The 71,921-nt window shown below is 28.8% G+C and overlaps 6 protein-coding genes across 15 annotated transcripts in view; 4 read left to right on the top strand and 2 right to left on the bottom strand.

The window, feature by feature from the left end:
* Positions 1–11,213, bottom strand: part of LOC111029853 (zinc finger protein 84-like) — a 13,987-nt gene extending 2,774 nt beyond the window's left edge. The window contains exons 1-2 of the mRNA XM_022309059.1: positions 10,658–11,213; positions 10,454–10,582 (exon numbers count right to left, since the gene is read on the bottom strand). Coding sequence (XP_022164751.1) covers positions 10,454–10,582; positions 10,658–10,825 — 297 coding nt within the window. The 5' untranslated portion in view covers positions 10,826–11,213. The remainder of the gene's footprint in view (positions 1–10,453; positions 10,583–10,657) is intronic.
* Positions 11,214–15,677: 4,464 nt separating this feature from the next.
* On the bottom strand, positions 15,678–20,072 carry LOC111029851 (rho GTPase-activating protein gacK-like). Of its 2 annotated transcripts, XM_022309055.1 has the most exons (7): positions 19,957–20,072; positions 19,564–19,661; positions 18,032–18,631; positions 17,563–17,687; positions 17,226–17,489; positions 16,852–17,108; positions 16,360–16,564 (listed from the first exon to the last, which is right to left on the bottom strand). In XM_022309055.1, exons 2-7 carry the CDS (start codon positions 19,586–19,588, stop codon positions 16,360–16,362), a joined length of 1,476 nt encoding a protein of 491 aa, XP_022164747.1. In that variant the 5' UTR covers positions 19,589–19,661; positions 19,957–20,072. The 2 variants fall into 2 exon arrangements, with proteins under 2 accessions (XP_022164748.1, XP_022164747.1); XM_022309056.1 differs by lacking the exon at positions 19,957–20,072 and having other exon boundaries at positions 15,678–16,564; positions 19,564–19,588.
* Positions 20,037–21,302, top strand: LOC111029852. The gene has a single exon (XM_022309058.1). The coding sequence runs from the start codon at positions 20,396–20,398 to the stop codon at positions 20,870–20,872; it is 477 nt and encodes a 158-aa protein (XP_022164750.1). The 5' UTR covers positions 20,037–20,395; the 3' UTR covers positions 20,873–21,302.
* A 3,999-nt stretch (positions 21,303–25,301) lies between these two features.
* LOC111029854 lies at positions 25,302–29,053 on the top strand. Of its 2 annotated transcripts, none has more exons than XM_022309061.1 (6): positions 25,302–25,924; positions 26,006–26,198; positions 26,774–26,915; positions 27,014–27,124; positions 27,648–28,215; positions 28,294–29,053. In XM_022309061.1, exons 2-6 carry the CDS (start codon positions 26,064–26,066, stop codon positions 28,502–28,504), a joined length of 1,167 nt encoding a protein of 388 aa, XP_022164753.1. In that variant the 5' UTR covers positions 25,302–25,924; positions 26,006–26,063; the 3' UTR covers positions 28,505–29,053. The 2 variants fall into 2 exon arrangements, with proteins under 2 accessions (XP_022164753.1, XP_022164752.1); XM_022309060.1 differs by having other exon boundaries at positions 25,304–25,924; positions 26,002–26,198.
* Positions 29,054–35,203: 6,150 nt separating this feature from the next.
* Positions 35,204–57,780, top strand: LOC111029858. Of its 8 annotated transcripts, none has more exons than XM_022309073.1 (14): positions 35,204–35,407; positions 36,037–36,392; positions 37,514–37,785; positions 37,970–38,240; positions 38,357–38,531; positions 39,904–40,004; positions 40,113–40,394; positions 47,597–47,955; positions 49,136–49,310; positions 49,417–49,590; positions 50,185–50,491; positions 50,572–50,873; positions 54,511–54,838; positions 54,953–57,780. In XM_022309073.1, the coding sequence occupies exons 2-14, from the start codon at positions 36,300–36,302 to the stop codon at positions 57,010–57,012; spliced, it is 4,899 nt and encodes a 1,632-aa protein (XP_022164765.1). In that variant the 5' UTR covers positions 35,204–35,407; positions 36,037–36,299; the 3' UTR covers positions 57,013–57,780. The 8 variants fall into 8 exon arrangements, with proteins under 8 accessions (XP_022164765.1, XP_022164764.1, XP_022164763.1 ...); XM_022309072.1 differs by lacking the exon at positions 35,204–35,407 and adding an exon at positions 35,492–35,838; XM_022309071.1 differs by lacking the exon at positions 35,204–35,407 and adding an exon at positions 35,492–35,842.
* Positions 57,781–59,793: 2,013 nt separating this feature from the next.
* LOC111029855 lies at positions 59,794–67,976 on the top strand. The gene is made up of 3 exons (XM_022309062.1): positions 59,794–60,151; positions 63,784–63,874; positions 66,507–67,976. The coding sequence occupies exons 2-3, from the start codon at positions 63,791–63,793 to the stop codon at positions 67,974–67,976; spliced, it is 1,554 nt and encodes a 517-aa protein (XP_022164754.1). The 5' UTR covers positions 59,794–60,151; positions 63,784–63,790.
* The last annotated feature ends 3,945 nt before the right edge of the window (positions 67,977–71,921 follow it).

Raw genomic sequence — 71,921 nt, 5'->3', positions numbered from 1 at the left:
ATAGTAATATAAAAATAAACAAGCCCAATATGTGTCTACATTTTTATTGCATTCCTACTATGTGTAACAAAATTATATTATTAGATTAAAATTGAGATTATCCGTACTTTAATATTTGGTGGTCCGCTAGAAGATAATTGATTACCAAAGTCAGCTGAGAAAAAAAGGTTGGGTACTAGTTTATAGGATAGTGGAATACTGGCTTTCTATAGTTATACATTAATACTTAAGTTGAGTTAAGTTATTTGAAAATTATCAAAACAAAAAGTAAAGAACTAATTAATCCTTTAATATTTACAAAATAGTTAAATTAACAGTGCTCACTCTTCCAAAAATTTAAAATATGTAATAATAATAAAATAAATAATGTGTGGACTGTACATATTCTACATAGTTTAATTAGGGCCATACAAAAGTTTTATATTACATACACTTTATCGACAAACGTACAAACTATAAATGACATTTTGAACAATAACAATACGACCATGTATACCGCAGGTATGGTACCTACATAGTTACAATTTAAGTTAAATACATTGTAGGCCTTTGCTGTAGTTGGTTGCTGTAGTGTTATTAATGGTTATTAGATCCATGAAATATTAAAATTAAGTAATTAGGTAGATTTCTTAATTAATTTAGAACTTTTAAAATGTATTAACTTTATTTTATTTTGTCCTTGGAATTTTATATTTTTTAGTGCCGTTTACCTAACTTTCTTCAGCAGTATAAGATTTTTTATTGTTTTGTTATAAAATTTAATGCAACTTAAACCATAAAGTTTTTGTTATCAGACAACACTATACTATTTTAGTATAAATTTGATTCCAAACGTCAGTCCAAGTTGTTATCATTAAAGAAAATGCTTTCTCTACTGACGGGTTTGATACCCGTAAACAAAATGTAAACTCCACAACCATTGCAAGATTTGATACATTTACATATTTTCTTTAAATATATTAAATATTTGTACCCATTTTTGTACTAATAAAATAAAATTTTTTGATCAGTCATCAAATTTACCCTGACAAATATTTATACAAGCCATAGACTCATCAAAGTATTCATCTTCAATTACTTCGGCATATTTTGATAACATCTTTAATGCATTTTTAGCATTATTGCATGTTGCTGTATTTTTGTTTACTAAGTGCAATCAATTAAGTAATGTCCACTTTTGAATTTATTTTATGCATAAATCATAAAACTTTTGACAGTTTACACCAAATAATTGTTTAACTAAATAACCATTTCCTTCTATATCATCTATCAATTGTTCCATTTTAGTATTAATTAAATGTTTATTTTTTTTTGTGTTCTAGGTTATTTAATTAACTGTTTAATAGGTATATCAATTAATGCAAGTGCCAACATTTTTCAACTTAAATTTTTGATTATAATCATTGAACAGTTTAAGTATACTATGTATACTGGTATAATATACTTCACATATAATAAAACAGTGACATTTAGAAAAAAGTCAACCAAAATTTTAGGACTCAAATATTGTAAATGAAAATACAATAATAATATATAATTGATTAAGCCACCAAACATTAAAATAATTCTATCTATTACAGGAGACAATGATAACCATGTAGTTTTGGAGTAAGATAAAATATCATGGTGCTGAACATCTGCAAAGTCGTAAAATGATTTCAATTTTTTTACATGAACTATAGAAATGCGACAATATCCAAAACTTTTTACTGTAATAGCTTTTCTTATTAATTTTTATCTGCTAAAATTATTATTTGTGTTATCTGATAGAATTCAATTATTATTTTCTTTAATTCAAATTTAGTAATAATGTCAATAATTCCAATCAAATATTTAAACCAGATGTTTCACCGGACAAATTTAAAAGACATAGTACCTATTTTGTTTTTTATACTGAAATTTGGCTAAAAATAACGAACAATAGGTACTAATTTCATTGTTTTGTGGTTGGAACCATCAAATTAAGACAGATACATACTTTGCAAAAGGTAGTTCTTTTAAAATATTATCACCTTTGTATAAACAAATAACGATAACAACTATTTTCCTAGTTTTTGTTTTAGCACAAGTGATTTTTGTCATACAAACACTGAAAAATTAAATCCGATGTAAAAGACATATAACGAAAACTTTGATTGTGAACTACTGTATGATACACAAAAGTAGTTTAGGGGGTAACTAACAAAAAATCATTTTCTGTGGGAACCAAACTAGAAAAATAGTTGGAGACTTTACCAGATTGAACTGATGATCTTGTAGCTAGCTAACTTATGTTTTTGTATTTTAAGGTTATTTAAGTCCGATCGTCCACCATGACTTACTTAAAATGTTCCATGGCAAGTTGCACACTATACATAACAAATTGCCAGTAGGTTTAAGTTTATTAATAAATAGGGAACCATTTTGTGACTTCGCATTAAAGTGAGAGAATATTTTAGGCAGCATTGTCACTACGTGAAAAAATTATCTCAATAAAATTATGATACTATAAAGTATAAATGCAGACAAAACTGTTAGTAGATTTCACACTCACAACCGACTCGTATTATTGGAAAATAAATATGAACTGATGTATAAATTTATGAACTATACATAATATTATCTTTTGTAATTGTATTCTCAATAATAGATAAAAAAAAAACATAAAAAACATGGTTTTTTAAGAAAAATTCTAGTTCTACAAGAAAAATCCAAAGAAAAGTCTATGAATCATAAATATGTTTTTTTTAATACCTAAGTAACTATGATAACAAAAACCTTACAAAAAATCTGTCAAAAACATTTTATGTTTTATGTATTTTACATAAAAGTTTTTAAAAGAGTATTTAAAAACGTGTGATAGAATTGTTGCGATATAACTACATCACATTGTGAAATTGATCCATCAGTTCCTGAATAAGGGAAGAGATGATTAAACCACAGAAAAATTTAAAAGCAAAACTTGGTTAAGCTTGACTATGCCACTGTATCCATAGGGTAAGAATTATTTGACTCTAAAAGTTGAAACTTATATCCGTAATCTGATAGAATGTTGGCAATGTGTATCCTTCTTTGTTATGAAATTATAAAAATGGAAATAACCCATTGACTATGGACAATGGCTGTTTTTATTTATTTAAAGTTTTTTGGATGTATTGTCAGTTTCAGTATGTTACTATTAAATATTTATCCAATCGGATATTTTATGATTACATTCAAAATTCAATATATAAGTAGTATATATTTATAACACAAAATAGTAACACAAAACCTATATAAAATACAAATCAACATAAATATAATGGCAATAGTGATAAAGTACAGCAAACTTATAACCTCGCTCATAACTAATACATTTATTAATTATTAAAATCAAAATTACCATTATTTAGTTTACGGAGCAATATATATGAAAGGGTGATTTTGATTTTGAATGAAAAATTATAATATTGTTTTTTTTTTACGTTTTTCAAACAATAGGGTTATAATATTGAATTGATATTGATACACCACATACCCCAGAGACAATGTTCAAGGCCATAGTCACACGATTTTGCCAACACATATACTGTCTATGTCCTGGTTAAAACATTTAAACTGTTCTACGTCGAGCATGCCCCAACAATACTCAAATAGGTTTATACTTAAGAACACTGATTAAAATTGTAAAATACTCTTAAACATTTAAAATTTAAAGAAAAACATTTTTATTAGATGTATTTGAAAAAACTAATATTCAAAGCAAACGACTGAACAACATAAGAAGTGTACCTATTATTTCCTTTAAGAGCGGGAAAATGTTTACAATGTAGTTCAGATGAACATTATTAACATTCTTGAAGAATTGTCACAATTTAATTTGTCGTTGGAAGATTTAGAAACAAAATAAAAACAATTTTATAAATTAATAAAAAGAAACTTATAAAAGTCAGTAAAAAGTAGAAAACAAGAAAAGAATCATAACAAGTTTTAAAATTGTATTGAGTTGTAGGCGAGGTCTAAAAAAGAAACAAGGGGACAATCAAACTCCCAAAATTGGTATTCTGCAGAGTAATTTGAAAAGAAAACCAATTACTGTAGGTGTCTAACGTAGGTAAAATATGTAAAATAAGGTCTTGCAATAAGGCAGTGTGATTTCATACGAGCATAGGAATCCTAAATAAAAAGTTGTAGAATATGGAACCAGGGGCTGAGGAAAAACATATTTTTGGATTTATTAAATAAATATTATTATATTATTATTTAATTAATTTTTTTTATTATTATTAATATTATTATTAAATTTTTTTTATTTATTTATTTATTTATTTATAGCTATTAGTCTGCATGGACAGTGATATTTGATCTTTCATTCTGTACATAGCAGCTATCTCAGGTAGATGATAAAATTATATGTGAATATTTATATAATATAATACATACAGTGTGATTCACCAAGCATGCTCTTCGCGATTTTTTCCTGTAATAATGAATTTACAAAAATTCTGATTTTTGAAATTTTTAAATATACTCAAATACCACATTTTCATGTTCTTGATTTTTTTGATATTAATTAATGTCCTGTGCTAATACATACTTCTGTTTTTCAAATGAGAATCCTCCCTTTTACGGCAAATTAATAAACTAGTGGACAATTTTTATGTAGGTACCACATTCAAAATTCCAATGAGTAGGTTCTTAGTTATTAAAATGTTTACATTAAGTAGTCTTTAAAACCAGTTTTACATAATTATAAAATAGATGTAAAAATTGGATCTAGTATTTATAATACTCGGGCCATTTTTACAGATTATTAATATTGATAGATTAATATAAATTACTACAGTTTTAAAATCACTGTAATGCCCATATCTTATAAACTCTGTAATATGTACCTTTAATTCTTAGAATATAAAGTTAAATAACTCAAAAACTACCGGTAAGAATTTTGATTTTGAAAATTTCAGAAAAATTATTTATTGTACAACTTATAATTGAATAGGGTGTTTTCATTTGAAAAACAACTTAAAACTCCTTAAGTAGTACAAAAAAGTTCTAGAACTTGAAAATATGGTCTTAAAGTAGGTATAATTAAAAATTAAAAAAATCAGATTTCGAATAACTACATTATTGAAGAAAATTAAGGGGTAGACCATGCTTGGTGATCATGGGCTATATATATGTGTCATTTATATGGTATTGTTGGCAAAGATTAAATTATTAAATATCCACATTCTGCTAAAAACTGCAAACTGGCGTCTCGCATTAGACCTTGGTAGAGGTAACTACAGCGAATATACCAGGTACAGGTTATACACAATATATAAGGGATGCAAGGCGTTAAACGATAAGTAAAGAACAGGGTTAATATATTTTTAAACTAGTCAGTTGCTCCCTGGAAATACTATAATAATACTTAATAATACAAAATCACGCATATGACTAATGTATTCGTTGGTGCATAGAAATCATGAATACAACATAGCAGATATTCGACCACCCATATTGCGCATTCAGGAAAATCTTATCGGGGCTTGGGCTGTTAATATTTCCCAGAACGATAGCTGGCAGACACAGCATCCGTGGAAACAATACTCTTACCAAAAGGGCTAGGAGAAGTAGAGGATAAGCCTATATAGGAGAGCTCCGAACAGCCCATATTCAGATGTGATTTGACCAGATGAGCTAGAGCACCTTCACGCCAGTCAGTCTCTTATTATATTATTTTGGACTTCGAATAATTTTGAACAGTTAATTATTTGGCCTAAGAAAATATTTGAGTCCAACCGATATTTCCTAAACACTCTAAATAATTATCTGCAACAAATTTTCTAGTAGAGAATAGCAAATAAACAGTTTCAATTATATTTGTTTCATTAAATACTCGATTAAATATTAATAAATTATACCACATTACATCAGCGTTACAAATTAAATCAAAATAAACCTCATCCTGTTCCTCTCAAGGACACCTGTAGTCATCAGATCACTACACATGTAACAAAAAGAACACAATGTCACTTTTTCATGTTTACTGAAAATTGATGTATAATATAAAAATTAAATAGGTATCTACAAAGAAAATGTTAAAAAATAAAAACATTCTCCCTTGATTAAATTTGTCAGTAGGTACATAATTAATTTATTAATTATTATTTATGAAGTAATAAATAATAGTAATATACTCATGTTTCAGATTTAATTTAAGAAAAATAATTTAAAATTTGGAATAGGTAGGTACTTGTAATAATGAATAAGTTGCAGAAGTACAAAAAACAATCGTTTATTGGATTTTTTCTATTTTCCTGGTCAATAATCAATTGAAGGGTGGGCGGGAATAACGTGCTATGTAACAGTTTTTTCAATTTTTATTTTTTTGCGGAATAACATGCTATGAAGCAATCTCGATATATTTTAAGAATCGAAAAATTTCCAGAATGTTTTTATCGTACACAATCATCGTGTATATACTTTGAAACCGGCGATTAGTTGACTATTAAAACGTGCTATGTGCGTTAAGCGTTTACTATTCACAGTAAGTCAACGCGACAAGAGACGTGCGAATATCACAATTGCGTTACCAATTCAACTATGACAAGTCTAAATAATTTATCTACTAGTGATGTTAACCGTTTAAGTGATGGATGAAAACGGAAAATCAATATGACAGATTGGAAAAATGAAAAAAACAAAACTCTTTGAAATAGTGGGAAGGAATATACATCTCAGAGTAAAAAACTTGTACCAGCTAAAACACCTCCAACCGTGGTTAGTAAAAATGTTATGAATGTAGTAAAATAAACATAATGTTGAAAAATATTTGATATACATTTTTAAAAATTTTAGGATCAAGTTTGTGACTAGAGTTCATGTCCTTGGCAAGGTTGTGCAACAATGACTTTAGCAAGAAAACTTTTATTATTTGACGAATTTTATAAGTTAACGTATGATGAACAATCAGCTTTTTTGTATAAGTGTATAAAAGTAAATGCTCCTGTGAGAAGACGACCAGGAAAAACTGATTCTACATCTCGACGATTTTGTTCATTTAAATATTACATAGATGATTTACAGGTATGCAAAAATACTCTTTTAAATACGTTTTGTATTACAAGAAGACGTGTTATGACGCTACAAGATAAAATTTAATTAGGTATTATGACACCTAGGGATAACTGTGGAAAACATTTAAATAGACCTCATGCTATTGATGCCCCTGTAAGAGATTTAATTAGACAACACATAAATAGTTTACCTCGACAACCGTCTCATTACAGCCGTATCGCTACAGACAGCCGTAACGCTACAATGTTTGAGTTCAGACTTAAATTTGTGTAAGCTTTATCGATCTTTTAAAAATAAATATCCAGATATAAAAGTCAGTAAACGTATCTATAGAAATATTTTTCGGTCAGACTTTAAATTACGTTTCGGCTATCCGCGTTCAGATACATGCAAACAGTGTGATTTTTTTTATAATAAATTAGTGGCAGCTGATACTGAGGAAGAAAGAAAAAAAATAGAAATTGATAGTAAGCTGCATCATTCTAAAGCTGAGCAATCGTATGATGCCCTTAAAAAAGATACAGACATCGGTAGACTCAATAGCTCTATTGTAGTGCTATGCGTTGATCTACAGCAAGTATTATTTTGCCTAACTCTTACACATTCTAACATGTTTTATCAGAGACAACTTTCTAACTTTAATTTAGCAATTCATAACGTAGGTAATAATTAAGTTTCTATGCATTTGTGGTATGAATGTATCGCTAAAAGAGGCTCATTAGAAATAGCTTCGTGTATTTTAAATTTTAAACGAAAATAATTACGATATTCTTGGACATGGCGAAGAGAGGAAATTGATAATATGGTCTGATAGATGTGTCGGTCAAAATAATAACTGGCGAATATTAATCATGTATTCCTATCTAATATTTTGCAAGTATTTTATAGAAATTAATCAAAAATGTCTTTCGACTGGCTATAGTTTTTTACCATGTGACCTTGATTTCGCTTTAATTTAAAAACAAAAAAAAACAGCAAAAGTACTTGTACCGTCACAATGGAAATATGTTATAGCTAGTGCAAGATTAGAAAAACCATTTCGTATTATAGAAATGTCTCAAAATGATTTTGAAGATTTTTTTGCATTAGAACAAGATATTACAAAAAAAAATCTAAAAGTAACACTAGCAATGTGGTTGAAATTGACAGCTGATGCTCCAAAGCATGTAAATATTCGTGAAAGTTACAATACACTGAGACCTTGGACATTACATCAAATACGTCAAAACAACTTTAAAAATAATACTTTATCTATTAAAGATTTACCATCAGCCTACGAATCCCCAGTGGCCTTAATAAAATATAAGAAAAAAGATCTTTTAGACATGTGCAAGTTATGCCTCAACAATACAGGGACTTCTATACATCATTACCTGGATAATATATTGTATTAATTTTAAAATATGTCAAAATAATTATGTGGTTTTTTAAAGGGTAATAAAATACCAGGATAATATTATATTGTATTAATTTTAAAATATGCAAAAAAAATAACGTGATTTTGACTATGTTTTATTAATATTAGTATTTATAATATAATTTTGTTTGAGTGAAATGAATACAGTACCTACACAAAAAAATAAATAATGAAATATTGTAGAGTGTTATAGTCGAATATGGAAGAACGTGCTATGTGCGTTCCAAATACATTAAAAAAAAATGTATGATACAGTTTTCGTTTTTAGTTGTTCCTGAACATTTACGAATTGCTACATAGCACGTTATTCCCGCCCACCCTTCAATTGATGTAATTTTAGTTCAAAATATTCTTATTCATTTCAGTTTATTACTCCTGAGAAAAGTTAAAGATTACCAATATAATGGTGATGAAAAATAAATGTTTATAAAATTTGACGTGTACAATTTCTTATTAAATTGAGTTATACAATGAAGTCCTAATAGAAATAGTTTCTTTCAGTGAAGTGGTTTTTTAAGTAATTATTATATTATTATATAATAATAATTGTTATTATTATTATTATTTTTTTTATTTATTTAAGCTTCAACAACTGAGGCCATTAGCTGTAGGGTTTTGGAACTGTAGGGTTACGGAACACGTGTGTGTTTGTTTGGCAGAATTTCTAGTGGGCACCCGTAGGTTTCTGCCATGCCCGGTTGGCAGATGGCGGCCTCTCTCTCCGTACACAGTGACTGCCCGGAGATAAGTGCTGCCCGTGATTGAGGTTCAAACCGGCGACGATGCACGTTGCAACCGACGCGTTATCCACTCGGCCACTCTGTCCCCCATAATTATTATTATTATTATTATTATTATATTATTATATTTTTATTATTATTATTATTATTATTATATACCTATAGGAGCACGTATAAAGCTTTTCTTTACTTGTTAGTTGTGTATAAAATATAATTAATTTATAAGTGTGAGCAATCATGCTAGAAATGTTTGGATGACTAATATGCAACTGTAGGGACATAGGGACATAGTGATTAGAAAGTATTAAAGCAACTACCAAGGTCTGTCTCATGAGAGAAAGGAAGTAGTGATGACAAGGTGATGTAAGGTGTGGGGGATGCTCAATAATGACCGAGTTTTGTCGAGACGCGGTGCCTTTCTTACGTGAGACAGACTATAGGTTTATGATATGATATTCAACCATTAGAATATGTTGGACCCAAGGTGATGGCAATGGAATCGGCAGAGATTTTTGGACAGTTGTCTACCACCATAGAAGTAAGAAGTGCAATGCCATCTCTTATGTGCTGACACAATGTGTTACATTAAAGATGACATCCTCTTAAATTGTTATGTTTTACCTTTAGACAAATGTAATTTGTTTCAAAATTAAAAATTGAAAAAATGCTTCTATCAAACTAAAGAAAATGTTATCTTTATGGGTAAATTGACTTTAATATTAAAACAATTACCTAACAAACCTAAATGAGAACCTCCGAGCATAAATTTACTTTGTTACACAATTGTTAGACACAGGCTACACATGCAAGTAGGATGTCAGCTTAAATGACTAATACATGCCCAATATAATATGGGCTTTAGTAATTTTACTGAAATAATGCTTACGAACATTCATAGGCATATACCAACATTAATTTATAACATACCATATTCTGTTGAAGCATTTCACATATTTTATAAATATAAATCTTAAAGGTGAATTAGGTGCAAGTCATTATTAAGAGAACGCTATACCTGCAAAAATTGTAAATAGTTTGCGCAACTTAAAATACTCATAACTCTCTCTAAAAGTAAAATATAATAAAAAGCCTATGAGAAGCCCTCCGTAATAATCTTACCTTTACCTAAGTCTAATAAGAATTCAATTCATTCTAATTTCTAAGCTAACTGAGTTAAACGTGATCTGCTGAACGTAAAATTTGATATGTTACGCTCTTGTGAGACGGAGACAACACATGCGGGTACAGCGTCCTCATAAAAAATTTCACTTACTCCTCTTGTAGCAATGTAATTGACGACAATTTCAGATTCAGCCGCTTTCGCCTTAAACTCATAAAAGGAAACCAGTGAACTGCAGCAGACTTCACAAACAATCCTAGGTTTGACATCAGTGAAGTCGATCTAAGGAAGATTCAAAATATCAATTTCATTTCCATGTTTTTATTTTTTATTTTTTTTACATATCTAAATACTTACCTTGATTCCAAGCAGTTCAGACATAAGATTATTTATGCTCAAATTCTGGGGAGCGTGTAAGACACGTTCACAAACACTAAGAAACGACATGTCTCTGTGGGACTCCGGCTCACGCAGACAAATTCTGCAGAGATCAAAATTCTGACTATGGAGTTCCCTTGGATTCATGGTGGAATCGGACAGCGGCACTCGTAGGAACAAAAAAAAGAAGTGACTAGCAGCGATCAATGTAGTTCGACTAAATAGACTGTAATGAAACTCATATTATCATTTAATAATTAACAGAAAATTCAGTTTGGTCCTGGCAGGCGACGACGCTAAAACAGTAAAACACACGTGAATACGCGCGAGCCGGGAATGTTGTGAGCGTCAGGCACACAAACGCACAATGATCGGGCGCCGATAGGAGTGGGGAGACGCCGGACAAATAACGATCATTTCCATGAACACATAACAACGTATAATTTGCCATAGTCATGTTTGCAGCATTTTTTTTATTTATTTTTTTTGACATAACCTAATAACTTAATTCCTAACCTGTTGTTACTCTCCAAACTGGTCGTACTCGGAGGTCACGATGTTTTTTGTTTGTTTACGTCATGTTATCTACAACGACTTTGGCGTCCGGCGAATAAACGTTTATCAGCTATAAATTATAATCATCACAGTGCAACTGATACTAATACACAACTGCGGGGCGCGGGCTGATATTTATCCGTCAATTTCTTTCACGTTCACACTTTCACAGTTTCACTGTTTTTATATAATTTCTATTGAGCATTAACTAATATCTGTGTTTATTTGTTGACTATTAGTCCCATTCTTATATAATAGACAACCATAAACACATCATGCCTATGAAGACTAAATTTATTATATCATCTTGTTGCGTTATTTTACAATTTACGGTAACTCCCGTCACCATTTCTAGCATCTGCCATTGTGGAGATGCTGGTGAGTTGTGACAGATGGGTATAGACAAGATCATAGTATGGACTATGAACAAGTATACTAAATTGGTGGCTGGTCTATAATTTAGACATTTTATAGCCAGCCATAGTCTAGGCTAGAGAAATAAACTTACATTATCATGCGATAATGAACAACGATTGTTTATTTGTACAGTTTTTTACATGCCTGTTACCCAGTTCTATAGTCCACAACTCAGCTTTGGAAAGAGATTCTCAGTTCTATCTTAGTTTTTACCTCAATAATAATAATGTTTATACTAACGAGTAATGGAAGTGCTTTCAATCGGCTTTCTGATATCTGATGCACCGGAATATTTGACCATGCTCTAGGAAGCATATTCTTTCATGTCAAGTCCACACAGAGTTTGAATACCCTAGTTTACACTGACTTACAGCTGACTAACCAGCAAAATTCACTCATCTGTACTCACCTTTAGAATATCAACGTCAAACTTGAAATCATTATGCATTGTCAGTATTATTTACAAGAAATTTTATAACAAGTATTCCTGACTTATGATGTATGATAGTATTACAATTAAATAGTGTATATTTTTGAATTTAAAATAATATTACAGTAAATTCAGTTAGTTTCTTTAACATTGTAATAATAAATTCGGTGACTATTTTAAATTTTTCTGATTTTTGAGCTGCACACTTGTATTTGAATTTGATAACTAATGATTGTGAAGATTCGGGAAGATGCTTATCGTAATTTCTTATACTTACATAAATTAAAAATTACATCAGCACTCACAAAATAAATATAGCGTTTAAATAATTATCCTATGCCACAACTAAAAAATCATATATTTATAGGTTCAATGATACCTAATTACTTTATCTAGTGTTTTATATGTACATTAATAAATTACATCTAATGTACAAATTTTCAACCTTTTTTCTATTTGAACATTTAACTTGAAAAATAGACAAGTGGATACCATTTTGCTGTACATACCAGTAGCGTGTTACATAGGGTAAAAGTGTTGCTTAGGCAACACCTCAAATATGGGTGGGTGGGCATTGGTAGAAGAAAAATAGGAAATTGTATAGGTCGGTATAACAGTATAATGAAGGGCAGGTCTCCTAAAATTATTTGGGCAACACCTACTATTTTTATGATACACGTCACTGGTACATGCGGTATCTAGGGAGTTGTTGTTTGTATTGAATGTGTTACATTTGAGTTCAATGACACAATATCATTGTATATGTACCTACGAAAAACAATTATGTGCAAGGACGGTATATCAGCCTATAATATTAAATATATTTTACGATATTAATGTTATTAATGTAATTTATTTAGTAACACAGTAAGATGAATCTTTAAAAGACTTTTTATATTTTTTGGTTACAATATGAACTACTTGCAAAACCTTGTTTTACATTTTCAACCTGCAACTATAACAATTGAACATTTTATAAATTATTAACTATAAAATAATTAAATGTACAAACATATTGTTTTCTATTGACTCTTTATTATTGAGGTTATTATAATTTATCTTATTATTGATTAAAGACTCACCCAACCTAAAACAAGTTTACTCAGAGATTGGATCGGAAGGTAGTTTTATTTAAAAATGAATGTTGTTATTATTAAATAATTTGCAATATTTTTGAGATTTTAATAAACTATGTCCAAATTTGAACTTTAAATACTTGTAAAAAAATTGTGCATTCGTGCCTATGTATCTTTAATTTTTAAACTGCTATTAGAACAACTTCTCTAGCAATCTTTTTTACATTTTTAAACCTAAGATATAAATAAGAAAAAAACATTATAATATACAATGATGTATCATTGAACTCAAATTTAACACATCCATCAGAGTAAATGGATATGTGCTATCGTTTTACTGACGTGCATGCACGTTTTAAATACATACACATTATTTAATGAAAAAAATTTTAAATTGTGATGATAATGCTATCCAATCATCAATAATTAATTGTGTTCTGATAAACATTTAAATTAAATACAAATATTTAACATAACTTACTTCAATTAAATACCTGATTAAATCTTATAAGGTACCTGAAAACTGAGCCAATTTTTAAAATTAAAAATGTATTTTAGATTTTAACATGATCATGTCTATTTATCAAACAACAAATAAATATTATTATATTACAGTGTCTAACACTGACAAGCATAGGTTTGGTTTGTAGTAATATTTACTTATTTACCTAGTACACTTAGTTTTTAATTTAATTTAAGTACCATGTAACTTTTATAAACACTATTAATTGAAAACTTTCTATTCAACCAAAAACAGTCTAGTTTTTCAATTGGAAAATGTTTGGAAATTAGGTAAAGTATTACAGCAACTCAACTACAAACAAACATACTAAGTTATTTGAGTGCTTACACAATTTATTTTAAATACATATATTTTAACTGAAATAACATAAACAGTCCTTACACATGTAAAACTAACATACAAACTTAACAAAAATAAAATATTTAATTGAAAAAACAACTATTGGTTAATAATATATAAACCAAGTAACATAGATACATCAAAATAAGACTTAAATTTTAAATAAAAAAATTTTGATTAATATAATACTACCCATGTATAAAGGGTGTATAATTGGATACAAATAATAAGACTATAGGAGTAGTAATTATGATATTAAATATAAATCTGAATATGTTAATTACAAAAACTATTTCTAGCATTAACAGTTTATAAAATAAAGGTCAATCAATCACAATTTATAGTCAAAATGTAACACAGTTCAATTATGACAATTTAAGCAATATTAAACAATATTTCATACATTTTTAATTTAATTTAAATTATTGTCTAATAATAATAAACAATCACATACAATTTAATTGTATAGCATATATTTATTAATCGGAAAATAAATAGTTACCTTTAGTACTTTCTTTGTTGATATGAAACAATTATATTAATTATTATATTCTTATATTTTACTTGTATATTTTAACTGAATCATCTTTAATATTACTTACATTATTGTTAATTATATTAATAAATATAAAATTATGCTATTCAATAAAATCTATTGTTGTAAACAATAACTAATTATATTAAACCCATTTTTTTTTAATTTAATTTTTTTTTATATAGACATTTTATTTCAAAAATATTGTTTATTATTAGTAATAGATTTTGTATTTAGTAAATGTTGATGAATGAAATGTTATTAACAAAAAAAAAAAAAAATTACAAAATGAAGGAATTATTAGTTTGGCAATAATTATGAATAAAACAAACCAAATTACAATATAACTGTTAATACAAAATTGTATTGAGTTATTAAAAATTACCATCTAAAATTATTGCCATACAGTCATACAGTTTAAAAAAAATAACAATTGAGCATAACATGCTTAAACTATGAACAAACCACATACTTGATGAACAAAATTTAAAAAAAAAATTAGCTTAACTATTATATTTATGGATATACAATAAAACAATAAATAAAATATACTTATACATATTATTATAAAAAAAAACAAATAAGAAAAACTTAAAAAAAACTTAAAAAAACAAAAAGAAATTTTAGAAGTAAAATATTATTGGTACATAATAACAAACAATTAAAGTATTATAGTTATAGTTATAAGTTATGTTAACTGATTACCATGAGTACTTGATAGTACTAATTTTTTGTACAAAATTATATAATACACATACACTGGTTGCTGCTTGTTAGACTCACTTTAAGACTAGACCATTTGAGTTCATTAACTGAATGAGTCGATGAGGCGAAATACCGCCAAAAACTTGAAAGTATATTAATTATTTACTTAAAAAATATTTTTTGAGGTTTCGGCTAATATGTATTAAATGCATAATAATAAAAATAACATATGGGTACAAAAAAATGTGTGGTGTAGATCAATTTTTGTAGATTAATTAAATTTTGATAAAAAAAACCATCCAGAGTTGATTAGTTTTTCCCTTTTTTTGATTAAAAATGACCCCATTAACCGATGTGCGAATCTAAAAAAATTAAATTTTGCTTTGTTCTAGTACACGTGCAAATCGGTACCAATCATTTTGAGTCTATTAAGTGAATGAGCCAATTAACCATAAGTCCAATAAGCAGAGACCACTGTAAATCTTAAAACATACAAAGGTTAACTGCCAGCTTGTATAATAGTAGTAATAATCTATATAGTATATAGTAATAATTAGGACTTAGAAGTTATAAAAGTAAAATATGCACGCATATAAAAGTTAGAAGGTCGAAAAAAAAATATTAATCATTAGTTACATAATAGCAGGTAGTATACTACTACAATAGTATATAGTATATACCATATTATTTATTTTATTAAAAAAACTAAAATACCATTGAAATGTAATAAAAATCAGTCCCTAAGAAAATAAAAATAAGTCATAGAAACATATAGCAAAGACATGGCATTAACAAACTGTTTTGTTGTAGTGGAACAGTTTGTTTTTACTAATTTGGAGAAACCATTAGAAAAATAAAAATCTTTGATAACTAATAAGTGTAAAAAAATAGCTACCAGAAAAAAATTGTATAGATCCTAAATGCATACAAAATTGTTAATAATCTCACCATCATAGAATGAATTTCTAGCTTGATCTTTTATAAATCAAAAGCACTTGAAAAAATATACAACTCCTACAACTTCAAAGCCCCAGTAACAATATTATATAAAGTAAATATTACTTATTTAGGCACCAATATTAGAACAACAACATCATGGTTTTAAACATCATCACTATGTTTAAATATTTCTTGTACTGCCTCTGGCTGTTCTATTTGATTTTGCTGTAAGTTACTGCATCTATGGTTCACAAGTTTTGAAAGAGCATCACGCAATCGGCCATTTTCAATTTTCAGCTTACGATTCTCTTCTGAAAGCAGCTCCCACCTCTGCTTTCGCTTTATTCTGCACCGTTTGGCGGCTGTCCTGTATCAAATTATTGATTTTTAATAATTATTCTATTTATACAACAAACAATATTAATTGTTAACTAAAATTATTGAATCCTACAATAATAATAATAATTGCAGTATATATATTTTAATAGTATATTATTATGATTAAAAACCAGACATTTTATAAAATCCATGATGTAATTTTTTACACAATATACATGCAATCAATGAGTTTTTATAAGTTATAACTTGTACATTTAAAAAACAAAAATGAAATTTCAAGGTTGATATTCATATACTAAGATAAGTTCTGAGTACCTGTTCCTTTCTAACATTTCTTGTTTTCGTTTCTGTTTCAGTTGCTGCTTTCGACTGTTGTGGTCTTCGTCTTCTAGGCCATTGAAACTATTTTCTTCATGTTCTAGTTTATTGGATTCTGTGACAACAAAATCAATGTTATTGTCGTTATTCTGATGCTGCAGTAGTTGACCGAGCTCGTGATGGTTTTCAGAAATAAGTGGAGGCTTCTGCCGCCTCTGTAGCAGTTGCTTTACCAATAGATTCTGTTTTAAAGCCTTTAATGGTGGTGAACAAAAAAGCATATACAGGTGGCATCATTACTATTCATCAAAAAAATTATCTGGGCAGTTGGTTCATGAAACGAAAAAAATAAATGATTATTGAATACCAACCTGTTTAATTGTAGTTGTATCATTTCTAACATTGATGATTATACCACCGTTTTCATCATTGACTTCTTCATCATACAATTCTTGATCATGGTGTGTTATTGTTGTTGTATCAATGACACTAGTTGTGGTTGTAGTTGTTGGAACAATGAACTGATGCTGTTGGATAATTTGTTGTTGTTCTTCAGGCTGTAAAGGGAGAATTGAATTACCTGATTGCTCTTGTGGATGCTCTACCATCATAACTAAAACACCTCTAGTTGGTGCCTTGAATGAAATAAAAATAAAACCAACAATATATTAAAAAATTGTACATGGAATATAAATTGAGTAAACCTACTTCTGCTGTAGACGTTATGTATATATTTTGCTGTGGTGATTGAGGCACAGTTGTCATATTCATCTTATTAGATTCAACTACTGCAGCTGTAGAAATCACATCCACTGACATTGAAGTCTTCAAAGCTGAAATTATGTATTTTTTTAAACTTAAATAAGCCAGTTACTCATATAAACAAAGTAATATTATAAATATCAGATGAAAATCAGGTAGGTATGGCAGTCATTTATATTTATTCAAAAATGTGCAATAAAAAGGTTTTTTTTTAATTTTTAATTACAATTAAAATTAATTAATGAGAACTCACTATGTATCTAAGTGCCCATAGATGAATAACTTTTATTTAAACACAAAATGTATGAATTGCAAAGAAAACTTTAGTTGTTTTTAAGAGCTATTTTAATAACCTTAAGAAACTATTCATAATAACTTATTATTCTAGTTCGATGTAAGCCTGTGTTACACTTACTAGTGTTGTTATTGGACGTATTAACAACAGTAGTTGTCGCTATGAATGGGGTGTTTAAATCACCATCATTGTTATTGTTGTGATTGAAAATATTTTCTGATGAATTAACTTCATTCTTTTGTTGTTGCAATACTGCTTGTTTAAATGTTTCGTCAAACGGATTGGCCATCATCATGGTTGTCACAATTGCTGTTGACGACGAGTCAAATAAATTTGAAGAAGTAGGTTGTCCGGTTGATGTTGTGGTAACTATTGTTGCAGCAGTAGAAGCAGGAACTGTAGTAATAGTTGTATCCCCTGATGGTCCAGTTAATGAAGACATTACTACAATGTTTTGTAAATCGTGAAATAAACCCATGTCATCGCAATGCCTAATAAATGTATTTGGTGTGGGTAGCTGCTGCTGTTCATTATTTTCTATAGTAGTAGTAGTAGTTGTCGTCAACAATGGCATTGATGTTGTTACCGATGGATGAACAGGTGTGAGAAGTGGTATATTCAATTGCTGTTGTTGCGATGGAGAAGACAGCATTAGTAAGGGTGGCTGAGGTGGTGTTAATTCTTCAGTGGTTGGTACAGGTGATAGTGGGTCGGGTGGTGCTGTAACCAGTAAAATACATAGATATTATTACACAGGTGACATTGCTAAATTGTATATGTATTTCAGTGTCCACCGACAGCTTTATTAAATTACAATGGTAGTGAATACACTTTAAATCCGTAACAGCAAGTTAGCTAAGTAGCAATGTAATGACAGCCAAAAGTTGCTATTGATGCTAAAATGCCATCAACCTAAGCTACCTAAAATGCTCAATATAATTTTTTTTTTTACATATTCAAATAAATTTGTAAGCAAATACTTGTAATGCTACAGCAATAAATAGATTGATGCAGAAATGCATGACCATTTAGAAATAAATAACTTAAATATTTATTAACAACATATTAGAATGTAAAAACTATTAATTTTAAGTGGAAATTGACAATTATATACCTAATACTTGACTTTTTTTTTTAGAGATATCAAGGTTTTACTTCTGAAATCAACATAACATTTTCACTTTGTTTTATATTTAAATATGAAAAGCTATCTTTACCTAATCTTTAATATGATGTTAGATATACAAATATTTTAATAATATATTCAAATATTATTATTTAAATTATAATTATTGTCAGTTGGTTATACCATAACCGACTTTAGTATTGAAGTATGACTATTAAAATGTACACTTGTTAAAATTTATATTTGCAATACTCGTTGTTCATCACAGCAATGAAATGTACTTAATATAAATTGGACGACTTATATTGTGTAGTATGGATAAACTTCTTGTCCATCTAATAATATTAATAGTATATTATAAATTAATCGAACATAAAATGTTATCTTCCAAAACGTTTTTACTACAAATACTTTATACATGAGATTTTATAATAGTTTTAAAGTTCTTACATTTGTCAAACATGACATTGTTTGTCAACGATAACAATAATTGTATATAGGTAGGTGTTTATTGGATGTATCTTACTTTGATAATAGTAATAGTATGCCATTCTAACGCATTTGCTTTCTTGACGATATCACTGGTCGTTACTGCGCAGTCTACGGTACCCGCTCGTTTGATGGCTACAATGAAAAACGACCGACATACATTAATCGTTGGTATGAAACACATGCCTATGTACGTTTCCTTAATAACTACTGTGGGCGCAACGACGAATTTAATAACGTGTGCGTCATGTCTCGTGCAACGTCGTTAGGTTGTGGAAAACATCAAAAACATTACATTGTTGTAGACAAATTATGAAACAGCGCGGCGACGGAACTTTTACTTTCAAAAAGTTTAAAAGTCGGTCGCCGCGCTCTCGCTGCACGAGCGTTATCAATTATCATCTCGGTGTTTGTCACTATCGATACTCACGTGATAGTGATACTCGGCAGTCGGCACTGCGGACGTCGTGGTATTGTAACAGCGCCTACAACTGCCGATACTGCTCTACCACGACTAAACGATAGTAGTGGCGCGATTTGTAAACGACTGCAGCTCACGGCTCACCGGCGTCTGGAAGTAACTATTCGTAACTCATGATTCCCACCGCAGTCTTCGTCAGAAATAAAAACCTAAGTGAAGCGAGTACGCGACACACCGGACACACGCCGTCAGTGGAGGTGGTATTCGTTAGTACCTCCACAGTCCACCGGATCCCATTATCCCATCCGGCTGTCGTTGTTATCTTCTAATGATAAAATACAAATGATTTTGTAAGTTGTAACGACTGTAACCAACTTTGTTGTCACGATTTGTTTACATAATTATTATTTACTATTTACTTCGGTTGTGTTTCAAACCACTGCAAACAATGCGTCTCGTCATAAAGCGATCAGAGCACAGGCGGCCAGAAGACAGCGACGCCAGTGCTGTTGGAACCGATCAACAGGCGGTACACCTGTTGCCATGCAAAATCCACACCCGGAAACCAGGTAGCGACTGTCAGACCTTGACGGGTCCAGTTGATCGATACTTTTGTCCATATACCAAAGCGGCAACAGATGATGAAACTGCGTTGTGGCACTCTTCGTTGCGTGGCAAGCCTCTGACGGGTGTGAAGCTCAGCATGCCCGATGGCTATGTTGGTGTATTGTGTGTTGGCAAGGATGACAACGGCAGCCGTAATGTAGTTAATGATTCTACAGAAGCAGTTGAATCAATAGCTGGTGAAGTAACTAAGCAGCTGATGTACTGGAATTGGGACCGCATTCCAACGCGTGAAGATCCGCTGCTATCAGCACTTGACTGGGTGCGGGTGTCTGATGCCATCATGACCACCAATGACTGACATAACCATTAAGTATGTTTCTGTAATAATGCCTGTGTTTCTTTATTCAATTTATTTTTCATTTTAAAGATATAGTAAAATGTTGAAGCACTATTACTTAATTAATATTTGATATTGTGAATAAAGTTTAATTTTTATAACTAGCTATATAATTACACATTATTAAATATTTATTACTAGCTTCCTTCTATTTATACACAAACATTTAAACATGGTTACAAATATAAAAAATTGTTTTTCAATATAACATAAAAATACTTTTAACATGTAAAAAATATTTCTTGAGAACAAGTATCTATTTCATATATTGTGTGAAATATTATACACTTTATTATTATATTGAACATACTATTCAATCATATATTTGTAATGTACTACTATGGATACTGCATCATTTAAATTCAAAATAAAATAAAAATTATAAAATGCATATAGGTACAACTGTATGGTATAGAAAATACATTTTAAAACTACCTACTTATTTAATTGGTTTACCAATATCTTATATAAACATATAAAAATGGGTAACTAGTAAAATGTTAATATTATTCAGTAATTCCTAAATGTTATTAATTACTTAATTTAAATAAACTGGTAATACATAAATGTTACTAATTATATATATTTATACAAATTACTGTTCTGGTTAAAAATTGTATATTATTATTTATTTTGTATAATACCATTTGCCTCGCCGTTTGCCTTTACGACATACAAGTCGGTCTTATACCCAATAGATTTTTATCATCTAAAAATAATTTTTGTTTTTAATTTCATTCTTTATTATAATATAATATAATATCTTAGAAATAAACATAAAGCTAAAAATTTACTTTTGCATGAATTACACATAATTTACCTAGTAATTCACATTCTAAGCTAAATTCACTGAAAAATTATATTTTCTTGACACGATTAGTACTCAATAGTAATGATAATATTTATGGTTATAGCTTATATTTTAATAATGTTCCCCATTATTACTAAGATTAAGTTGAGGAATTTTGTAATCAATTTTCAAGTCCAAGCCCTTAGGTATCAGAACTTCACTTTTTATAAATTTCAATATTAAAAATAGATCCATTTTTACAATTGGCAACAGTTATTTAAAACTATATTATATTGAAAAAAAAAATATATTTTTCAGGCTACTGTTTTCTTTTTCAATATATTATTAGGTACAAGTTGTCTTATGATATAATATCAAATCACACATTTTTGATATACCTATTCATATTATTCTAGTTTAGTATTTGATTTGTAATACTACTTGAACTACATTTTTTTAGTGGTTTACAATCAGTGTTCGATTGGGCCACCGGGAAATTTCGCATAGGCCACATATTAACTAGTTGACGAGGCTGCTGTGTGTTCTACCAAACTCCATGGCAGTATAGTCTGTTGTAAACTAACAATAATTAGATATAGAAGGTTTTTTGTCTTATTGGTATCTTGTACTTTTTTCTCATAGCAAAACAATTAACTAGAAAGTAATAAGCCAATAGCTAATATAAATAGTATTAAATATTGCCATAATGTCTGTAGCAGTATTACAAAAACTGAATAATAATTAATAAATACTAAGTAATAAGTAATAACAATAACTCAAATAAAAAATCAACGTACGTGAAGAGTAAAATCTATTACATATTTTATTGTTAAAGTTTGATTTTATGATTAAAATATTGTATATATATATATATTTATATATATATATTGTATATTGCTACTGGCAAGGCGTCATGTTAAAGTAAATAAATAAATAGTAATATTGTACCTAGTATTTTTCATATAGTACATGTATATTTGAAGTATGACAGTTGATTTTTAACTAAAAATATCTTTTATCTGTCTTTATAAACCTCACTAATATGTTATAATATAATCATTTTTGTAGGAGCAATGAATACATCATAAAATATCAATACATATTTACCAGTTCTTTAAAGGACTAAAAAAAATTACCACCTTTAGTATGGTACACTTACCCCTAGGCCCCAATCTCCCAACAAATACATGACTGCTAGTAGGCCACTAAAAATATATTTTCCTGGGCTAGTCTGAAATTCCAATCTGTTCCTGTTCACAACCATATTTACATCTGACCTATTTGGCCTTCAATATTATGAAAATATTAAATTCTATGAAGTTATTCAATTCATCATTATAATTTAACTTTCTATGTAACTTTATATCATGCCCTCAGGTCATATTCCAGTAATCCAGTGTTTAACAGTTGATTTAATGTCCATAGTTTCTAATTTTCTATACAAATTACTGTGGATAAATACAGTATTACAGTGTATACACATAAAACATTTAGCTTTTATTTTTAAAAAGTAATTAAATTACTTTACTCGTTACTTAAATAAAATTGTAATGAGATTACTTTACTTTTCAAATAGAAAATTTATTACATTACTTTTCTGTTACAAAAAATAAAACTATTACTTTAATTTCTAAGCAATTAATTGTCATTTTACAAGCATCCTTACTAGAAATACACTATAATATATAAGGTATAATTTTGAAAGATGTTAAAAAAAAAATGTCACATGAAAAATATTAAACTCGAATACAAGATATAGGCATAAAGCTGTTGACTGATGAGCTGACACTGAACACAGAATAACGGTATTAACAGAAATGTTATTTTATATTATATAAAAACAAAATCATAATAATGGTTTATAAATAATAATTTAACTAACTATAAGTGTTAATAGTGTTTATGTATAGCTTATAGCTATTTGAAAATAATTCTAATGAAATTACAAAACTCGTTAATTTTGACTAAAAATTGTACATTGGAGTTATCAATGTTTTTTTGTCTTTATAAGAAAATATTATTACTAGATTTACTAATTTTTTAGAAAATTTCTATTTCTATTGATATTATTTATTTCTATTACTCCTAAATTATGAATGTTTGGGATATAGCTTTGAATTAAGACTTCTAATTATTATTTTTAATATTAAAACTCCTACTATATGGTCTAAGCCAGTGTTTCTCAACCTTTTTTAAGTTAAGCCCCCTTGAGTGTCAAAAAATTTTTTAACGGCCCCTACAATGTGAGAATTCTATAATAAGGGTTAGGTTAAGGGTATTTGGAAAATTTAAAAGAAAAAATTGAAATTATCTAATAACTCATGTTTTTATTTATTTTTTATATTTGATATATTTTTTATTTATAGTTCTAGTATTATGGTAATCTACCACCCAAAATTAGTTCACCGCCCCCCTACCACCCAAAACTAGTTCATTGCCCCTCGGTGACATTTTACCGCCCACTGGGGGGGCGATATTGCCCCCGTTGAGAACCACTGGTCTAAGCCAAGAATGGCAAATCCATGGCACGCGAACATTTTTACAATTATATATAATATATAATATTATTGGTAGTAGGTAAAAAGCTTACGGTTTTTATTGACCATTAACGATTAACTGATGAATGCAGTGCCTCGTGTACTTTATTAAAAGTTACTAATTATAAACCAAAGATCAACGAATTGGCATCAAGTGTTCAACAACAAAAATCACATAAAAATAAATAATTAACTAGGCAATATTATTATAATTATTATTTATTATATATTATTATATAATATGTACCTAAACTAACTTTTTTATACTAATACATAAATTATATAATCAATTTATAGTTTAACAAAATATAATATTTTTTCATGCCACGCTCTAAAAAAAGGGGTAATTTTGGGCACGCAGTGTTCAAAAGGTTTTCCATCACTGGTTTGAGCGATAACTATAATTATATGTGTATGATAATGCAGCTGTTTTGGATGACAAGTTTTTTTTATTTAATAAGTTTAATTTAATTTCAAAAATGTATACATAAAGAAAACCATTACGTATATATGACTTACCATGCCATAGTGTATTAGTGTTGATTTCTTGTGCAGGAGACAATAGAGTTCTTATGTGATTTTAAGATATTACCTATTTAAGTTATAACTGATTAATGACTAAAATTAATGACTACTTACAAAAATTACATTAAAAATAACAACAGGTAATAATGGTGAGACAAAAAAATAAACCTAAGACCATTTACTCCATTACCATGTCTATAATATTCAGGGCTTAAAGTGGGAAAACAATTCTAGGTGAGAACTAATGTTTACATATAGTTATAAGCATTCCAGCTGCCTTAAAAAAATAAATAAAAAACTAATTTAAATAGGTACATTTTTAAAGCTCTCCTATTATCGGCTTACTTAAAACAACCAGGATAACTACATAGTTTTTGATCTTTTCAAATTGATTTTTCGGAGTGATCTATAGATCACGTTAATTTGCAACACACGTTTTTGTAAATAACCATTCAACAATAATTAAATATATATTATTAATTATTAAAACTATACATTTTAAACAATTGCTCTCCATAAATATTGATGGTAAAAGTTGAAAATTGTTGAATATGCGTCAATACATTACATTTATCAAAACATTTTAAAATATGCAAAATACAATTTACATTCTCTGAATTTGGGTCATACAAGTCTATGAGGTAGGTACTATAAAACGTTTGTCCATATCGCTCTGTACTACGTCTGTGATAGACATGAAAAGTCTCGAACCCTGATTTTAATTTATAACTTTATTATAGGTAGCCTGGTAGGTAGGAACCAAACTATCACGATTTAAGCCTTAAGGTATACTGGTTACTCGACAAATTTTGTAAAATATCTTAAATCTTAAAACTATATTATTATGTTTATATTACAATATTATAAGTGCGATAGTACTAGTGCCTTTTTTCAGTAGAAATAGGCAACCAAAATGACGCAATTTTGTGCAGCCACCGCCGAACCGTTATCAACGTTTGTTATACAAAAATAATAATAATAATATAGTCATACTAATGCATAATAATGATAACTTAACTATGGTCACTTAACTTCACTATTCTTCCGTCTACTGGCTACTAGTCAACTAACTTGATCGCCTGGAATAAATATATGCTCTGTGACTGCTGTCAAGCGTTTCTACATTGTTGACACTACATTTCTGCTTCGTGTGTTTTTCACGTGAGTATGATATGTGACAAGTGACAGTCAGTTAAACTATGAATTATTATAATTATATTATATATGTTGTTCAATAGCTAGTATATACCTGAAATAGTAGTAGCTTAGTGGCGACATTGCATCATTACGAGTGCTTCATATGACAATGAGCAAGTTGGATGAATGCAACAAAATGTCAGGGCAAAATCGGCCTTACAGGCCGGTAGTCATTGTACATGGGCTGATGACTGGTGATGTCAGTACAATGGAGCGTCTGGCTGCTCGTATAACTGAAGTGAGTAGATTGAAATATTCCCTTTGATAATATTCTGTATATGATTAATTATAATTAACTAATAATGTGTAATGGAATGTAGACCATAAGTATTAAATATTCTTTATTATACTTAAGTAATACCGTATTAAAAATATATTTGAAGTATTTTTAAAATATTTAATAAATGATATCTACCTAAAAAACATACAGTAAAATTAAATCATTGTAATCAGTATTTATATCTCAAATATTAAATTAAAGTTACCTAGGTATTCAACAGATGTATAATTTTCTATTTATATCTTATAAGAACAACATAATATTTCAAGTGACTATTCGTGTGACTATTTACAAATATTGAATTCTATAGTTTTAAAATAATAATTGTTTAAAATTGTGGTGTCATAATTGTATTTGGTTATGTTGTTACATTTTTACATTTTAAAAATATTGCCGTACCAAAAAGAGTTAAAGTATTTTTATTCAAATGCTTAATATACATAATTTACATATTATCGAGTTATTGTAACAATCTGGTTGAAAATCTGCCAATCCATGTTACTAACATAATTTAATTTATGTATGCTTAACAGTTACATCCAGGCACCAAAACATATGTTATAGACAGATTTTGTGGTTTGGCTAGTTTAGAACCACTATGGCGACAGACAAGGAAGTTAGCTGATGACCTCTTAAAAATATGTTCGTTACATCCAGAGGGTGTGCATGTTATAGGTAGATATATATGTGCATATATATTGGTATACATTATTTATATATTATATACTACAAACGAAGCTAAAAATGTATTAATTTATGCTTATATTTTCTAGGATATTCACAAGGTGGACTCATAGCAAGAGGCATGATAGAAGAGTATGGTACTGAGCACAATGTCAGGACATTTGTATCACTTAGCTCGCCGCAAGGAGGACAGTATGGCGGTAGGAGTTTTTATTTTATTATTTATTAAATACATATTGCTGCTGCTGCGGTTAAAAGTTTTTTCCTGTGTTTTTTGTGTTAATCTCATGGAGAATGCAGTGGTGTACCATTATATGCCTATATCTATTCATAAGTATTTTACTGACATTTTACTATTTTTAGGGATATAAATTACTTATTACACCAATAATTCAATGATTGTTGACATTATGAAAGTTAATTACAACTTACAATTATACTATGTTGTATCTTTTATACTACATTTGATTAAGCAAATAATATAATATAACCTAATTGGTTAAAGACTCGTACTTGTATTTAACTTTGATTTTTCTGAACACACCATGTATAAAAAGTCAAAAACTAGAAATATGTCACATGCAAAAAATATGTTTTTTCCTTCTGATTCATACTAAAATAGAAAAATGTCGACCTACTGGTGTGTTTAGTATAATATATTTATTTGTACAATATAAATAATACAATTATAAATCAATAATGTTTTGTACTATAATTTTGTAGCCGAGTGTTTCACAAAAATGTTTCCTGCACTGACAGCGCGCACAGCATACGAGTTGTTCTACACACGCTTAGGTCAACGGGCTCTGTCTGTGGCTAACTATTGGTATGATCCCAGGCATAGGGACCTATACCTTAAATACAGTGTGTATCTTGCGGTCATTGATAATGTTAAACAACAAGAATCAAGTGGTCTTAATTTACAACAGACTGAAAATGATAATGGTTTGAAAACAATATCTACTGAAGTATCTAGTAGCACAGCAACTGTAGCAGAAACTAATGATGACACTTCAAAAATTATTGATCGTGTTACTGCAGTAATTGCAGCAGTAGCCACTGCCACTGTCAAAATTGCTGAAAGCCATAACTACAACGGTAGTGATGGTGACAGTGTTATAGCAGATGTAGATACACTTATGGCTAAAGTCTCGGTCCACGATAACTACTGTGGAGAAAATGGTGACGATAATCCTAACCCCAACATAAAAAAACTGGGCCTCACTCGACTGCAGCGGCTGGTATTGATTGGTGGGCCTGACGATGGGGTTATTTCACCTTGGCAATCCAGGTACTTATTATTTACATTATAATTATACAAAAAATATGTAGTTTTTTCACTCATATTTATCAATCTTACGTTTTACAGTCAATTTGCCGTACTTGATGGTTCTGGTGAACTGATACCAATGCGGGAGCGACGACAAGATGACGTGTACAGCGATAATGATCCAATTGGATTACATCAGCTAGATATGACAGATCGATTGGTAGAGTATACTGTGCCGGGAGTCAGTCATCACGAATGGCATCATAATGAAAAGGTACTACGTGAGTGCATAATTGAATGGTTAGACTAGAAACAACTAGAACTATACTGGTGCTATAGTGAGTTATAGAGTGGTATGTAGTATAACAGGGGAAAGAAGACTACTAAGATAATATACGTCTATAACTATTTTACCATTCAGCAAATGCTATTGCTATAATATTATTCAGTTCATATATTTGTATTACCTATAACTTTTAATAACTGATTATTTTATAAATAAATATTTAACTTTTAATTTTTAATTTTTATAGCCATATTTATTTTATTTTCAAAATATATTTTTATATGTCATTCTATAAACTAAGATCATATAGACTTGGAAATAGTGGCTAAAATTGTGTGGCGAAAATGTCACCTTAAATATTATAGTTCGGGAATCTATATTATTAGAGCACCATCCCAAAATATCCTATAACTCTATAGTAACCGTGTACTAAGGTCTAAGATAGTATTAACTATTGGAAAAATTAATGAAAAATAACAAAAAATTGTTATCATTACCATTTGCCGCATAATACGTCATGATAACCGAATTTAATGATTCTTGAGTAAAAACAAATCCAAGGTGAAACTTAAATTTAGAGAGATGAAGATATATTAGACATTTGTAACTTCAACAGTATTGACTTAGATTATTTAAAAGCAGAATTAAAGCTATATCAAAAATTTTGTTCATCAACTAATATTACTGAACATTTTGAAGTCCATTGAAATTTGTATATGTCAAAGACTTAATTGGTTAATTTGACAACACATATTATATTCATAAATTTTTTCTATCCATTCCAATGAGTTTTGCATTGGTTTCTTTGTTACCTCAACACATTTACGAATACACCATTGGCCAAGAAATACTTAGTATCATGGCTATTGTATATATTTAAAAGACTTAAGATTAATTTTGATACAATTATTGATCAGTTTAATGCAGATTTAACAAAAAGAAGAAGAGATATCAATTATTGGCATTTAAATTTAAAATAAAATATTAGAATGTTGAAAGGTTATAATATTAAGTATAACATTTTAATACTGTTATTAATTTAATCATTAATTGTATTTACTTGTTAAGTATAAAATTTATTTTTGATATACATAATAATCATACTATTATATATTATATATTTATAATGTTATGGATAGAACAAAGATATTACACTAAAAATTCATCAAATATGCAGTTAAATATGCTCTAAAAAAAATTAACCAACCATATTACACTAAAAAATTATATTTTTTCTTTATTTTATTTAATTGAAATTTTTTTAGATACTTGATTCTATTTTCGGTGTACTTATATATACAAAAATAAACAATAATACAGCCAATACTGATCTCATTCTTTATTCAAATTTAATTGTTGACACCTTGATTCATGAAAAAATATTTACCTAAGTGCTTGATTTTTGATAAGTATATAAGTATGCTGTTTATCTAAATAAAAAAAAGCTTATAAAGCCCCGCATAAAAATTGCTCAAGTTATATCTATGACAATAATAATAATGAGTTAAAAACCACCAGGTTTGAACAACAAATTATCTCTTAGATTTCCTCATTCACAAAACTACCATGACAAAATGTAATCAATAAACACAAAAATACACTCCAGCCTTATGGTTTCCAGTCCATATATAATCTTAGTTTGTGGTAAAACTTATATTGTTATACATTTAATGATGATAATTATATTAGGTTATTTGTAACTCATTTTTTAAATGCCATTGTTTAAAAAATATAATAATGCATTTATACAAATGTATGCATCCTGTTTTTTTCCTTATTTGTGCCATTATAAATATATATTTTAACCAAACTGAATTAAGAGCATCTATTTTGTGATCTTTTCAGAAATCATGTTAACGCAGTTTTCTAACATTTGACACCTATAAATACAATTTATGATAGATTACTATTAATTACTATTAATTAAGTTTACAATACAAAAAAAAAGCAGTAAGTATCACTCTGCTGTACAGTAGGTTACAAATGAATCACTGTAATTTAGGTATTACATTTGAATTCAATGTTATAAATTGTAAAATCATTATACACATAAAACGATTCTGAGCGAAGTGGGTCAGCCAATAATATTACTTAGTAATTTAGGTAATTTGATGATATTATTGTGATTGAACTCATTTATTTTACTATTAGGCATTAGTAATACAATAGGTTGAATTAATCTTTGCCAAAAAAATTAAATTTGAAAAATCTTTGTTAGTATAATATAATATACTCTAAAAGTGTAAAGTAACTACAAATAATATTTTTTATTTACAACAAAATAACAAAAATTGTTATTATTGGTTTCAATATGTAATTAAGTCCAAATTAAAACTTAAAATAGCTATAAAAAAACACTGTGCTAATATATTTGTTAAATTTTTTCTACAGAATTAACTACTTACATGCAACCTTAGCTTACATTTTCAATTCTTAGCTATAAAAGTTGAAAATGTCTAAAAATATTGAATATAAAAAAATGTTGAAATGTTAAACCAATAAATGTTGCCAAAATTTGAACTTCAAATTCTTATAAAAAAAAGTCATGTCTATGTTTTTTAAATATTTTTGAACTGATATTGTATTAATATAATATCAGAAGCCTTGTATAAAATGTCTACTCTGTTTTACTTCACACATAAAATTGTATTGACATTTATAAAGAAAAAAAAGTTTAAAATTTAAAATCTATCAAAACATTTTTAAAACATTTTGTGTACATTTTAAATATCTACGGTTATTTGTTTTCCAATTACAACAAAATAAGATAATCATTCCATGAGAATTCGAGTGAATATTCAAAAAAAAAAAAATGAATTGAAAACATGTATTAAATTTTCAAATCTTTGATTTAAAAAAAAAATCTTTATAAATTCCTAACTAAAAATAATTTGCAAATTTTCGTGATTTTTACGTATTTTGTCAAAATTTGAAATTCAGACGCTCATAAAAAATGACTGCCGATTTACTACAATATTTTCACATTTCAATATGAGTTAAAATGTATGGTGTAGGTATAGAAAATTCTAATATATACGTTCAGTGAAAGTTTCATGTTTCTACGATAATTTATTTTAGTTATATTTTAGTCATAGCTTGGTTTAATATTATATTAATTTATTAGTTTGTGGTAAAATATTACACTGTCGGGTTACATTATTCTCTAACCACATTTTATATTGCAGTATTTAAACACGACTCAATAATATTTTTACCGTCGCTGTATTTATGTTCTATCATATATTCTTATCATCTATCGAGTATCATCGCAAAAATAATTCACAATATATTTTTTAATAATTGTAGAAAATTGTTGAAGGCATATACTTGATTTAACATAAGGGCTTAGTAGACTTTTGAGAGGTCCCCCATACCTAAACCAATGATAATAGAACTGAGTACGCACCTAGACATCTAGTGGCTAGTACTACAGAATACTGACCTTCCGTCAATCACGCTTCCTGGTGACTTAGAGAATTTGGTTATTTTTTGAAAACAGCAATTAATTTTATGCTGGATATGGGAAGTACAATTTTGTCTCCTCAATAATATTTTTTAGAAACGTGAGTTCTCATAAAACATGTGCTATCTTTTGACTACTCGTGATTCAACATTAATGTAGGTAATGAAAAAAGCCGATTAAACTCTTGAATTAAGAGCTATGTACTTACTGAAGTTGTAGTTTGACTCAGGTTTGAGTTCAAAATTCAAGATACCTATTGTTATTTTTTAGTGAATTCTATGTTTGCTTTAATTTTTTATATTTAGGTACTATTTTGTTGTATACACATTTTTAAGTATAAAAAAAAATTGTTTACTTAACCATGAGAAATAATTTGTATCTTTTGGGCAAAAGTAGGTATTTAGTATAGCGCCGATGTCAGTTTCAATTTTCAAATGGTATTGCATAAACATAAAATCTGAAGTAGGAGGTAGGTTCTAGGTACTAGTGGATATGTTAGATTTAAATACGGGACAAATTGCATGTAAGTACCTACTACTTTTATCCAAACATCTATAACTATTGTATAATGCATATCTAATATTATATCCTATACCGTCATACGGAGTACTGACTTTACCATCGACTGCCAGGTATTGCGTCCGCATTCCACAATATACTCAAACATAGTGATCGGCACTACTGAAAGTATTGTTTAATTACAATTTTGAATCAATCAATATAAACCTATAGGCTATAATGTGTACATTAATATAGTTATTAAATTAGTAAAAAACAGTAAAATAGTTCAAATATATTCTTAAACACTTAAAAAAAAAATTGTAACGTTTTAACATTCCAAGTGGCTACCTACCTCCTACCTATACATGGAATTAAATGCAGTCTGTATCTGAAGAGTCTAAGATCCCTGAGATAGATGGTAGTTCAATTTTAATGTGAGTTACCTATGAGCATTAATAATTTACGCTATATTATATTATTAAAATATGTAGGGAAATTGCAGTAGGACTAACAAAATAAAAATAAATAATTTGTAAATTAGTTTTGAGACAATATTTAGACAAATCGATATGACATTCTCTCAAAAATAATGTTTTTATATCGATTTTGTGATAAGTGATTTTACTTGAAGATAACTTAAAAGCATAAAAAAAGTGATTCTGCATAAATGCGTTTTATCAATGTTGCAGAATAATGTATCACGTATAACGACACAAACTAAACTGTAACTGATTTTCTCATACGTTTACGATTTACGATTATAAATCGTTAAGATAAAGCTTAATAGTCGTTGAATGCCGCCGTCGGATCAACGGGAATGACCTAAAATATAAATATATATATAGATGCAAGGCAGTAGACCACATATGACGTGTAGAAACATACGTGGTAGACGACAAGTGTGCGGTAGACTGCATACGACATGAATACCTATTATTATATACTCATAAGTTCATAACTTGCTAAAAACTTAACCATCGTAAAAACCAACGTATATTAACACAGATAATGTTCTTATACGATAAAGTTTCATAATAAGTCTATTCACTCTAATTTATAAACTAATGGAGTTAAACGTGATCTGCTGATCGTCAATTTACGCACTTCTTTTTTAAGACGGAGACAAGTGACAACACATGCGGGCGTGGTGTCCTCTTGAAATCTTGAGCAATGAAATTATTTCAAAATGTCTTAATAAGTATAGGGAAAATATATAAGTTACCCTCTTGGCCTTTGACATACCTAGGCGTTACCATAGGGCTTTATCTGTTAGATTAACATACCTACTCAAGCTGGAGTTTTAGACATTTTTTGATATTAAAATAAGCTATGAAGATAGTCACCTTCAAACAGTTATAACTATGGTTAGAATGTTTATGATTTTGCATATTCTTTTTAGGTTGTCCAATAGCATCCATTCTTATACAAAAATATGTTTCATGACATCTATATTAAAAATATCAAAATTTTATTTTGCATATAATTGCATATTTTACCTACCATTATTTATTTATAAGTGCATAATTTGTGTTTTTTCTATTTTTAAGTGTATATTTGACGATTTTCGATGCAAAATGCTGAAAAATACCGTTATTTTATATTTCATTAACTGAATCTTATAGAAGTTTGATTATCTGTATTTCATAAATTATCACTTATTTATTGTTGAGAGTTCAATATGGTTGTACCTACTTAAATAGAATTTTCAATAACCCTTGTCAATTGGCATAGTCAAAACTTATCTTAAAACAGCGAGCCATTACAATTGTATCAGCTATTTTAACAGAACGTTTAATAATTTATAGTTGCCGTCTTGTCTACGTTAGATTTAGAGTACCATATATTGCTCGTTTCGTGTTTTGTTATGTATCTATTTGATATATTAAACCACTCAGTTTCGCCGAAAGTTAAAACCTCTTGTTCTAAGTAGGTACTAACCGACTAAGAGGTTTTGTAAAAGAATTTGGAGAGCACGTTTTAACTACGGATGGTTGGATCCTTTATTGCAAATTGTGCGAAGTTAAGGTTGGTAGTTAATGTTGGTTTACTATTGAACAGCTTATGAACATTATGAACACCGCTAAACATATTAGATTAAGTAAACAAAACAACAATTAATATCGAACATACCATTAAATAAGGTCAACAACAATATTGTTCGTGATTTTTGGAAATTAAATTATTAAATTTATTCTCTTTAATTTTTTTTTACTTAATTTTTTTTTCAGTTTCTTAAATTTATCTATATTATGTTAAATGTATTTCTTGTCCAAGAATTTCTTTATTTTTCAATGCATATTTTTCAAATTTTTCATGCATATTTAGTTGGTTTTTAGTGCATAAGTGCATACATATTACATACCAATTCATACATTTTTTAGTGTATGAATATTCTAACCCTAGTTATAACACTACTGAATATTTTACGTGTTAGTTTATATCAAATAATATTAGGTGAGTTAGTTCTTTCACAACGTTAGGAAAATGTGTAAAATAATAACTTATTTCAAATATTTGCCGTTTGTGTGGATTGATCGGCGTAGGGATCGTCATTGCTATTTATTTAGTCAATTTAATGACTTAATGCCAGAACAAATAATTCAAAACTCGAACAACAAAACAGTTTTAGTAGTGGGGGCAGAGTCCAGTGTCAGCCTGCATACTTTGAAGTATTGTAGTAGGTATTTTACTTAAATTGTACTGATTCGTGTCAGTTTCACACTTTAACTAGCGCGACTTGTGTCGTGACGTGAATTCTGACGAAAGCATTAAATTCTATTTAGTATGTAATGATTTATAGTACAGTATACTTATAAATATTATCAAATAGAGTTTAAATTTTCAATGGGTGGAGGTAGATTCGAGTGTCAATCTGTTCGTCCGAAAGAATAAATCAAAGAAAGTTGTTATCGCTGTGACGACGTATAATCCCGGATCCTAACACTCTAGACTACGCATGAGCAGTAAGCCAATAAAATAATATTATTATATTGAATTTTTACCACCGTGCGTTATCGCAGACCGCAGTGATAACGTAATCGGCTAATCGATGTGGTAACGGCAGCCACTGAACGAGGTGCAACCGTGGTGGTGTTAATCCGCCGTCGTCGTCGACATCGCAAATGATTTTCCAGTTGCTTATATTATACAAATTTACAATAATTATCGCGACGTCTGTATAATCGACTGACACGTTTTGTTTCGCGTTTCCTGCATCCCGTTACCAATAACCGATTACCGTGTTTTACCTTTACCGATTGTTGTGATTATTTCGTTCGCTATTCGTGGTGATCGGTCGCTTTCCTCCGTGCTATCCGCCATCCGGGACTGTCGGTAATCCAAAAGAGAGACGGGCGCGGCCGTTGCGCACTGTTCTGTGTATTGGTAAATAGTAGTAAGTGAGTTCCGATAAGTACACTTGATTGCAGTTACATGTGAATATGGCGATCGACATTAGTATTGTTGAAGTAGGGCGGCGGAGGTGACTTAGTACAAGTACAGATGTACTTGTAATAATGAGTGTTTTATCTTCTTGCAGACAATTTGTGAAAGTAATTGTTATAAGTGTATAATTTTTAAAATGCTGTTCTAGAACGGCGACAGTCAAGAGCGTTTTGGGGTTGTAACAATCAATGTGTGTAGCGGTAACCTTCTGCTACTGCTATTGATTTCGATGTATGTTCTCTGTGAACATAGGTGTGACTACTACTATTACTTCTACTGTGAGTATAGGTAATCACAGTTACAGTGGTAAGAGCACGCATAGAAGGTTTGACACTGTTATATTTATGAAGAATACCTACTTGCAGTTAATAGAACAGTATTTTTCATCAATTAACACGTAACTGAACCAAAATGGAAGGTGTACCACGGTTGTATATGATTGGCATGCCAGCAAAACGGTGTGTTTACAACCAGACACCTGATTTTTCATCAGCCTTAAATTATGTAAGTATTAAATTATATACATAATATTATTAAAACTAAGAAAAATAACTTATATGTTAAATACAATCATTCTGAGTTCAATGCACTCCTATATTTTATGATTACAAAATGTATCAATATTCCAGTACCTAGCATATTACAACTGAAAGAAATATTTTTTGTCCAATTTCCGAGTTTAATGTTTTGACCATATTGTTTTATTATTATTTTTTACGACTACCTATTCTAGTTTAACAATATGTAAAACTTCTATTATATTTATTTATTTACTTTGATATTCATGCACATCACAAGTTAATATACTTAAAATAGAGTACCTTAAACTAAAATATGATAGGTATAAGTGGTGGTTATAATATTATAAACTATTAAAGTAAATTAATGAATAAATAATTATATTTTAAGCAATATAATTTCCTAAAGCTTTTAACAAAGTAAAGTTTTCAATCTTTTTAAAATTGACTTAAATAGGTTTATTGGATTTAAATTTATAAAATGTTTGAATAGGTACATTTAGTTTAAAAGTTCAGTTTACTAATAGTATAATAATAACATACTCCTAACACTATCATCATAACCATCAATTAATAAAAATACTAGTCAAGTAAAAAAAAACAATTAGTTTGTTACGTTAATATAAATTGTAATACTTAGTACATTAATTAAAAATTAAAATACTAGTCATCCTTTAAAATGACGCAACTCCCGTGTATTGTCTCTGTCTTTCAATCATACAACATAGCTAATTTTACATACACATAAATCCATTTTACAATGTTATTTCTAAATTAGAGTGAATTGACCAATGATAAAATTTAAAGGTAAGAATATTATCCATGGCATCTTGAAGGATTTTATTGATACTATTATTTTTAAGTAAGTTATGCTTATGACTATCTAAAATGTATACCTAGTTTTAAAAAAGTCATAATTTACTTTTTAATAAAAATATCAATTGAAGCCCCAGAGGTATTTTAGATAATAAACCTTTTTATTTTATAACATGTCAATTCATGCCAGTTTTAGAACTTATAAAATAATAAGTATAATTTAAAATTTAAAATTGTCCACTTTTTAAGCTATTGTGGGCATGTATTATTTATAATTAATATTTTATGCAGCAAATACAAAAATCATATGACCGAGATCCCAGTATGTATTCTGCTGACATAGACACATTACTTAGACTCAGGCAATCTGCTATGGACGTTGTGATGTCATCTGTTTGCACTGTAGAAGAGTGTACAGCATTAAAACGTTACTATGCACACCTTGTTAGATTAACAGATAAGTTTCCTAAACTGATGCAGCAACAAAGTATTGGGCTAAAAGAATCTCCTGATGACGTTGAGGTTTCCAAGGCTAGAGAACCAAAACCACTGATGTTTAAATGGTGAGTATAAGTTATTACAAGTAAATTCACTTTTTGTATTTTATAGACAATATATTATATATATACACACATATATATATAGGTAATTACAACCTTAAGTTTAAGTACTTATTTTGTTTATGACATGAAACTTCCATATTAAATCTTCTGTTTTAATACTTCATGTCATTTATTTAATATTTAGGAAACGAGCTCTTGGTGGCAAAACAAACCTGCAACATCAAGTGAAAAATGATATCGACTCCACAGAAGTAGTTGATAGTGGAAATATCGGGTATGAAATGAGATGCGTGCTGTACAATGTGGGCGCAGCTCATAGCCGGCTGGCTGCAGCACAGGACAGGTCACCACCATTAGTATCTTCTAACGTGCCAACAATTGATGTGGAAATTCCACCAAATAATGCTCTCAAGATAGCTTGCACACACTTGCAGTGTGCTGCATGGGCTTTTCAGGTATTTTTCTATGCAATAACCACATATTCTGACATACTCAAAATATTTGAGTGATCTGTATCCTGTATGTGTTTTGGGCTAGTATATTTATTGTATTGTATCTGTTTTATTTAAAGCAATTGCTGGGTGGCGATGGATCCAATAATGAACAAACGAAGTGGAACCATCGACAGCAGCCACAAGTTACAAGCCGCGCAGTTCTTGAATTTGCATTCAATGTGACACTAGCACAAGCACAAGAGTGTATACTAGAGAAAAGTATGATGGATGGCCGAAAATCTCTTATAATAGGTAATAACAATAATAGCGTAGAAATAAATTCTATTGTATAAGTAAAATAATACGATTGAAATGTGCCAGCATTCCAATTTTTAAGAAGCTGTAATCAGGGTATAACTGTAACAGAAGACCTGAAAAATTAAATAACTTGTTCTAATTGACATTTAAAATTTTTTTTTTATATATAATTGTATTCCTCAACATTTGGGTTACATGTATTATATAACATTTTTTATTTTAAATTTTCAGTATTAAAAATAAAATAAAAAATTAGATTTAAATTTTTTTGAAAAATTCAAGATAGCCAATTTGTAAATCAGAGTTTAGAAAACGTTTGACTGTAAAAATTATCTTAGGCAAATGGTTAATTTTTGTACGATATTTTAACACGTTGACTGTCATGCTTCCGCTGGCAGTCTTAAGAATATTTATTATTTTTATGCCAAGTTCATTTTTCAGTGTCAGTATAAATTTGTATCTATACTATGGAATTTGAAAAACAATGTTAAAATTATGTTTTATACATCAAAAAATTGCATTTATTCTTGCTATGCCACTGCGCATTTTCTAGATCATTATTGTAGCTCCACAAAAAGGTAATAATATAAATCTAATTAAATTTAACAAATGATAAAGTGCAGCAACCGGCGGTCTAAAAATTATCAATACATAATTATTTTTATACGGACGCCGGCGGCCACATGGCAGTCAACGAGTTAAAGTCAACATTTTTTAAATAGCTCAATCATTTGAGAATTAGTCTTTTTTAAAAACAATTTAGATTTTAACAAGTCTCTATTTAAATTCTAATATAATATTTAAAAAAAGATTTTACTTTTTAAACTAAAAATATTTTCTACTATTTGATCAAATTTATTATAAGAATTTAATAATAGTATATAGGTAGTACAAAATATAATGTATATTATATGATTTTAAAAATATATTAAAGATGTGTTTCGATAAATAATATTTATTTACCTAATCTCAAATTAAATGTTGTTCTGACAACAATCATAGAAGAATAATAAACGTACAATGTATTATTTCAATCAGAATGTGTTTTTCTCAACAACTTAAGAAGTATGATAACATGCTTACATTTATCCCAGTTGGCCCTATACTACATGACTTGAATACATGTTTTTACAAACAACATTTTTTAAACATCTGATTTACGAATTAGCTATTTTAAATTTTTTATTTTCTGTGTTAAAAAATAAAAAAATAAAATGTTATATTTCCCATGTTGCGCAAGTCAAAAAGTTGAACAAAAGTAATTAAATTTGTTATATCTTATTGTTATACCCTGTTTTGTAAATAGGTTACTATGTTGCTATTGTATGTGTATTTTAAATATATGTTTATATTATTATTAATGTAGCTAAAGTATCAGCCATGATATGTGAGTATTTTGCTGGAGCTGTGGATGCGGTTCAAAGAGTAGAACGTGAGCCATATTGCGTAAGCACTAACAGGCTAGAGGTAAGTAAGGCTGTAGTATTACACTCAGTAGTCATTCTCAAGTACTGCTAAAGGCTTGAGAGTGTGTTTTTATTATTGGTTCACAAACTATTATCTAATGTATTATAGAAGTGGCGACTATACTCCGAATTCAAGTGTCGATATTATGGTGCTGTAACTGCTCTATTCCAGGGCCAACACGTTCAGGATCAGCTGCAGCAAATGGGGACCCGTGTGTCATATTACCGGCGAGCAGTGAATCTGTTGGGCCGGGCTGGTTTGATTTCAGAAAGTGGTAGTAAGATGGTGGCTTCGATTTCGAAAGATGAAGATTCGGCAGATGATGACTACTACTATTACTTAGAATCAGAGCATGGGCGTCATGGTAATGGTCGATCTGCAGCTGCCAAAGTATGACTATTTATAAAGTTACGTTGGATTCCATTCTACCAGTTTAAACATATTCAAATTAATAGATCCAAGTTAATAAAGCACCCCCCCCGGCATGTGTTGTATCTGTCTTACAAACGCGTAGAATAGCAAATTTTTGCTCAGCAGATCACGTTTAATTCTGTTAATTTAAAAGTTAGTGTGATTCTACCTATTGTGAAACTTTATAGTAAGAAGTAAGAACATTATCTGTGGTCTTATGATGGTTTTTTTACAATAGTTTAATTTTTAGTGAGTTATGAACATTTTTAATTTACACTATATATTATACTCATAACTTGCTAAAAAATTGAACTATTGTAAAAAACCATCATATGAACACATATAATGTTCTTACTTCTTATCATCAAGTTTCATAATAGTTAGATTCACTTTAATTTTTAAGCTGATGTAATTAAACATGATCTGCTGAGCTTATATTTGCAATGTTACAAACGTGTAAGACGGATACAAAACATGCGGATGAGGCATCCTCTAAACTTGGATTGATTAATTTGTATACATGTAAACTTGTAGAATAGAATCCAACATAACATACACTTATTATTAGCATAAATTATTATTAAGTGTTAGTTAATAAAAAAATATACTAATAATACCGACTACTCATATTATTGGCACTCAATTAAAAGGCAAACATTTTAATATTTGCGAACATTAAGTTATTAAGTAGAGTTTTCGGAATTTTCAGAATTTCCAATAGCAGGTGTGGGTAGTTTTTTTTCATTTATTTAATAGTTTGAAGTTCATTATACCAATGATAAAAATCTGAAAGTATTGAAACTCAAATGATCGAAGTTTAATAAGGTCTTTTTTTTCTTTTTTGTACATTTGTCTGAAACTACTTGGGTAGTTGATTGGACAGACTTGATCTTTAATATTTTAATATTATCTAACATTTTCTTAGTTCTTCTACTTATCGTGTCCAGGCTTTATAGGTATAGATGCTATATTATATTCCTTTTTTATTTCATTGATTGGCTATTTATATAGCCACGTATTTTGTATTTTCTAAGTCTTCAGATGTGTACCGAGTTTAGAGGGCATATTAGTATATTATGTTAATCCGTTTATTCTTGCTTCCTCAATCGCAATCTACGGTTCTTGCATTGTATCCCCATTTATACAGATTTTTCTTTGTCCAGGCAACTCTTACTCTTAATTTATTAAGTGTTTTCAGGTGTTCCATTCATTGCGGTATCCTGGTGGGGGTTTTTCCATTGGTCTTATTTTAAAGTCGTTGGTTTGGCTCGATGATATCAATCTTTGAAGTCGTTTGTGACCAAGAAATGCTATGAGCTTTGAAATTGATTTCAAAAAGTTTTTTATCAATTTCAGTCTGCTTGGTGCCGTTTGGTATCCACGGGGCAAGTGTCTTATAGCATTTCCCTGTTCCGTTTTCTTTGCATCGCTGGCTAAGTTTCTTCTTATATCAGGTGGTGCTATACCAGCTAAAACTTGTACCAAAGGCATAGGTGTGGGCCTGAAGTATCCCTTGATTAGGCAGCATGTTTAATTTAAGAGGACGCTACACCTAAAAAGAAACGTAATGAACGGCCTATAGAATGTGCTGTTAGGTGTTTTCACGATCTGCAAGCATTTGACGTTTAAGCTACGCAGTGAGTTCGTTGTCTCTGGCTGTTTGATACTCGAACTTGGGAGCTACATTTATTTATTTTTGAATCTTCTTCTGTGACTTATCTCGACAATATCAGATGTCGCCGTAATATTTTTATTGCTGCATGTACTTCCTCAATTTGTGTTTATTGTGTTATTTTAGGTGTTTCATAACATAATTATTCATATTTATATATATTATACATATTAATAATACGTAATTTATTATTATAATAATCTAAATTAATATTACCTAAATATATAAACATTAATTTTCTATATTATGAAAATCTATTGTGTTAGTGTGCATTTTACGTTATAGCTTATAGGTAATCTTGTAAATGTACCTACTACATATACTAAAGTAGGACAGTTTTTGTGTATTTTTTAAACCTGAAACAGTTCTAGTCAAATCCACCTATTATTTACATTAACTTTGTACAGATCAGCGATTTTACAAAAATTGTTGTGCATAAGCTCAATCTTCATTCAATAATATGTTTTGTAATTATCAAATAATATTAGTATGTTATGTAAGTACCTAGTTGTAGTATGTTATTGTTCAAAAAGTATTGAAATAGAATTATGTTGTAAGTTGTTTAGAATATTACATTAGTAAATTAATCATTTTTGACCAATAAACATTGAAAAATACTATGAGTAAATAATCAAATTGTACAAATTCAAGTTGTCATTTCCTATTTGTATATAATGTACTAAAAAATTACTACTGTCTAGAACAGCAAACATTAATATTGTATACTCAGTAATTTCTTGTATAATTTTACATTGAAATACATAACATAATGTTTATTACATATAGATATTATTCAAAAAATATATGACAAATATTAAACATAATATAAATTTATTAAGTTTATAAAATGTTTAAAGCAATTTCTAAATAATACATTTTTATATGAAACTGCATTTTCTATACTTAAATCTACTATAAACATTTATCAAAATTCCAAGTTTAGGTATAATTCAATATTATTTTAGCGTTTTCACTTTATGTATAATAATTTATAATTCATATATATTTTCGACAATTTTCCAAAGTAAACACATTTGTCATAAAATCTATAACATTTGTACAATTTTAATTTATCCCCATTGTCGTGTTTCAAAGACGTCATTATGTATTCAATAACTTCTAAATGTGTCCATTTGAGAATGCATATAAAAAAGTAACACTTGTGACAAACTATGATGTGCATTTGACTTTGTATTTCAAAAAATGTACCCTAATGTTATATAAATGTAATAACCATATAGATAAATTATAGTTTCAAGTCTACACGAATAATATTTTTGAATTATGATAAAAAAACTAAGTTCATAATTCTTCGTTTAAGTGTGTAACTTGTTGCCGTTCGGTGCCATTGCAACTGGTTTTTATTTTATAGATACAATGTGAATTGAATAATATATACCTAAATTTTCCTAAATATCTAATTATGTTATGGATATTGTATTTAGAATCAATCATATTTTACATTTTAAATAAATATTAAAACCAAATCAGTTTAATAATGATATTTCGATTTTTAAATTTTTTAACAATAATGCTTTAAATCTTTATAGTTTATCTAAAATTATATTCGGGTCTCTGATGTCACTTATTAAGAATCTTTTACCATATTAGGGATCTTATGCGGGATCTCAGGCCAGAGACAATTTAAATAAAACCTAAAATACGAATTCATGTCATTATCAATTTAATTAGATAGAATTGTATCTTGGTATTGGTACTTTAAAATACCTACTTAAGATATTATTTTTTCAGACATTTGCATCCAAAAAGAATGATCATAATACATTTTTTTTATTTTTTGGTATGTTCTACCAAATAGCATTATTCATTTAGAAATATGCAATTGTCCAATAACTTGATAATAATAGTTACCATTGCGTTTTACTCATTTTAGTATCATCAATGAATCTTTCATTGTCAAATTTGGTAGCTGTAACATGCGTTAAAGCATGATATCAACTGTTACCAGTACTAATTATATGTATAAGTATTGTAGTATCAAAATATTTTTTTTATTGATAGTTTTGAATTAAATAAATACTATCGGAAATAAAATTGTATTTACCATTTACCTACACTTACAAGTTTGTTCTTGAAAGCTTCGATTAGGCTTTCTGAATTACAAGCAATGTAAGGACACTTAATTTCTATTATGGCATTTTCTTCCTGAGACCACAGCTAGGATATCTTTGGTGATGTGTATGAATGACTATTTAAAAACATAAATAAATAATTATCTGTAATTTAAATTATTGTTAGGTACTTGTGTATGTACTTACATACATGCTATACATATTTTTAAAATAAAAATATGAGTGTTTTCTTATGTATTTTAGTCATTATTATCAGCTCCAATGCTATTGAAAATAATTTTAGAATTATTAAAATTTAGTAGAATGAACAGTTTCAGTACATGTATATTTTTCACACTTCAAAAAAACTTCTCACTCTGGTTAAGGATAAATTAATAATTATAATTTGATACTTACAAGACTTCAGTATTAGTTATATCACTAATATCTGTACCATTTTTACGTCTAAAAAATGTAATGATTGATTATCAATTGTATTTGTTAGTACAACAAATGATAAACTAATAAAAAAACTTACAATAATTTTGTGTTTGATCGGGGTAGTTGCATTTTAGAAATTAATCTGGTTTTCTCATTGGTTTTTTAGAGCTTCGTTGTTTAGTATACATTTTAGAGCAATAAATAAACACAAAAAACGAATTTAAAATTAAAACAGAAAAATCAATGTTGAACACTTTGTGACCATAGAGTAGTATTAGATAATTTTAATTTTTCATCGCACACCATAAAGTTACTGTGTCGTAGCCGGTATAATGTGCTTGTACAATATGTTTTTGTAAAGATTATGGCCGGGAATAAAATATAAATATTTAAAATTTATGTAATAAAACCTTATTCTGATTATGACAATCTATTTTCTATAGTGTAAATGTACCACTAAACTTGGTAAAGTATTCATTTTAAGTGTTAATGTATAATTGAAAAATGTATAAAAATAATTTGTGCCAATAATTTAGTTCCAACTATTTTGGTTAGTTATAAATTATAATATTGTTGCACCGTATATTGTATAAAATATTTTGACCATCTTTGAACTATTTATTCGTTGAGTCAAAATACTTGTAGATTTAATACAAGGTTCCTCATCAGTTGTTATAATATCAGGACAAAAGATACTACATAAGTAACAACTGTTTTATTTTATTAGAATAATAAAATGTTGAAAAGTTCATCAAAATCTTGAAAATATCTCGATTGATTTGTGGTTATAAATGTAATAAGATGTTCAATTTTTATTGATAAAGATTGAAAATTTAAAACACGGTTTCTCAAAAGCAGTTCATGTTGTAACCAACAAATTTAAAAAATAGATCAAAACAGTTTTTGTTTATAGATATTTCAATAATGTTGTAATGGATACGTTAAATTTGAATTAAATTATTCATTGTATACAAAAAACGATTCTGAGTGCCTGAGCGAAGAGACAGGCTGACAACCCATAATATTACTAAGTAAATTGTATGATATTATTGTAAATACTAAGTTCTCTATCCAAGTTCAATTATTTAGTTGTTTTACTAGAGTAGTGAGATTTAATGACAACTTTAATTTCACTTATCATATTTTTATCTGTTATGTGACTTCTTGATTCCCAAACTCCCTTTAATTTGAAATATTTAACAGAATTTAAAACTACTGTATTATAAATATTAAGTGTTTGTAAGAACAATTTCGGATAGACCATTAAAGTAGTTTTTAAAATCTCGACAAGTAATTTATTTGCCACTTTTTGGAATGAACACATCCATAATTTGCAGCAAGACATTTTTTTTTTTGTAATTACAACCAATAAGTGGAACAAATTTGTTGTCTTTCGATTTGAGAAATTAATTACATTTGTATTTTTAAGTGACATTTGCTGCACTCAATTTCTTGGGAAATTTTTAGAGCGCAAATAATATTGTATATTACATAAGCTAGGTCGTTACTCTAATTTTTTTTTTGCGATATTACATTTCCACATTTCCATTTTTGGATCTTTTTTCTCAGACTGTATAGGTGATCATCATAATCTAGTGAAATAGACAAATTTTCATCCAATAAATAATCCAAAGATACTAAGTATTCTCATATTCCAACTAAATGACATTGTCCAGATTTTAATTTAACGACACTAATAGAAATATAATGTATAACTAACATAATTATATTTGAACTACCGATTTGAGAAACGATGTAAGTCAATAAAATTTAATTTGGAGAAAACAAGAAAAAACTTTTTATACTACCAGTGATACATCGTTATTTCTCTTTCATACTGATTATTTACAGTGGTAAAATTGAATATTTTTTTTGCAAATGTTCACACATGATCCGTCTATCAGTTGATAACACATTCCACTCAATATTTCAATTTGTGATATTTTGTGACTAACGTTGTTTCTTAAATAGGTGGCTCATTTATAACTTTTTAATAATATATATTTTAATTTTAAATTGTTATTATTCGAACATAATTTAAATAAAATAAAAACTTCTCTTTATTATTCATCAACCGTCATGTGTGTCTAATATATGTCTAATATAATAGTTCAACAGAAAATATGTCTAAGTGTCCAAATAAAACTGAATTATCTTTTATTATTATTGATAATCATATTACTATGAGTTATTAAAGTATCATTTAGTATTTACAAATATTATTTTATATTAAGGAATCTTTACTAGTATATTAGGCTTAATAATAACTGTCCTAAATAAATCAACCACAGAAAGTGCCACTGAACATAGTGCTAATAAAAAAGCATTTAGTGCATAGTAACATAGTGCATTTTAATATTACCTAAATAGTATTTAATAGTACATTTAGGTATTAATGATTTAATATAACAATGAATAAAATATTTTAATTATGTTAATATTATACACTAATTTTTTCCTAAAATGTGGTGCCTTTTAATTGACTACCACTTTTTATTTCAGGGCTCATATTTTAGTTGTATATATCTAATGTATAATAATTAATAGTGGTACACTGGTACCCAGTAGCTGGCTGAAGGGCTCAATTTTGACGCAGCTGCTTCAAACTTTTTAAGGGACTGTGGCTCAGAATTAAACACTGTAGCCTGAACTCTTGGCTCTTTTAGCCACATTTCATTTACATCATAACTTTATTGTAAGGTAAAATGGGTGGAGGGATTATTGAGGTAGTGGTAAGTTTTTAATTATGAAAATGCTTCTTTTAAAATTTAAGTTCAGTTCGCCACTGCTGGTATCAGTAGTAAAATATGTTTTTGTTATGTTGTTTGAAGTAATCCTAGTTTTATTTTGTATAATTCATCATACTTTGTGCCTAGACACGTGTACTATTAAAACTGTTATTTTAACTACTACTGTTGTGTGTTAGTATGAATCATTAAAAATGTCTACTATGATAACAGTAATAATAATTATCATTATTATTTTAATTTGTTAAGGAATTGGAGATGCGCAGAGACACTTTATCATTTGCAATGGATGTGGCTGCGGCAAAGTGGCGAGCAGCCAAGTCAGAAAATGAGCTAATCTATCATGAACCTGTGGTGCCTGTGCTGTCAGATGATGATGATAGTGATTGTTTAGGAAATACCTTAACAAAAACCAGTACTCATCATCACCAATTAGATAGGGTCAAGGGTGCATCTCTGGTCAAGCCTATACCATTTGGTGTTGATGATCCTGAACTATTGGCTGTTGTTTTGGTCACCAATAATAATGAATCATCTAGTATTACTACTACTTCATTATTCAAGGATCTAGTGCCTACAGTTACCCGCCACCGAGCCGCAATGTACCGGTTGGTATTCTATTGAGTTAACAATATTTTATTTCTGATACAGTTTCTCATAAATAATTTAACCAATCTATCCTTAGACATGTTAGATGAATTACGAGTACTACATATTAAAAATATAGAATTTCCATACAAAATTACAATTCTTCTGGGATAAATCTGAATTTTTTTATTTCTAAATTTGGTGTAATTTTATCTAATTAAAAAGCGCACTTACTATTAATTTTATTGAAAATATTTAAGTATAAAATATGTTTTATTTCTGAAGTGTTTAATAAAATTTAGATCTCCAATTATTTCCTTATATAATATAATAATTAGGCATTATATGTGTTGAGTCATGAAAAGTATTCATTTTTTTTTGTCAAATCAGTTAATTTTGTCTAAAAATTCAATATTATTGATCTTAATTTTACTTCACTTTGTTTTAGATTTATGGCATTTGAATTGTTATAAATTTAATTTTTAAAGTATCAGAAAAAAGTAATATATTTACTTTATCATTTCTTAATACATATGCAAATCAGTAGTTGTTTTTAATAAGACACCAATTTGATGAATCTATATCATATTTTAGAACATAATAGTTAATATAATTACTAAATTCCATACGTTTGTAAGTCACGGCTAACTGATTATATTTTTTTCATCAAGGTTAGCTCACTTTATAGGTGTTAATTCTTATAAAATATAAACTTCATACGATCACTTTTCATTACTAGTTCATTTCCATACAAAATTCATTAATGAATGTATTAATGATACCATCGTTTTGAAAGAGCTTAAAAATGTTTTTTAAATTTTGTGTAGATTCTATGAAATATAAAACTAACATTATATTTGATTTTGGTTTTTTCCTTATCCACTTGCATAATGTATATATTGATTACTTAATTTGAATAAAAATATGTTGTATTCTTAAAAACCTAAACTATCATTTTATGTTTAACTTAACAGTTGACTTTTATAGGAAAACAAAAAAAAACTATCAAATATTTTACGATTTATTGAGAATAATAAGTTTATTAGGCACTTTGATTTTTAATAATAATGGTATAATTTAAAAGGTTGTAGTAATTAAGTGTGGTATGTTCAGTTTAAATTAACATGTAATAATACTCTAGCACCAATAATTAAAATACATAATCATACCTTTGGATTTCTTGTATTATGGTTGTAACAGATCAGAAAAACGCAATCTCGAAGCAGATATGCAATCATTGTGTCAGGAAGCAGATGACCAATTGAATGAGTTTTCGGACACATTACATTTGGAATGCTTAGAAATGTATAAAGGCGTAAATTCTGAATCCAGTGAAGGTGTTAAAGAGAAGAATGATGTGGTGGAACTCCCACAAGTAAGCACTTTATTTTATGTTGTTATTTATTCTTATTGATTATTTCAGTTGTTGGTTATGATCAACATATTGTTTTATGTTATTTATGATTGTTGCGGAAAAAAAGCAATTATTAAATTGTTGTGCTGCTTACCAAGCCATGTTGCAACAGCTACAAGAAAAGAATGGAACATCGTCTATTGCAGATGAAGAAGACCAGTTAGACATCGACATGGTTCGGCTATCAGCTGCTGTTCAGGCTGTAGATGGTATGTTGGATGAAATAGACAGATTTCTAAAGGTATTACATATTTTTTTATTAATAATATTTTTTTTTACTTTAAGACTTTGTTACTTGTGACAATATTTTGACTGAAATGGAAATAATCTATAATTATTTTACATTATTATAAGGTTCTCCAACACACTAAAACTCTTAAAATATGGATTCATCTAAATATATAAAGATTTTGTGTAACAAACATTAAAATAATTAGGTATAATTAATACTTATTATAATATCTATGGTTAAAATTAAAATATAATTTATTTATTTGTTAGTTACTTCTTGAGTAGTTGCTGATAGCATGATTTAGTACAAATAAACTTATCCACACTACTTATAAAAAAATTAAGTAGTAATCATAGCCGTGTAATAAGTCTATGTATTTTTATAATTATGAAATCGGTTAACCAAATATACACGTGATTTCAAGTTTAGCCGGTTTTGTTTCTGTGATTCTGTATCAACTCGTAAACCATATTTGCTGCGACAAGTTGGTCCATTTTTACGAGTTCAACTTTATTTTATTTCATTTTACTATATATATTGGGATTTAACTAATTTGATATTTGTGTTTGCTGACAATTTGTATGGCGTCAACATTAATCAAAGACCGAAGAACTCGGTGACTCCGAATATCGACGCACGGTTGGCCGTCCGTATGATTACTCTGCTGGCCGAATGCGTGAATTACGCCGCGAGGCTTCCCGGTACAGGGAAGCACACGTAGGCCGTGCACGGGACAGCTGGGTGACTCTGAGTCGAGCTGTTCGGGATCGCCGTCGCCGGGACCTGGAGCTGCTTGCATTGCCACCAGCTGAACTCGCTGCCCGTTTACCGCCAGCTCGTCCTGCAATATCTGTGATCGCGTCTGAAGTTGCCGCCTCTGGTTCTGTTGAATCGTCTTATGATGTGGCTGGTGAGTATAATTACCCCAGGGCATATCAAGTCATGTAATGAATAAACTATTAATGTGATTTGTTTACCTGCACTCGGTAGAGTTATCGGACCAAAATGAAGACTCGGAATCAGACGATGGTAGTGATAGTCGATTACGGATGTTGCAACGTGAATCAATAAAACGTTTGGATCGGCTTAATATGGTAGTTGGAAAAATGAAAGAAGTGCGTGAGCAGCGGCAGATACTGTTGACCCGGCTCCGAGACGAAATGAACCGAGAGGATAAGGACGCCGCAGCCGCAGGTCAGGAAGATGTAGATATGCTAGGAGAACTGCGAGGATCGGAAGTCGATGTGACGGTGGCTGTGAAAAAAAAGCTGGATGATCGGTACGGAAATCTGGTGCGTATATATATTATTACATTTTTATAAACACAAGTATAGTTAGTCTAAAACCATATACGACTGTATAATGTCATATATATAGCGCATACAGTATATTTACTTATTTACATAAATACACCTATAGAGATGAATGTTGTATTAATAGCACTCACTAGTAATAGAATTTAAATACATACATATTATAAAACGATTTTCAAAACAAACTACGCAATTGAAACTATTCAAAATATATTTTTAAAGCTACATAAAAAAAAATTAAAAGAAATGTCCTGATATCCCACAATTATTAATTTACTATTGGTGAAATGTGATAAAATGTAAGTTAAGTATAAAATTGAAAACAAAAAAAATAAAAAATATTATTGTATTTGTTTTTTTTCCATATTACACATTTTGAATTTTTCCTTACATTTAACTACATTCGCTTTTTATTATATAGGTACTAGCTGTCCCAACACGGCGTTGCTCGTGTTTTATATAGCTGTATAAAAACTCCCTTTTTACCCTCTTAGTGGTTGAATTTCGATAACTCCTTTTAAAAAAAAAAATAACAATATTTACAAATGATTCTAATGATTCTATAAACATATTGTTGTTGAACTATGATTCTATAGTTATAATTATAATTTGTATATTTAATTATTTTGATTGTGTACACGCCGATGAGCGGCTAAAGTGTAACTCTTCAAACTATCTCCAAAATCACCTCAATTTAATAAACACCTGGGCAATTAAGTGGAAAATCTTAATAAATCCCGATAAATCTTCTCAAGTGTCACTTACACTGCATAAACACAATCTCCCCTTGCTCCAACTTCAAGGAGTCGAGATTCCTTCATTGAATCAGGTAAGACATTTGGGAATTTTACCAGACAAAAGATTGACATGGGAACCTCATCTTAAGTCCAAACGTAAAATCTTTAACTACCGCCTTTATTTACTCAGGCCGATTCTTAAATCCAAACTATCAATACACACAAAGTCCACATTGTATAAATCTCTACTCAGACCCATCCGGGCTTACGGTATGCAAATCTGGAGATGTGCCAAACCTTCCCAAGTCCGCACTATCCAAGCTTCCCAATCCACCACTGTCCTATAAAATTAATGAACAAAAATAAATTACTAAAGGGTACCATCGCTGGATGATTTCTCTCATCATGTGCCTCATGTATATTTTTATTATGTACATAGTGTTATATCAGTCATTTTATTTATTGTGTCATGTAATACAGATTGTACATTTTCTAATAAATAAAAAAAAGTATAATTCAGCCGACAGCCACCTTGTTAGGCAATGTACTAAAATTCAATTTGATGAATTCTTAAACCTGATCTGCCCGCCAACCAAAAATTTTTTAAAAAATACCAAGTCCCACTAAAAAATGAAGAAAGTTGAGCGGAAAATTAGATATAGAATAAATAGATAGATAGTTAGATATATAGAATAAACATGCAAATTATATACCTATACACTTATTGTATGGCACGACGGCCCGCGGGTGACTTAAGTTTCTTTAGAATTTTAAGCGTGATTGCTTAAACTAACCTGATGAACAAACGCTTATCAAAAAAGTCACTTCACAATTTTTCATTAATCTTTTGTTTGATTCCACTGTGAAATGAGCACTAAGAAATGATATAATAACTGTTTTATATCATAGGTAGAAGATAGATGGATCTGTTTTAAATGATAAGCGATAAGTGTGATGCCTCTACTAAGGTAAATAGGGATTTATTTTTATATACCTGGATAGATATAGATAGATTGTAGAATTTTACAAGTCGGAACAATTGATATTTACACGCCGATCAAACACTTAGTTGGACGGACAAAAAGTTATGGTTGCATGTCACTATGGAAACCCACAGGTTGAAGTGCTGTATAATTTATATTTAGTTATACAATTTTTACGAAAACAATTTATTTTTACCGATTTCAACTCTTAAAAGTAGAAATTTTTAAAATCGGGCGACACGTTGACACTTAGGAAGGTAGTTGAAACAATTCTGTAAAAAAAATTGGAAAAAAGTCTATTAGCGTCTTCACAGAATTGGTACATAAATAAGGCCTGTTATTTTATACATATATACTAGCTGACTCGGCAATGCTTTGCCATTGCTAGATTTCAGTACATTTATATATGTTTAGGAATATGTGAAAAGTTTGATATGAATTATATCAGATATTTAATTTGATTATTTTTTTTAGTATAATTGTATATATAAGTGTGGAATATATTTGTTTCGTTATGATGTATGATGTATGATTTTTATTTTTTTGTCAATCATATCAATTTGTTTTTACCATTAAATATTTCTGGATACACCACGTTAAGTGTCTAGTCTTCTGAGGCCAGCACAAATAGATTTTGTTTACATGTGACACGTGAAAGAGCTACGTACTATTGACCATGGGAAAAACACTGGACGGTTATGTCTAAACCTGCAACGTTTAATGTTTGACCTTGTGCCTTATTTATAGTCATTGCAAAGCTTAATTTCACGGGAAATTGGAGCCGTTTGGACTGGAATGGCAAATTGGTAGGTATCATTGGTATCTCTAGGAATCAAGACCATTTACTCCCCTCCACAGCCAGTAAGGATTATACACTTAAGCAGACAGTTTTTTAAAGATTTTTTTTGTAATCTTGTACCGTTGCATAATTTTGGCGGACTTAAGTAACGAAGTAAAATTATAGAAGAACCTACCTTTAGAATTAATTTGTGTGGTGGAGTCCCTGAAGGAGATGAAGAATTTAAAAATTCAGTTGGATAATTTATCGCCTCCTTTGAATCTAAAACAGTGTCAACGGAATAGTACACTTTTGTTGGTGCATTGAATTTTAACAGTATCATGTAATTTATTTTATTGACTTGATCGTTAGTTGGTGACAATATTGCCCTTACTTGAAACCAACTTAACGTTTTATTTGAAATATTAGATAAATCTGGGTAAACATTTTCAATTAGGTCCAACAAATTAGATATCAAAAAACATACGCTCAGCAGTTCCCCCACACCATGCGCATCGACAACGATAATTAATGTGTTATTTGTGTACTGAAATAACTCAAAAATTAAGATTACGCCATATGACTTATATAATAATCGTTGAGTGAAAACTAATAGCTAATTAAAATACGGAAAAACATTGCAAAAAATAAGCGTCTGATACCGTGGTTGAACTCGAAACACTGTCTGAAATCTTATAAAAGTGCCACTGCGACAGGGAAATTTGTGCGTGGGGTGATAATTTTATGCTATTTAAGTATTTATGGATGTATGGCACAAATAGTTTTTTTATTTTATTAATCAAGTTGTACGAATAAATTGTATATTAAGACATTCCCTGAATCTAGACCAATTGATTGACCTAGTGAATACTGTACTAAAATCCGTTGGGTTCTTTTTCAGTTGTGCGCATACATACAAAAAAGGGGGTTCTATTTTATATAGTAGTATATGATACACATTTTGGATTTAAATACATGAAAATCTTTCTCTAGTTCTTTTTAAATTTATATGTTGTTGTTTTTTAATTAAACTTATAACATAATTTTAAAGATCGATTTTCCAAGTTTGCATTCATTTTTTCATGAAATGAATAATATGTTTATGTTTGCCTGAAAAGGTGAGTATGATTGATCAGAACCTGTCAGCCCAACTAAAAATTTTGGACGCTGTGAGGTCGGCGTATGCGCGAGCTGCACCTGAGCGGCGGGCTTTCGCTAATGCCATGCAACGGCGCCGGACTCTAGTGTCGTCATTATTGGACGCGTATGAAAGTTTTGTGGTATCCAATGGAGGAACACCATTAGAAAATTGTAGTGAAACCGTGGCGGCGTCACCGACCTGTGGACTACTCCCGGACGCAGTTCTATCCGAACGGTGCGCAAAGGGTTTGGATTTTTACCAGCGGTTGCTAACTAACGTATCAAAACTGTTACAACGTGTAAAAGGTATTTCATTCGTTAGGGGCTAAACAATTTTATTATATCTAATCACCTCAATGCAGTATTTACGTTTACTATTGTTTATATCCTTAATAAAATTGGATGTTTTGTTTCCAACAGGAACATGCCAAGTGCAAACCGAACAGCGAGATCAGATGATAAAACAACACCAAAAGTGGGAATCCACGACACAACAGACAGATGACGATCCAACCACCACAATTGGTGGTCTTGATGATTTACTTGCTGCTGTATCAGGCATTGATGACCAAGATCACCAACAGGAGGACTTGGCTGCCTTGATTGAGAGCTTCAGCAGTAGTGGTGGGCCTATTAAGCCCGCTGCACCTCTGGGGGGCAGTCACTGGGATGAGCAGCATAACCACCTTCGTAGACTTTCACCACTTGGATCTGAACAGCAACAACAGCAAAAACAATATTATCATCAGTACCGTCATAATCAAATACAACCACCTTCGTCGTCCTCGTCCAACCCCATTGATGGCGGCATTCCCTACTATGGTGGTCATTTATCTTCCACAAATGGAACTTACGATCGTCTTAACAACAGGCAGCAACAGCCAACATCAGCAATATCAACAAATTATCCGTATTTAGCCTCTTACAACATCGCTGTAGGTTCAACAGCAGTGACAGTTCCAGTAAATTCTACTACTCCATCACTTCCTTCTCCTTTGTCATCATCATCATCTGTGCCATATAGCTATTATAATTATCAATTACTCACAACAAAATCATCAGAAAATTCTACACTGCCGTCACCATCATACAACAACATTATAACTCCAGCTTCTACTGGCGATATTGATTTACCCATGACGCCTGCAATGAATGCTCTTCATTTGAGTGATAACAATGGCAGTAGCCAAAACGTAATTTCTTCGTATAGTCAGAGTAGTGGTAGTGACGTTTTCCCAAATGCAGCAGCAGCAGTTGCAATTTTGCAGCGACCACTGCCCTCACAATACAGTGGTGGTATTGGTTATGGTGCTGCCAGTGGTTATGGGTATCACCATCCTCATACATTATTAGCATCACGACAGCAGCAATTTTATTCACCACAAAAGTTCCAGCAACAAATTTCAACCACCAATGCTGGTGCGACACGTGTTGGAACAGCGGGAGCATTTGTACAACAAAATCAACAGCAAATGGTGAGAGGAGGTAGTGGTTTATCTGCTGACATATCACAGCCACCATTACCGATGTCTTCTCCTCCGATTTCGACAGCTACTGTTAACAGTTGTGGTTTATCAGCAGTGGCGGAATCGTCTTCCACTACTGTTGGTGGTACATCAACTGTTGGAAATTTTTACCATCAATTACCATCACAATTGCAGCAACAACAACAGCAGCAACAGCAACAGCAGCAACAGCAACAGCAGCAACAGCAACAGCAGCAACAGCAACAGCAACAACAGCAACAGCAACAACTTCAAATTTATCAACAGCATCTACAGGAACAGAAACCACAGCAACAGCATCCACAACAGCCTCAGTTGTACCAACAGCAAATGCAGCCTCAGTTATATCCACAGCAGCAGCAGCCTCAACTGTACCAACAGCAAATACCTCAGATGTATCAACATTTACAGCAACAGCCCCATCAATTAACGACTACAATAGGAAGTACCACTGGTAATTTTTACTATCCTTCGCCGATCCACCAACAGACATCCCAACTGTATCAACCACCACAACACCAGAAACAAGTTCTACTGCAACCAACGTCAACGTCTGCAGTAACTGGCAGTCTGCAGCAACCGCCATTATTGTCAAATAACATCCTCAGTGTCGGCAGTAGTTATTATCAACAACTCCAGCCGCATCATTCCCCAACGACAGTAATATCAGCAACTACATTCAACACTGTACCAACAACACTTAACAATTACATTTATCAGCAGCCACCAATGGTGGCAGTAGCCTTCAACCAACATCTACAGCAGCAACAGTACTATCAACAACAGCTTCCCATTGCTGGTGATGGTAGTGGTGGTGGTGGCTTAGCCACTATGACATCAACTGCCACTCCAATCTTAAATTTGTTGGATGACGATTTGTTAATATCAGGCCCACCACCAATTCAACCAGAAAAAATTGGTGCCAATAGTGGCAATGATACTGTTACTACATCAGCTATTAACAGTAACAAGTGACTTGGCTGTTTGAGGAACGATTAGCCGACGTCTTTTGAATTTTTAAACTTATTATAGTACTTGTGCCACATTTATCTCTTTTGTACGCGGTTGAATGTGTTTGTTTTATCAATGTTGATGATTATGATTAGCAATGCCAAAATCAGTCATCACCGCACATTGTGATTTTTATTATCTTATATGTATTTCTATTTTATTCCATTATGATTATCTTTAATATTTTATTGCAATACTATTATTTCATTTATTAACATATACCCACATATATATATATATATACATATATATTTATTGATATTTATATATTTTTTTTATTGTGTGTGCTGGTAACTGGATTGGTTGCGTTTGTTATTATTTTATTATATCTAGTGGTTATTATTATTATTAATTATAAAATAATTTTATCTGTTACATACATGCTCATTGTTTTTTTTATTTCACACATAATTAATCTATATTTAAATTTGCATATACGTAATTATAATAAAATATTGCGTTATGTTTACAAATTATAATAAATTATAATATAACCAAAAATATCTACCTGTTTAATAATTTTGTCAATTTTAAATGAAAGTTTATGTAATTTCGATAACTTGATATATAATTGGTCTTAGTTTAAAAAGAAAAATGTTGTTCTTTGTTTTACAAACATTTACATAATTTAAAAATTTAATTGCATTAAAAAAAATTAATCATGTTTAAAGTGTTTGTTGTTATCTATATGTTAGTATTGAGATTATCAATAAATTATTTGCTTACTTAATATCATATTTAAAATTATAATAATGGGTAATAAAACTAAAAAAGTAAAGTTAAAAATGGAAATTAATATACTGTAATGTACTATTTATATTATAAAATAGTAAAATTAATATTTGTTCTACTGTCTGTAATAATCAAAAAAATAAAATGTAGTCGTTTTGTCTCATTCAGTACTAAAAAGAATACTGATTGATGAGTAATTTAAATAATATGTTGCTTAATGTTTTTATTTGATGTATGTATTTTCTAATACAATACATCATTATTCCAATCATATTGTGAAGTTTGTAATATCCTTAGTTTTCTTAAAGTAAGTTTTAATGAACTATTTATTTTTGATTTGAGTTACCAATGAAACAAATAACAATAATAACAGCCAAATATATATACCCAGTGCCGCAACTTCATAATAAGGGGCCCGTGTGCAATATTTTTTTGGGCACCTTCCTAAATTAATTTTACTGTATGTATTACAATCTAGAAGTGCCAACGTTTTTAGGTTTTGTGTATACCTACATATATATAAATTTTTTTTTGGTTCATACGTTTTATTCAATCTGTTTCAAAGGGAACAATAAGAATAAGTGATGTTATAGAATAAGCTAAAATTAATAAAAATAAAAAGGCAGACTAAACGGATATCAGAGGCCTCCCAGTACTAAATACCTATAAAATGTTGTGTACGTCGTCACTCATCAACCGTCGGCGTTTTCCGCTATCAGCCTGTTGTTCTTCCGACAATGCGACAAACAAAGACCCATAGACGCGATAAAAATAGATCTTATGGAAAAAATTGATAGTACTAATAAAGTTAGAAACGTTGACACTTGAATACTTGATAGGTACCCACCTTTTTCTAAACCTACCATCCATTTTAACATACTTATTACTTAATCTAATATTAGTATATACCTACAACTACAATAATGTTTCAACTTAAAAAAAAAAGTATTATGAATAATTAAGTTTTGAGTTTTAAGACAATTTCAGTGTTTGCTCCAAATTGGGCCCGGGGCCCCCCAAATGTATGTAAGCCTTGAGGTCCGTGTGCGCCGCACACTCTGCTCACCCGGTTTTTGTGGCACTGTATATACCTAAAAAATATATTATACCAATTTAACTTTAAAAGCTATAGAAAATTAGCTTTATCAATATTTATAATTTCGTGTATTATGACGACTATGAAGACTAGAGATAAGGATACCAAACTGTAAAATAAGTGGTCCTACAAAAATAATCTGCCATCAGGAGAAGAACGCGTCTAGATAAAAATTTAAATAAGTCCAATATTAACAATAATATGGTTCATTCTTAGATCATATACAATGGATGGAGCCACAGCTCAATATTTTGGTGTATATGTTAGCGACAAGTCATCACTTATTCTTACTTATCTGCGCATGCGCAAGTGAATGGTCACATATTTGTCCCAATGAAATGATGAAATATTTATAATGGATAGATTGAGATAAATATGTAACTAGTTACTAGCTCATGTGCTGTAGATGCCACAAAACCGGTGATTCGTCGCTAACATGTACACATCGACGTTATGTGTAATCTATAGGCCAGGGATTGATCCAGTATATATGATCTGTGGACTAATCTGAATGTTATAAAAATTAATGTGATAACGAATTATTAAACGTATCGTCTAACCCATGGCTTAAATATACAAGGTTATTGCACATAGCCAAATTGTTATCAAATAAAAATAAAATGGCAGCGTAAGGGTACGGTCCATATCATAGGATATAATATCATAATATAGCCCTGTATACGTCGTCCCCTTACGCTGCCATTTTAATTCCTGAACTTGATAAAATGATATAGTGGGGGTACTATTGCAATAACCTTGTATATTTAAGCCATGGTCTAACCATGGTTTCGGAGATAACTACTTATCAATTCGTTTTTCATACGTACAATTGAGGTTATGTGCGTAAAATGTTTAGTATCTAAGTATTTTTTTACCGTTGTATTCTTAGGTTATAGTATGATACTATTATACGGCAATTTAATTTTTAGCTTAATTTGAATTTTGTATGTGGTTTTTGGAAATAATAAGTTAACTGCCTCATTTTAACAAATCTAAAAAGCTTGCAGCAGCTGTGGTTATCGAGTTATTAACTATCACCTATTATTTGAAATTTTTTATAGAGTTGTGTCATTAATAATAGGGACAAAGTGTATCAAGAAAGAAGAACAAAATTTGAATTATTAAGTTATTAATACCTACAATGTACGTATGTTCCGCTAGCAATATTGGATTATAAAATGCAGTACTTCGGTAATAACTAAAAATTTACACAATACCGGACACGGGCTTCGGTATGACAAGTTGGGACCAATAAGAACGTGTTCAATAAACAACGTGAGTGTGTTTTGGTCATGGACTATTAATACTGATAGATAAGAAATGAGTATAGGGCAATATAGAAGAGGCTTATTATTCTTTATTTGTTTACTCATATTATACATAGTAGTGTGAGGTAGTACTGTAACACATAGACCATAGTATTTTGTCGTCAAGGCATGTACCTACATCACTGACACTTGTTGCACGCCGCTCGTAATGCCGTTGTTATACACAGTTCTCGTATATTAGTAAACTTATATATAACACAGTAAGCATATTTCTTTTATATTTTATAAATTGGCTAGTATATTATATTATTAGTATTGTTTATGCTTTTTTAATTAAAAAAAACGTAGGAATTTTTGGACGAGGCATACCCATTATCTACTTAGATGGCCTATTATCTAGGCTCTCTTGTGCAACAATGCAACCTTGTTTGTTGTAATTTTTCACTGTCCTTGTTTAATGCATTTTTTAATGGTGTACATATTAAAATAATAATATTTTTAATATTTTATTTTATAATATTATCTAAAATTAACTGAGTTGAAGAGTTTTGAGGCATTTTATTATTTTCATGTAGATAATTTATTTAAATAAAACAAAATTAAAACAAAATTAAAACAATAATTATAAGTATCTCATTTTCATGATTAAAAGAAACAAATTAATTTTGAAATGTAGTAGAGTGAGTAGGGTCTTAGACACTAATATATATCAATATAAAGGCATATTATACTGGTATAATATGGGTATGAGATATTGTAACACTTTGAAAAAAAGTAAATTGAACAATATATTATGAAGGAGATAATGATGTACTACTCCATGGTCAATTGCTATATTATTTCTGACATAGCTAAAAAATCAAAAATATATTTAAGCTGTGTTTTTTTACAGACACTTACACATGTATTTTATAATACCCTCACAGATGTGATAAGAGTTATAATGCAAATTCACAAATAATGTAATCTTTCGTTGGAACAAACTTTAATATTTCTATAGTTTTAGTGAAGTCTGAAGTAAACCAAGATTAAAATAATTCTCTAATTCAATAAATAATTTGCTATAATAATTTTATGTAGGATACAATAACATAATGATTGTTCATTATCAATATTTCACGTTATTCGGTTGTCTAGTGCCAGTTATAATATGTAAGCTGCTTTCAGTGACTTTTTACAGTAGTGCAGCAATTGTTTCTTTCTACTTTTTCCTATTTTTATTTTGTTTTTAAATTTCTTTGTCAATTTTAATACATTGATAACAAAAAAAAATTGTCATCTTAATATATTCCAAAAAAATTACCGAATATAGTTTCAATTTAATGATCAATACACTGTGAGTAACATACTAATAAATACTATTTTCAAGCAATAGTTTCAATTCTATTATTACATAAGTACCAAATTATGAAAAAAAATTTTGTTCACAATTTCTGAGTTTGTGACAAATTATTTTTATTGTTAATAATGGGGGCTCGGATGTTTATGAAATTGCATATTTTTTCTATTTATCAAATTTAATGCTAGCCTGGATGCAAGTTTAATTCATGTTCTACTAAATTAAAGAATACTATTTTTATTTTGCATATTTTTGCATATTTAATGGTTTTTGTATTTTAGTTTCATATTTTAGGATTTAAAAAATAAATATATTTATTTATGTACATTTTTTTAAACAACAATTTAAATTAACAAACCATACAATTAATTCCACAATTTGTATACATAAGTTTTAAAGGTGGTTACTACAAACCACTCACCATCCTCAAAATGGCTAATGGAAAAGTAAGAAAAGAAATCCACAACAAATTTTAGAACGTAATTGAAAAAAATAATAGATATAAAACTTTGGTATAAATTTTGTAAGTACATTTCGTTGAAGTTAATAGTATGGAAGGATTAGAAGACAAGGTGAAGGTTGAGGATCTTGCTTTCTTCAATATGCTATGCTCCAATAACATTAGTTGATATAGAACAAAGTTTTCACGCTACAACAATTTACTTACTGAAAACAGATGCAGATACAAATTTGATAAAATTAAAAAACCATAGTGACACAAATAAATAATGTGATAAATAATAGTGTAAATTAAAGTAAATAAAGCGCTATATAAATTTAAAAAATGTATTTTAAATTGTTTTAAAAAAAATAATAAATAAAAATAACTACCAGTTAATATAAATAAAATATTTATGTTTTATAAATTATTATAAATTATTTTGTACATATTTTGGTGTTTTTACTGGCTAAAAATTCATATTTTATCTTTTTTAGCTCATATTCTGATTGCGTAATTCGTAATTTTTTAGTGCATAAATGCATGCATATTACAGTAGTTTTAATTGCATAAACATCTGAGCCCTCTTGTCTATGTGATTATTCTACTGAATTGTATTTAATATCAATTTAGCTAGATAAGTTTAGAATGTAACCAATAATCAATAACTTAATATACCTAGGTACTTTTTATAAATAATATTAATTAAAGTCTCATTGTTTATTAATTACATACCTACTGGAATAATTGATTAAAAAATATTAAACTATAGGTAGTTCTTTTATATATATTTTTTATTATTTTGATTAATTAGATGTTTTAATTTGATTTCAAATGTATTAAGGTATAAAATTAAATAATTTAATTTAAAAAAACAATATAGGCAAGGTTCAGCATTAACGAGTTAAAAATTTCAGTTACTTTTAACTAAGCTACATAACGAGTTACATTTTTTTAGAAGTAACTTCTAAATTAACAAGTTAAATTTTTTATTTTGTAAATAATTATTTAATTGCATAAACAAAAAAATAATAATAATCTGAATTATCATATATAATTTATTAATATAATATGTAATAAATAATAATTTGAAATAATGGTTATAAATTATAATATTGCATATTGAGAGAATATTTTATAAACAGATACGTCACAGTAGTAGTGCGTCATTGAGAAAAGAAAAATATAACTATTTACTCTGTACCTATCCCTTATGCGTTTGCATACTCGGTAATCTTAATTAATAAATAGTCATTATTTATTATTATATTTTTATTCATTCATAGAATTACAATTGAATTAATAATATTTGATATTTTATGTGTAGGTAATTAATAATATTCTAATAATTAATTTGGTAACTATGATTTCGTATAGTTGTGGACTAATAGGTAAACAAATACATAAATATAATTATTTTGTTGGATTTTGTAGTTGATTACAGTATTAAAGCTTAAAAGTACTTATAGAAATTTATTTAAAACTGTACAACTTCTATTATATTACCATGATATTTGTTAGTTTTAAAAAAAGGTATAATTTTTAATTTTTTATGAAAAAAGTGAGTAACAGATTTGTTACTAAATTAAGTAACTTTTATTTTTCTGTTAACTTTTACAAGTTTAAAAAAACGAAAAGTAACTCTTAGCTTTAAACTCAACTGACATATTTCTATATTAACTTAACTTAACAAGTTAAAGAAAATAGTTAACTTGCCCAGCCTTGAATATAGATATAATTGTGATCAACTTAAAATTAGCAGTTGATAGATTTATTTATGATACTTTTATTTTTAAGTATTATCCTTTACCCTATGAGCTATTGTAATTACTAATTATTTTAATATTTAATTTTGTTTTAGTGTAAAAATGACTGAAACAAATTTGGAAAAAATTTCATTTTTTAAACTATTAAATCTTGAGACTATTGCTCCAGAAAATGATTCACCCACGGTAATTATAACTTAATTATTTTATTTTTTCTTTAAAGTAGATAATTAATGGTATTTTAAGTATTATTATGCTGTAGAATAAACTGTAAGTTAGTTTACTGAAGATTAATGAATTATACCGAGTAAACTAATTTGTGGATCCACTTATTAAAATAATAGGTATTCTATTATATTTTAATTAATAAAATATGCATAATTGTGCATACTTGATTCATAAACAATTTATTTACAGACTAATATATTTATAAAAATACACTAGTATTTAACTATTTAATGATTAACTATTAGATAACCAAAATATATTATTTGATCTACCTTCACATATTTTAAAAATATACCAATTGTATAACCTACAAACATGTACACTTTAATATAATATATCAAATTATAATCATCTGTATTTTACGAATTAGTTTTGTGTTTTCATTTTTATGACTTTGCACTTAAGTTTAATCAGTTAATACAGTTAATCTTTGTGATACCTAGGACATACATTTTTATGTAAATATATAATTTTGTTAAATGCAGGTTCTGTTTGATAATTATGATTTTCAAAATATTTTAAAGTTTTCAACACACTGCAGTGGTAGGTAGCGGTAAAGTGAGTCCACACACAATTGACTGCCACCATGGCGGCACCGTCAAGAAAAAATAGTTTTACCGCCACTGCTGTTGTCAGTGATGACCTTAAATAATATAAAACATCTGTATTCATTTTTATATATTTTGAGCAAATACAGTTTTTATGTATTTTACCGATCATTACAAATTTCATATTTTTATATTGGCCTATTTACAAACATATTAACAATAATCATTATTCTGTGGGAAATATTTTTAATCTCTCATTAATCACAATAGAAAATGTCATAGTAAATAAAATAATATAGGTAAATGATTCTTGATATCACCATAGTTGTTATACAGGATGATTTTTTAAGCATGCTCACTTTATTTTTATGATTAAATTATGCATGTATTCAAATTTTGATTTTTGGAATTATCAAATATACTTATAGACCATTTAGATATGGCTAAATTGATTTAAAAACAATCAATGAAATAATGAGTGGCTGACACCCTTTTAAAAATTTGGAATCATTACCTTCAGATATTATGCCCTTTAAATATGCTCCAATTACATTTGTTGATGTCAAATGATCGTTTAGCTGTTTTAAAAATATTTTTATGAGACCTAATAGGCGATATTTAACATACAAATATTTAGAAGAAATCGTAAATTATTCAATGCTACTCATCTTTTGATAATATATTCTAAATATATCTGATATTTTTAAAATTTTATTTCATGTATTTTTTCCCTAAATGCCTTGTACTTATATAGAAATAAAAATGTTTATTCCCATATATTTTGATATATTTAGCACATGTTTTATAAATTATACTTCCATATTTATGTACAAATTTTTGTAATTTTTATTACATTTAAATCTGTTCCTTTGACTAGTTGTTTTTTGTAAGTTTTTTATTCAGTATTTTTAATTTTCAAAAATTAAAATTTAATAACATCTAATAGTTCATATTTTTAACTTTTAACTTTTTAAATTTGAACTATAATTTTTTTATCTCATACTCTACCTATGAGGCTTTATCTTTGACATTTTTGGTGTACTCTTCTTTTTCTTAGGAACTATTTACCATTAAGATCATCCATCTTGTCACACAATCTTTCAATTTTCCTTATAAGCTGCTCATGTTTTCTAGTCTGGTCTTCTATTCTGTGATTCTGCATCTTTTTAAATTATATCTTCATATCTCAAATGATGTTTCCAATTTGCCCTTTTCTTACTAGATTTTTTTCCTTGATCATGCATAAAAGTTGATTCCATGCGTGCTTCTACCACTGTAATCTTTGGCTCTTAATTGTGTTCAATATGATTTGTTTCTGGAAGTCTCCCAACTCGTTATTTTTCCATGCTCTTCACTGACCCCCTTTCTTCATCATTTACTGGTCCAAAAATCTTCCTTCAGGTTTTTGTTTAAAAAACTATCAGTTTCTTTTACTTTGTTTTCTTAGGAGCCATGTCTCCTAGGGACACTACCCATAGGTGATTACTGGGCAAATTGGTATAATATAAAATTATTTCTTAACTTTTATCAACAGATACTACAACCTAGTTTCTTTGTGATTCCGTAAAAGCATTTTTTCCTCATAGAAATGCTAGAGTACATTTTTAATTAAATAAGTATTTAAATTGTTTGACTGAACTCATAAATATCAATATTCGTGAATGGCAATATTTCTATGTTGTTTCGTCTCCCCATGACCATCTATTCTGGTTTGTCATAATTTAAGTGTAGTCCTAAATATATATAATATATAAATATATTATAATTTATAGTTAATAAGCTATTCATTCAAAATGTATGTATTAGAATTTTCAAAATATAAAATTTATTGATTGTTTTTGAAATAAATTGGCTGAGTTAAACGTTTGAAGTACATAATATATTTTTTAATACCCATGTATAATTATAATAATTATCTATTATGTAAGTAATTTACAATTCTGTAACCTTAGACCTTTATTATACATTTTGTATTATTGTATTAAGTATTATAATTATTTAATTAATGTGCTTATATATTTATTTATATTATTGTTTTTCAGACTTCCAGAGATCATTTATTAGTTTTACTTCGCCATAATGCAGATCTCAAATACAAAAATAATAGTATAAAAACTGGATACGAAAATTTTTGTATTAAAAAAGGCACGTTAAAGTTGTTACCATTAAAGGACTTTGACTTTATTTGTAAACAAGTTGTTTGTCAAAAATGCTGTCAAAAGTTTGCTTCAAAATTGTCTTATAAAGCACATGTTGGTACTGATATTTGTGTTAGAACTTACGATGGGCCAAATCTTATCTATCTAAAATTTAAGAATAGAAAACGTAGACATGCTTGGACACCAAGTATAAGAAAGTCTGATGGAGATTTTGGTCATAATATACAAATAAATTCATTAAATCCTGAAATGTTGAACACCTTACAGACTCGTAATAAAGTCTATTCTGATAAAATATTCCAGAAAAATAAGGTTAAAGAAAAGCCAACGAATTATTCAGATAAAAAAAATGATGGTCCTTTTGTGAAAAAACCTAGAGGACGACCAAAAAAGAACAATATTAGTAATAATGCCGAGGTTAACTTAAAAAAACTAGGCAGACCAGAGAAGTTGAATGCTGTGTCAGTGTATAGTTCAAATCAAAACGATAACCGCTCAAATAGTGACCAAGAAATCGACGAGTCTGAAAAAACTGATGGAAAACTACAATCGCTGTCTTTCATAATGAAAGAAACTTTACTCAAATTGGGAGAACAAGAAAACGATAGTAAGCTTCTTTTAAAAAAAATGCAGGGTAAAAAAGAATATCCGTATATTGATGAATTAAAATTAAGGCTGACAAAAATTAGTGAAAAGCATGATGAAATTAAACCATGTAAACTGAAGAAGACTGATACACAGGGATCCATACCAGATGAAGGCAAAGCAAATATTCAACGTACATTCAAAAACAATGAAAATGAATCTGAGATTGAAATGAATACCATAGATTTTGATGAAAATGAAAAATCTATAGGAATACTGATAGATAATAATACTGTTCATGCCAAAATAAGTAAAGAATTGAATAATGGTTGTGAATCCATTATCCATATAAATGAAGATATGTTTGGAAAAGAATCCATAAGTAAGGATAGTTTTGAAGATAATTCAAAAACAGTAGATAGAACTCCAAATATTACTAATTCAGTTGAAAAACATAAAAATGATTCTCGTTTGAATTGTATCTATAACACTGAATTGAACTGTAGAAAACATAGAAAAACTTTTAAATCTGTTGCTGAATGGAAATTGCATAGTAATGAACATTCAGATAAGTTGAATGAAATATTTTTGTGTACGATTTGTGGACTTAAATTCAAAGTTTATAAAAATTATAAAACACATTTAAATAATCATAAAAAAAATAAAACAGAACAAAAATGTTTAAAAAGGTTACTATGTAAAAGATGTTATAAACAATATGATTTTCTTAGTTCATATTATACCCACATTAAAACTCATGTTATATGAGGGAATGATCAATTTTTTAGTTTTCCAATACATGAAGTTTTTAATATACATGTACTTTGTCTAAAACCATCATAGATTGTTCACCAAGTTTTAATTTATTTATTTTTGTATATTATGGTTTAATTAAAATATTATTATATTACAATTGCTATAAGTTATGAATTTTGGTATCTTTTTAAAATAACATCATTTTATACATTATGTATATACTTGAATTATAATCAATTTTGTTTGAAAAATAAATAAAACTCAAGACAATGATAAAATGTATAAATTGTTAGTGATATTTAACTTTTATTGAATGAGATATCACAAACACAAAATTTATTTTAAATGTTGTGTAATTGTACTCATATTATATATTCTTAAATCATAAACCATGATTGTATGTGTTACATGGGTAGTTTAGTGGCCACAAATGTCTCAAACAACAATGAACCTGCAATGTCTAGCTTGAACAACCAGCCTGAAATATGGTTGAGTAAATACAATCAGCATGTCCTATTGTCAACTGCAACTAGAAAAGGATCTTCATGCAGGGAAACCGTAACTATATTTTAGATAATGAGTGTACCTAAAACTCCCTCAGTTTCATAATAATGTATGTATATTAATTATTTTTAATTAAATACACATAACAATTTTTTTTATCAGAGAGTGTGCATAAAACTATATACCTCCATAGGTATACTAGTCCTATAATCCTATATAAACCTACAGGACATATATTATTTACAAGTCAACAATAAAAATAGATAGTAAGAGGTGTTTATTATATGATCAACAAGTTCGTTCATTTTGGTTTAGATATTATAAATAATATAGGGAATACTATAAAATAATGTATCTGTAAACTCGAGTTGTGTTAACTTTTGCTATAGCCGTTTATAAACTCGACTATACAAAAAATATTTTTATATAAATGATAATAATCCCTAAAAGAAAATATGATTTTATTCAATTTGACTTAAAAATGATTTAATAACAATACAACACAAATATGTATGATGTATGTTTGAAAGTAAGTATATTTAAATAATTTCAAAAATCGATGTACAATATAGCTCAATAACCCAGCTGACTAGTAGAGCTCTAGATCACTGTTCCGGATCTACTAGAATATTAGAAGTGGTCTGCATGGCAATTTCCAAACTTAAGGATGTATAAACATTTTAAGGCTACATTGGATAGTCATAACTAATCCTAATGGTCAAAGCAGTTTGGGTAAGTCAACACTATCATTTAGTCTTCACTTATACAACAACGTAACTATTACCTCGGGCTGTAATTATCACATTTACATTTTCATAATATATATGCACGTTCTGATGCGTAACAGTAGCTGTGATGAGTTGGGAATGATAAATCTGAAAAAACAACAGATTGACAAAAGGCATAAATATTTTTTATCTCACATCTTTACAGTCAATAAATACAAGCTGTACATCATTACATCAATATAAATATATATTTAATATATGTTACATTAAAACAGCTAATATTTTAATAGGTTTTTTAGAACGCTATTTTAATTTCTAAGTACTAAATAGTTCTATTGTAACAAAGTTGTGGCGGGTTGAAAATACGGATATTTCAATAATATTATTACATGTGATAAGACCATAGGCATGAACAAACATTTTTCTGGGACATTTGTCACAATTTTTTGATATGTTCTGCCATAATACTAATCAATGGTTTAGAAAACTGAGTAGAAAAGAAATTCTTGATATTAAAAAAAATTTTTTGGTATATTTTTGTTGAAATCATGTTTTTTTAATTTAAAAGTGAGAGTATTCACTAGTTAATTTGCTTAAACTATTAAATCTGATTAGTTAGACATTTAAACGTACGCAGTAGTTTGAACAGCGGTTAAACATATTTGTGTATTTTAAACTTATTAAAGGTATTATATAACAAATTTTAACATTAGATGCAAACATGAAATGAATAAATATAACAATCCTAGGTATGACTACAATAAACTATTAATCATGTGTATTATCAATGTGACGAGAGTGAATCATCGTCACCAGGGTGGGAAATTGTTTCAATTCGCTATGACCGTACAGTGGCCAGACCATCCGCGGTAAACATTATAAATTTTCTGCCAATCTCAGTAATCACGAAGTCATAAATTTTAGATTTGATTTTTTTAAAATGTTTAATGGTCCACTCTATGTTATCAATTACAATAATACTCCTCTAAGTCCATACTGTATATTTTTTGTGTTAAAGCAATTTATGTGTGTTGTAATAAAGCGATTATTTAAATTATTATTATTTTTTCCTCGCATATTTATATCCTCCTTTGTATATATGACGTTTGTTCGGGTTTTTTACTGATATTATGTAACTGGTTACTTCTAAATTAAAAATCTGTTGAAATTGTATAAATCTATGGTTATCTAATGTTCAGTGTACAATATAATAAAAAATGTGTTGTAATATATGTAAATTTCAAAATTTATTTTATGGGTATTTTAATTTCACAATTTAGTTCGACTTGCTTTTAACGTTGATACATTTTTATATGATATTTTACAAAAAAAAATCGTGTAAAAAACATTTGGTGAATATATTTGTTAACCTTTAATTATGCGATCAAAGTATATTCGTTAAATTTGTGATAAATGCAATTGACATAAATATGCATACATTTTTAATAAGTGATATTTAAGTTGCCAGAAAGATTGTGTGTAAATCAAATGTCTATAGAAGTCAGGACAATGGAGGAAAATCATACAAAATTGTGGCCGTCTGTTAGTGGGTGACATTAATCACTTATATCAGATCGACAAGTTGTTAAACGAAAAGTTTTTTGATGTTCCATTGTAAAAGACTGTGGTACGATATTCCCAATTGTCGTTCAGAAATTTTGTGATAAACATTAAAGAAATTTACGATAAAAAAACAAGATAATCATCTTAATCAATATTCGAAATTTCGGGGATTTTGATAACAAATTTTTAAACATATCGTATAACCGCGGTTCTGGTTTTAGATGGTAACCACTTATCCATTCGTATTTCATTCGAGAAATTGAGGTTATGTGTTTAAAATGTCTATCGTTTACGTACTTTTTCTTTACCGACAGGGTCTGTGATAACAAAATGATACTACTGTAGCTACTACAATCCAATGTAATTTATTTCGAATTTTTTATGTAGGATTTGGAAATAATATGTCAACTGCCTCACTTTCCAGTATATAGTTTGCAAAATAAAACAGCTCCCCGCAGCAATGGGTATCGTAAGAAATGAAGAAATTACTTTTATATGATATTTATTATAGAACTGTGTAATGATTATTTCCAGGGACAAAATAATCGGAGAAGAAAAATACAATGAATAAACCAAGTTGTCACAACCAACTTGGTTGTGTGAAACTCACTTGTCATACAAACTTTAATATAATATGAATGGAATATCGTACATGTTTCAACAAGAACATTTGAAACTTCAAACAAACCCTGTCAGTGTCTATGCATTGCTATGTCTATAATGTGTATTGGGAATGAAATAAAACATAACAGATTAACGAAAGGCATAGACTCAAATTTTTTTATCACACAAAGGTACACGTATTATATGAGATAAATGTAAATATTTAAGCATAAATATACATCTACATACATGTAAACGTAAGAATATATGCAAGTATGTAACTAAAACATATCAATTATTTTGATGATTTGTATACAAACATGTTCTGCTTTTTAGGTGTATGCAATACAAAAATTTAACAAAGAATAAACAACGTTACCATTAGCGCGGGCTGCAAAAACCACGTTTAATCTTTCACAACAACATGAACAAGACATAGAAATTCTGATACGTTGCACTAACAGTAGTGACGTAGTGTATTGTAAATAGTAAAACTGGAATAACATCACAATTTCACAAAAAGCATACACTTGTTTTAACGCACAAAGTTACAGTCAGT

The sequence above is a fragment of the Myzus persicae genome, unplaced genomic scaffold (genome assembly GCF_001856785.1).
Source record: "Myzus persicae strain clone G006 unplaced genomic scaffold, MPER_G0061.0, whole genome shotgun sequence".
NCBI classification, from domain to species: domain Eukaryota; kingdom Metazoa; phylum Arthropoda; class Insecta; order Hemiptera; family Aphididae; genus Myzus; species Myzus persicae.
This window is presented reverse-complemented; position numbering and strand designations above follow the sequence as displayed.

Coding starts and splice junctions, on each gene's coding strand:
- LOC111029854 (XM_022309061.1), top strand. CDS start 26,064: ATGACAATGAGCAAGTTGGATGAATGCAACAAAATGTCAGGGCAAAAT. Junction 26,916..27,013: donor AGAGGGTGTGCATGTTATAG/GTAGATATATAT, acceptor TATATTTTCTAG/GATATTCACAAGGTGGACTC. Junction 28,216..28,293: donor ATTTCACCTTGGCAATCCAG/GTACTTATTATT, acceptor TACGTTTTACAG/TCAATTTGCCGTACTTGATG.
- LOC111029852 (XM_022309058.1), top strand. CDS start 20,396: ATGCGTCTCGTCATAAAGCGATCAGAGCACAGGCGGCCAGAAGACAGC.
- LOC111029855 (XM_022309062.1), top strand. CDS start 63,791: ATGACTGAAACAAATTTGGAAAAAATTTCATTTTTTAAACTATTAAAT. Junction 63,875..66,506: donor CAGAAAATGATTCACCCACG/GTAATTATAACT, acceptor ATTGTTTTTCAG/ACTTCCAGAGATCATTTATT.
- LOC111029858 (XM_022309073.1), top strand. CDS start 36,300: ATGGAAGGTGTACCACGGTTGTATATGATTGGCATGCCAGCAAAACGG. Junction 49,591..50,184: donor AAATAGACAGATTTCTAAAG/GTATTACATATT, acceptor CATTAATCAAAG/ACCGAAGAACTCGGTGACTC. Junction 54,839..54,952: donor ACTGTTACAACGTGTAAAAG/GTATTTCATTCG, acceptor TGTTTCCAACAG/GAACATGCCAAGTGCAAACC.
- LOC111029851 (XM_022309055.1), bottom strand. CDS start 19,588: ATGGCATACTATTACTATTATCAAA. Junction 17,688..18,031: donor TACGTCCAATAACAACACTA/GTAAGTGTAACA, acceptor ACATAATTTCAG/CTTTGAAGACTTCAATGTCA. Junction 16,565..16,851: donor GAAATGTTAGAAAGGAACAG/GTACTCAGAACT, acceptor AATTTGATACAG/GACAGCCGCCAAACGGTGCA.